Source organism: Serinus canaria, chromosome 2, assembly GCF_022539315.1.
Source record: "Serinus canaria isolate serCan28SL12 chromosome 2, serCan2020, whole genome shotgun sequence".
Classification (NCBI taxonomy): Eukaryota; Metazoa; Chordata; class Aves; order Passeriformes; family Fringillidae; genus Serinus; species Serinus canaria.
In genome coordinates this window covers 95,638,866-95,710,954 of record NC_066315.1, presented here as the reverse complement: position 1 = coordinate 95,710,954, position 72,089 = coordinate 95,638,866, and the positions used below count along the sequence as shown (strand labels likewise).

General features: G+C 37.7%; 1 protein-coding gene across 4 annotated transcripts; it reads left to right on the top strand.

The window, feature by feature from the left end:
* Positions 1-23,866: 23,866 nt before the first annotated feature.
* On the top strand, positions 23,867-50,344 carry SOCS6 (suppressor of cytokine signaling 6). 4 transcript variants are annotated; one of them, XM_030233298.2, is made up of 3 exons: positions 23,877-24,014; positions 44,907-45,023; positions 46,011-50,344. In XM_030233298.2, the coding sequence occupies exon 3, from the start codon at positions 46,136-46,138 to the stop codon at positions 47,738-47,740; it is 1,605 nt and encodes a 534-aa protein (XP_030089158.1). In that variant the 5' UTR covers positions 23,877-24,014; positions 44,907-45,023; positions 46,011-46,135; the 3' UTR covers positions 47,741-50,344. The 4 variants fall into 4 exon arrangements, with proteins under 4 accessions (XP_030089153.1, XP_030089158.1, XP_050826816.1 ...); XM_030233302.2 differs by lacking the exon at positions 23,877-24,014 and adding an exon at positions 24,045-24,144; XM_030233293.2 differs by lacking the exon at positions 44,907-45,023 and having other exon boundaries at positions 23,867-24,014.
* The last annotated feature ends 21,745 nt before the right edge of the window (positions 50,345-72,089 follow it).

Below are 72,089 nucleotides of genomic sequence, written 5' to 3'. Positions count from 1 at the left end.
TTCACTGACATTTTAATGAATAATATAATGGTGGCCGCTGGGAGAGCTGGCACTGTTTTTGTTAGACAGTGTTTCTCTTCTTCATTTTGTGGAACAGAAATCTGAATTTCATTATATTTTTATTATATTTTTGAAGGTTTTTTGTCTCATTGTTTTTTAGTTTTCATTTAGTTTATGATTTGTTTTTTTTCTTTTTCTTGGTTGCAGCTTTTTAGGGATTTAACTCCTGTATGTTGAATTTAGGATGTAGCAAAAGGGCCACCTAGCTATATGTATCTTCCTATTGCTAATGCCAGGAGCAGAGGAAAGAGTATCCCAGTATTGTTTTGTTCACTGCCTGTGATGCCTTGTGAAGGCTGGCCCAGAACAGAGACTAGACAGAGTTAAAGAATACAGTAGGTATTTATTGTATTTATTAAAAGGCCTCAATTAATACACCTTGGGCAGCACAGGAGCCCAGCCAGGGCTACACCCAGGATGAACCAAAATGGTCATAAAATGGACAGCCAGTCATGGAGTCTCAGACTTTTATAAGTTCTGGTCCATCAGCCTATTGGAGTGAATTGTCCAGTTATAGCTTTAGCTTATGAAGTCCCATCCTTCTTGTTTTTCTCCCTTCAGTCCACGTTATTTATGCTTTTGGGCCTGAAATTTGGGTTGGTTGTCCTTGGTCCCAAGCAAGAGAAGGAATTGTTTTATCTACCTACTCTGTGAAGAGAGCTTACCATCCCGTAATATGAAGCTCAGAAGCACACACTAAAGCAGTACAGAATCTAAAAAATAGAAAAGCTAAAACGTAAGGCATCACCAGAAGGAAGCAGATGTACACTTATCTCTGAGACATTTATCACAAAAATATGCCTTGAAATCTCGTTTCCGCTAGGCAAATATTCTCCACAGACGCTGGAAGACACCTGGATTAGGCTGGTGTAGAGAGGGTCAGCCAGCCTAAAGCAGTTCCACAGCTCTTTTAATAAGGCTGTATCTGATGAATGTGAATATTGCTTCCAGTGCCAACAGGTCTCTCTTTACAAATTAATTAGCTCTACACTTACAAAATGACTAATTTCACTAAGAATCCATTTGAGCTGTGTGACCCTTTGAGAAAGCAGAGTGTAGATTCTCTGGGACTAGATAATTGTTTGTCCAATATGAGCCACAAATCACTTTCTTAGATCTCAGTCTTGTAATTCTCACAAGTCAGGGGTTTATTACTGGCTCTCACTTTAGTAGAAGGAGGGCTGTGGGATCATATTACCTCGCTATTTACAGATAAAATAGCATTTAGGTAGTGATGCTTCAAAGAGAGAGGTTTGGTCTCAAATTGTTCTTCCCAGAATTCTCTTTTAGCTGCAAGCCACCCATTGAACCATCTGAAAGCTGTATCACTGCAGCTATGTCTCAGTGAAATGACAAGCTGTTGGCTAGCATTCCTACAAAAATGTGTGCAGAGGAATAAAGGATAGCATATTCTTCTGTTTCCTTATTTTGCTCTGTTCAGAACTTCATCTGTTTCATCAGGACCTGACAAAAGTGATGCCAGAAACTTGATTAATGGCAGGCAGCAGCCTTGACACGGCTCAAGCAATGATGCTGTTTGTACCCAGATGTCAGCAGAGATGGGCTGGTGTGGGAGAGGGTGTGCACAGCTCTGGTGAGGCCAGCAGCAGCTGCTGTGTGCGCACTCCCAGCACAACAGGGAGCACTGCTGGGAACTGCTATTAGCATACAGCTCATCTTCCTCACTGCTAGCATGAGGTCAAAACTGCAATCTAGCCCCAAATTACTGCCTGATAGGTTGTACACTCCAAAATGACATGATCCTGCTCTGCTTCAGCAGCAGCATATATCTGTCTGAAGACCAGCTGCAGCCTCAGTGCTGTGTTTATACATACCCACTAGTTGACACATGGTTTTCAGTGCATGCCAACCAATGAAAAGGAGGCTTTAATTAAAAATTTTTAATTTTTTGTTTTGTTTTGTCTTGTTGGGTATGTATTTAAAGGTAATGTTCCAAAAATTGAGGCACCCCTCTGGGCAACCAAGCCACTACACAAAGTGGCTTGGTTGCCCAGAGGACTTTCAATGCAGGACAAGACTGCTTTTCTTTGCCCTGAGGACTGAAGTACAGCAGAAGCACAGATTGGGAAAATGGGAGACTCAGATGTGTAAAAGATAGAAGTATGATTTAGCAGTCACATCAGAAGATACTCAGAAACAAGGGGATAGTTATCAACCTCAATTTGGTTACTAGCTGTGTTATCCCAACTGACTGTCTTCAGTGGAGAGGGAAAAAACGAAAACAACAAAGAAACCCCCAGAAGCTGTGAGAAAACATTTTTCTCATCTATTAAGCCAATAATTGTCTTTAGTTCATTCTGCAGTGTTTCAAAATAGTTTTTCAAAATACCTGATGCATACTCCAGACTCCTGCTTTTCCTTCTACACCTGACCATCACTGATGCAAGCAGCAAATCTGGGAGACCTGGTAAAGAGCAACATAAAATTTACTCTCAGTCCAAAGTAAGAAGAAAAATTTCCTGCATGTCCTCTTGAGGAATATTAAGAGGAAATTTAATGAAGTAAATTACTTCCCTGGTATAGTAACTGTCTTAATACAAAGTACTAAAGAAAGCAATGCATGACCTGTAACACTAACAAAAGAGATGACAGAAACATCCTTTAAATCCTCAAAACCTGTAGATTTTTTACAAAGCATCTTTTTAAACACAATATGATGGATTAGGGCTCAGAGTTTTCATAAGAAGCTAACAGAGCTAGATATTTCAATCCTGTTAACAATAAGGGACTGGACACTCAGTGTTGCTAGGCAGTTTTACAATATCCACATATAGAAATTACAAATGCATGAAAATCTAGAAAGTCTTCCAGCTCATTTTTGCATTAAATTAAAAAATATATTCTCTAGTATTTATGAAGGTTTTATTTAGCCTATTTCAACTGTTTGACTTCTGTAAATATTCTGAACTCTTTTTTTTTTTTTTTACTTTATGTATTTTTTCAAAGATAAATCTTTTTCTCTGCATTCCATTTTACATGCTTACATTTTCATTCCTGACAGACACCAGACTCTGATTCTAACACCCTCTATATATTTATCACTGGGAAGCATGTTGTTTGTCTCAAACCTTCTTCCCCTGTTCAAATTCTGTGTGTATTCCTTTTTATTCATTTTCTTAAAACATCAGTTTCTAAAAGCTTTTCTGTCTCTAAAGAAAATCAGGACTAATCAAGGTGCTTTTCAAGCTGTAGTACATAAAAATGCAAGCCCACTCACATAATTGCAAATTGCACACCGGCCTAAGGTGTACATTGTTTATTTTTCAAAAAGAACCTAGTTTTTTGTTCTTAGGATCTTAGTTTTACTCTTTAACATTTTGCTGGCCTTTCAGAAAAATAGAACTGTCAAATCTTCATATCAAAATGCCAGGACACAGAACAGAGGGAGAAAAATATCCCTCAATACAGCTCAGTCCCAAAATATTTTTGGTTTATATTTTATTCAGATCAAGTCAGAAATAATTTAAGAATATTTTACAACTACTTTTGAAAATGTTCTCCAGATCTGAGGCCTTATAAGATAAACATTCATGCTGAAATTGTTTGACAATTACCAGCTTCAAAAAGTAGAGCTAAACAGGGTGACACTGAGATAACCCCAGCTGTTCTGCTACTTCTAAGATAAAGTGATATATTACAATAAAATATACAGCTACATTTACAATTCTTTCTGAGAAAATGAGCAGTAATTCACTACTGAAGAAATTCCACTGACTTTTTAATCTGTGCAGTCTTGTGTGCTCTCTGGAAGAATGCCACTAGAAATCCAAAAAGAGCCTGTTACTTAAATATTTCATCACAAACTATTTGTTATGGATGTGACAGTTTTCATAGTTAGCACAGCAAGCTATTTCATCCAGCAGCACTAAATGTCCCTTTCTAGAAGAGACCCTGTCCTCAAGTGTGAAAGATATTTAAGTAAAACTTGCAGGAATGAGGGTGCAGTGACAGAGTCACAGGTGCTTTCTACTAGCAACACTCTGCTTATCCTCCAGCCTTAAGTCTGGCTTTTCATTAAAAGCCTCCTGTCTTTAGTTTTCACTTTTTTTAAGGAAATGTTTTAGTAGTTTCCTCTGCTTTAAATTGGTTGAGGAGAGTCAAATACAGGTGTTGGCCATGTATTTGACAGGAGGCAAGTACAGAGGGCCTGCCAGGAGCCACATCCTGGCCATGGTCTCAGGGAGAGTCCTGAGCTTTAAGGAAGCCTCAGGGCTCAGCTCAGTATTTGGTCAATTTAGGAAATACTTGCATCTCCTAAACCTTCAGCAGCATTACACCATTCGCTTGGAATTTGAGACTTCCTCTTTAGATGAAGCATCCCACACGGGGCAAAGCTTTAAATAGATTCAGGTTTAGATAGGGTGTTCACATGGATGTTGGTCAGGTATGATAAATCCTGGCTTTTTATCTTTCCATAACACAAATATGGCTAGTGGATTTTTCTCTCTGTGTTAGTCTTTGTATAATCTGAGATGTTAACATTGCAAATTTTTGACTTTGAAAGAGTCTAAACACTTTTGAAGTTTCAGGCTGCAGTTGTAAAATAGAGTTTTCTAAAGCTGACACTAATTCTTTTGATAACAGATGAGTCAGAGAAGAACATAGACATGGGCTTCTTGCCTGTAAACTTATATTAATAGAACTTCCTTGTTTAAGAAAATTATTTAAAACTTCAAAAAAAAAAAAATCATACTGGCCCAGATGAAGTAAACATTCTTAGGTGCCCAGATGTGACTAGTTTTGGAAATAAAAGACATTGATATTAGAGATCTTTTAGCTCAGCAGTGTATCAGAACAGCTACAATGAACAGTGCAGCATTTCAGGATGCGTTTTAGTGCTTGTTCCTGGCAAATGGCATGGAAAAAACTCTTGTAAAATGTGAAAATATACAACAAGGTACTTTGTGTTTTCAGATATACTATATTGTATAGTAATAAGTTACACAATTATAACTTGTAGTTTGGCTATAACGTTATGACAGTTAAAGAAAAAATAAAATATTCTCTTCGGAATTATGAGCTATCTAATTACAACTAAAACAGAAACTGTTTATGCCTAAATTGCTATTTTATTTGCATACAGATCAAATTTTTAAAAAAGGTAAAATTTTTAAAGAAAATCTGACCCTTGGCTGGGATAGAGACCCTCAATGAAGATATGAAATACAGTACATTAATAGATGTATATTTTGCCAAAACACTGAGGAATATTTGCAATTGTGTGGATGGGTTTATCCCCATGCATCACTGAAATTGCTGGGACTGTGACTTGAAACACTAGAAGCGTTGGCCATTAAACAGAGGAAAGAGGAAAAGGAGATTAATATATGATCAATCTTATTTATAATAATATCCTTCCTTATATTACTAATTGTTTATTATATATTTTAAAAATCAAATGTCCCATTATTTGTTCTTCCTTTTCCTATTTTTTACATAGAAATTAATACTCTAAAGTTCCTGCAATTTCATGATTTGTAAAATCTCCATTGGGAATCCTAAACACATGAGAAGGTCCTAAATAGTAAATCCCAAGGACTATACTGAACTACATTTATATAACTGAAACAGGAAAAAGTTTCCATTGATTTTCACCTTAAAATTTTCCAGCAAAAGAGAAGAAGACATAAAAACACTGGTAGTAAGGAAACTAGTTATAAGCTTTCCAATGGAGACTTATTACCTATACGCTACTACATATTACATGTAATAATTCCCAAACACATATAGAGAAAAACATCAAAACTTGGGGACAGGAAGAGCCAGGAAAACAGAAATGTGATTTTCTTCATTTGTTACCTTACAGATTATGTAACTCATTTCTTATGCAAAAGTGCTCCATTTCCCACACACACACCAATGTGCCATCGAATTTTGGAATTTTGTCCTTTAAGATTAACAACATAAAATAGATTAATTTTTCTTTTGCATGGAAATGTCCATAATTTAAAGTCAAACTTGAAGGGATAAATGCTACAAAGATGCTTGGCTCAGAGTCAATGAAGTTCTATGTAATAAAAGCTATTTGATAAACAACTGCTGAGTCACAGAAAATTATGTAAATTATATACAAAAGGAATTTACAAGATCAAACAGCCCATCTCTTGGCTGTTACATGACTATTTTTACACTCTCTAGTAAAGGCCACTTTTTTTATCATCAAAAAGAAGAGTTAATGTAGTCTGACTCCCCCTATTACAGATTTTCTATTTAAGTGGGTATAACAACCACACTTAAAATTTTGCTATTTGATGTTAACTCCAAAACAACTACTGTCCTCCTACCTGCTTACCCCAATTTAATACAGCTTAAATGGGCATCTTCATGGTATAGCACGTACCTTTTCTGAAGATCCTGGGATTTTACAGCATTTGAACCAAAAATACTCTAAATAAAATATTCTAAATAAAAAGCAATCAATGCTGTTACTTGAATCATATTTAATTGTCTTTAAGTATGCATTATGAAAAAATACAACATGAATAAGCATCTAAGAAGGATGAATTGAAATATACCTGCTTCTCAATGTTAACTTTCCTTTTTTTCTTTTCTCCATTCCCTCCCAACCCCCCTGCCCCGCACCTGGGGCTTTAACAGCTCTGAACCTCCTGATAAACTGAATTCACACCTTTTCCTCCTTTTTCTCTGCAGGCTTCTCTCTGTTGTTTCTTGGGGGCAAGACCCTCATTCCTCCACCAAGGACTGTCTCATTTATTTTTAGATACTTCTGCTGTTAATGCCAGCAGACTTGGACAGCTGGCAGAATCGATGCTAACTTCTTCCTTCTTTCTTTGCATCTCAGTCTATTGGCCATTGGCATAGATCGTGGTGTTGTTGGGCTAAAACAAGGACTGTCCTAAATGGCACATTGCAGCAGATTTGCATGAATAACAGTAGCAAGCACTGAAGGCTCACAAATGGCTTTGTTTGCTAATTTGTAATGTGGAGGTCAGATATAATGGAATCTGACCTCCGAGGGTAAGAGGAATTGCCCATATGCTGTTCCCAGATCCAGAAACAAAAGCTCTACACAGAAAGTGAAACTATTGTTAGACCACTGTTACATGGAGAACACTTGATTCTTTATGTCTTTGTTTGTTCTGTAAGCCATTTTCTCAAAACTTGGTTACATTGGTGCAAATTGCAACCAAGATCTGCTCTAACTTGGAACCTCTGTCTCGACTGAGATTTAAAAAAAAAGAAAACAACAACAACAGCAAAAAAAAAAAGGGACAAAATTGTTAGAGGAATTTCTACAGACCAGCTTTGGGAAAATACTTTTTAGTCTGAATTGATATTAACTGAAATCCTATTCCTCAAAGCATAGCCAGCTAGTTGCAGTTTATAGAATTGTTTCTAGAATTTGAACATCAGAGGACATGGTCAGTGACATAATTGTAATTATCAAAGTATATCATTTTCCACAGTCTTTGACTTAGCTTTTTCTATTATGTGTGTTTGGGTATGTGAACATTCCTTTTCTTTCCTGTTTTCTTACAGTGAATGTAGACTGGACAGAGAGAGAGAAAACTTGTCCAGTCTGTTCAGCATTTAGATCCCTCAATATGAAAGCTGCTTTTTCTGAGAAGCTTTTAAGTTTTACTTTGAATTTATGGATAAATCCTTTGGATTTAAGGATAACAACAGGTAAGCTTACCTCTGTTTAATATGTTAAATAAGACTGGGAAAATTTTGGCTATTAGGAGCCTATTTGTACTGACATTAAATAAATCAGTGTTTAATAATGGAAATGATACCTGAACCACAGCCACTGATTCCCTTGGCAAGGTTTTCCAGCATGTACTTGAGCACTTGCATTCACACAGGATGAATTTGCTGTCCTTTTTATGAAAGTTGCACCATGGTGCTGAGAGGCAGGTGAAGGACATGAGTTATTTCATACATACAGAATGAAAAACAAGCTGGTTAAAGGCAAAAGGCTGGCTCATGCTCTAGCTCAGACTGAATGGCCCTTTGGCTGCTTCTCTGCCACTCCAAACAGGCCTACAGGAACCATGGATGTGTTATGACTTGAGCCTTTTTCCTGTTGCTCTTATGCACCTCTTCCAAGGCAACATCCTTATAAGTACCTTCCAATGAGAGTGAGTCTGAGTGGTTATCCTGACTTTCCCTGTCTGAATTTCAGGTGTTGAATATCTGCATGTCCTTCCCCTTGTCTTTACCTGAGGATGGAGTTGCTCAGAGGTGCCTCCAAATCTGGTCACAAGTACTATCCAAATTCAAAGCTGGTCATGCCCAAACTGAGGAGTCCTTCATCAAGTACTGTGCCTTAATTACTCAAGTGAGACCTGCAGAGCTGACACCACCAGTGGCTGTGCTCATCAGTTTTCAGTCATATCACTGATCTGTTCGCTTGGGTGCCACTGACCTCTTGTGCATCAGGTCCCAGCTTGTGCTTGCTTTCAGCTGAGGGAGTACTGAGGCAGCGTGTTGGTGTAGGTGCCCATGTTTTGGCAGCTGGGGGGCTGCAGGGGTGGCCTCTGTGAGAACACAACATGAGCTGCCCCACACCACACACAGTTGCAGCTGGCTGCAGCCCACCCACTGCAGGGCACAGCTCAGCCCCACAGCCATGATAACTGGCTCCTCCAGGAAAGTGTATTTAAGGAGAGGTTAAAGATGCTATACAGGAGCTGTGAGAGAGAGAAGAGAAAATGTGAGAGAAACAGCCCTGCAGACACCAAGGCCAGAAAAGGAGGGGGAAGAGGTATCCCAGGTGCCAGGTCAGAGATTCCCTTCAGTCCAAGAAGACCATGATGATGCAGATTGTCCTCCTGCAGCCCATGGATAATGTCCCCCATCAGAAGACAGCCATACCCTGAAGGATGCTGAGAGAGCCCACACAGCAGCAGGCTCCTGGCTGGAGCTGCAGCCTGGTTTGGGGGACCCATGCTGGAGCAATATCTTCCTGAAGATTGCGGAGGACCCATAAAGGACTATGTCACATGGGAGGGACCCCATGCTGGAGCAGGAAAAGAGTGGGAGGAAGGAGGAGCAGCAGAGGAGCTGTCATGGACTGATCTCCCCTCTGGCAGCAGGGGAGGATTTAGAGGAATGAAGACTCAAGGAATTGAGCCTAGGAAGAAGGGGGAAGGGTTAGGGGTAGATGTTTTCATTTTGTCTTTGTTTCTCACAATTCTACTCTATTTTTATAAGGCAATAAAAGAAATTGATAATAACCAAGTTGTGTCTATTTTGCTCATAGCAGTAATTGGTGAGCGATCTCTCTGAGTTTTCCCAAGCCCATGAACTTTTCCATCTAATTTTCTTTTCCTGTCCTCTCCAGAAGAGGGAGTGAGAAAGGAACTGATGGGCGTGGAGCAGCTTTTTAAGGTCAAGCCACCACAGGCATTCAGATAAGTCTGTATCCACATAACTCATCTAATTAACTTTCATTTAAGAACTATTTCTTGCAGGAATGCTGGATATTGCTTTGCCATTGTAGTTTTCTTTTGGAGTGCCACAGTGCCAGCATTCTCTGTGTATCTTGTACAATCATCCCATAGATCAAGGAATGGCTTAGGATTCTAGATATAAGGTAACTTCTGTGCTAAGATACATGTCTTCTGAAGAAATATGCAGCTTCTGGGTACTCATATTTCTGATGTCTGCAGAACATATTTTCAAAATATGAACAATATTTCAGTAACTTGCATCTTTCATAATGTGTAGAGCTTCTTAACCCAGTCCTATGATTACAGCAAAAGTAGCGTGCAGAGCTTAAATGGGCTTTTAGCTATCAAAAAAATGCAGGAAGCTTTTTGGTAGCTTCTGAACATTAAAGTCATTTCCAAAAGGATGCTTGGATGAAACTGTGGGGTTTCTGAATAGGGAGAATTGCAAGCCATGAGAAGTTCTGTCAAAAAAACCCAAAACCAAACCTATGAAATGGCCATCTGATGAACAGAGAAAGCAAATGGCCTCTGGGTAGCTGGAGATTACCAGCTCAGTCAAGACTTCTTTCCTGTTCTGTGGTAGCATGGATTTCATACTAGTGTCTGATGCTAATGTTCCTCCTAACTCTCCTTTTTACACTGATGGGCTTTCTCCAGATGCCACTCCTCACAGTGCTTAATGCAATATGATGGTCTCTGAAAGGAAAAACTGCTCTGCAGTGATCATTGCCATGCAGTGAGGAAATACTGTGGCAAGTTCCCCGGGGACTGAACAAAGAAACTCACGCTGTAACAGCATCATCTAGCAGAAAGTAACCTCTGCCAGAAAGCAGACTGGGGATGTTGGTTTATATTCTTTTCATTGCTATCTTGACAGCAGGTGGAAAAGAAAATAGTTATGATTATAACTACAAATATATTTTTGTAAAAGGTCGGAAAACAATGCACTTAAATTCTTAACATTAACATTTTAGTAAAACAGCATCCTTTGTAAACAGATAGGAAAACTACTCAACTTTACAAAGCTTCCTGTCTACAAAATTTTGTGATACTATTTTACAATTTTGCAGAATCAGCTCTCTTTTGCTATATATTTCTTCAAGTTGGATTATACAAACTAATTTGGGATAAAGTGGACTTCCTGTAAAGATTTAAGGACTGCTTTGCAGCAAAAGCAGCCAGCCACTCACTTTCTTTGCCTATGAAAGATCTAACTGCGACTTCTGAAAGAATCTGGAAAGCAGGTATAGCTATTTAGAAAAGAAAGAGCTGAGTAGCTTGTATCTATATTTGATTCTGTACTTCTTGACAGTTGAAAAAAATCCAAACCTGATGCCTACACTGTGAAACTTTTCCCACAGTTTTGTAAGAACTGTCAAGGTCGCAGCCTGAGGTAATATGGTTGCCAGATGTCACACCATTAGTAACAGCTTTAGACAGAATAGGTATAATTAGGGAGAAGCAACACTTAACTTTCATGTAATGTTTTTTCTGCCAATGCTCTTCCAACAATGTAAGTGCTATTTCTTATTTCTTAGTGTTAGGTGTGTCTTAGTATTCTTATTTAACAGAAATTAAGTATTGAACTCAATTTATAGTTGAGAAAAACTGTAGGCTATTTATCCCATACAAACTGTGTTTTTAATTACCAGGCTTTTCACATGAAAAAAGCCTTTGACCACATCAGATCCTACCAGTGACCTATGATTTCTTTGAACTGAATATTTGTGCAATTACTTTCAGATATATTTGTTATCCATTTCACTTTAATATAATGGGTTCAATAAAAAGCTTCTTTTTTTTTTTTCCAAGCAGGGGCAATAATTTTTCCAGAATACCTCTCTTACCTTTGAAAGTCACTTTTGATACTGGGATGCACATAAATCATTGCCTCACTTTATTGGCTTTTGATGCATGTTTTCTACAGGTCATTCTTCACAGAATGAATGCTATATATCTTTAGCAGTGGTTAGTTGTTCTGAAACTTTCAGAGAAACTGGAAAATTGCAAGTCAATTTCTATACTTTTGCTTTTGTTCAGCATGTCTCTTCTGAACTGTGCATCCTTTTTTCTCAAGTAAGGTTTAATATAGGGAACTATTTTATCTGCTAAATGTTTTCTAAAAGTTGCTGTTCATTATAAAACACAGTTACACTTACTAAAATGAGTAGATCAGGCTTTCTTCTCTAAGAAAATTAATGATGCAGCAAGAAGAAAATAACTTGTACATAGAAATTAATATATGTGGGAAATATATGTCTGTACCTTTGTGTTTGCAAAGAAATGCTGTTCTTTAGAGTGCTGTATTCAACTCATTGTGTGTATCTGCATACACAGGGGAGGGGATAAAAACCCCATCTAACAGTATTGCAATGTACAGCTACTGTTTCCCTCTGTTTGGCAGCAGAACAGTGGAGACCAAGGTCCGACACATTTCACAACTTGGCCAGTGCTGTTATGTCAGCAGGCTCAGGAAAATACACAAACAGCTGGGTATGGAACTGATGCAGCAGAAAATGCTGGGCTGCAAATCAAATATGTAAATCATTATAGCCGATCACCAAAACCACATCCAGCCATCAATGTTTAATACAGGAAAGCCTATAAAAACATCAATTTCTCTTCCAACATGTCCTCCAAATCATCCTTAACCAGACAAATGAGAAACTTCTAGCAGCAGGAACAATAAAAGTTGTGGTGTTATTGAACAGTAAATCTGAACTTTGAAATAAGGAAATGAGCAAGACTGACTCCGTAACATTTAAAACTATTAAATACAATCGCTCTTTGATGTGTTCAAGTCTGGTAAACTATACATAAAAGTATCATTCACCCTTACATAGAGCAGCATCATTAAAAACTCAAAATAATAAACAAATTGCTGCATTGCAAAAAATAATAAGAAAAAGGAGACTAGCCTTGTAAATAGACTGACCAGTGTCATGATGGGGAAAGTCGACCATGTAAGAGATCCTAGCAGACCACTACATGTAAGTAAATAGTTATTCTATGCTTGTTTTCATATGGTATTCATTAGAAAAACAAAAGAACAGCCTCCAGCAGTTTTCCCTTAGAAACAGACAATACAGCTTTTGTCTTTTGAATCTGCGTAAGAGTTACAGAGTGGAGAAAACATCCAAGTTTCCCTTTTGAATAATGATATCTAAAAATAAGAAGAATGAAATATGTTTTGATTGTCAGATGAATGTTAAAGTCTAAGTAAAGCTCTATTAAATTTCTTTGAGAAAAATGACCCTTTTCAGATGCCTTGCCTATTTGCTTAAGGCAATCTTGCTAAGAGACCTAACAGTGAATTATCATATACAAATTAAACTTTGATATGAAGAGGGTCCTTAGAGAGCTGGTGAGAACTCTCTGCATATAAATAGTTACAATATGGTATGGAAGAATCTAGTTACTCACAGGGTAGTGATATGTAAAGCAGTATGAATTGCTACAGAGAAATAAAGTCACCATAGTGATTATCTTATGTGCCAGTAACCTGAAAGTTTCTATGGTAAGGCTTACTTTCACTTTCTGTTGCACCCGTGTGCAATTAGTAAATGATTGGCTAGAAACAGATTTTCTGGTAGTACCAATTACTATAATTTCAATGAAATTAATCAATTTTTTTAATCAAAGATCACCCACTTAGCATACCTCCTCAAGTAGACTGGAAAATCTGAAATCACTGAACATTCCCAGGAGAGTCTTCATCTGGCATAACGTGAGTCATCTAGAGTAATTATTTTGATATTTATGAATGACATTCCTTCTAGAATCTTTGTAGGATTTTTCTTGTAAATATTTTAGAGCTCTTAACTGAAGATAAGTTCAAGAACCAGAACAGTAAGCTGAAAAAATACTCTGAAAAGCTGTCTGCTGCTGCTTCTGTCCTACTGAATTTTGGTCAGAGCACAAAGCCTTCCACTCATCCTCTGGTTGTCTGACCTATTCACATTGTAGTATCAATAAATCAGTGGTTTCATGCACTAAAGGTGCAGTTTTAGCTCACACCCACCTGGTGTGACTGTGGACTTTTTGGTGCACAGTGGTCCTGCACTTGCCTTTTCCTTCTCAACCTTGTATTGGACCTAGCAAATACATAATTGTGATCTGGATCAGCTTGTTGAACTGTTGGAAAACTATCCCACCTTCTTCCCTGGCAGGCTCTGAGTATGAATAAAGAATGATTCTCCCCTGCAGCAGCATAATCTTATTATGTGCAAGGGAAGCAGGAGGGACACACTACCTGGAGTGGAGGATAAGGAGATGTTTGTGGATTTGACCAATTGAAATATATTTGACAAATCACACCCAGCATTCTAAATAGTTTCAAAATGACAGACCTGCTTATGGGTCTTATACACAAAGTATGGATTGGGCTGGAAGTTAAATTAACATCTTCTGAAGAGTGCCCTCCTCGCAGCCTGACAAGTGCAAGCTCAAGAAGGTGCTGCAGACTCCATACCACAGACACCATATAGGCACAATTATAGTAGTATTTCTGTAAAATATATTTAAAAAATACGTTTTATTTCACTTAAATAGATAATCCTAAAATTCTGTCTTCATCACTAACTGAAATCTGAAAAGTTTCCCCTCCCTAACTGGCCATACATGTTGCATATTATCAGACACAGATCTTCTCTCTGTATTCAGTAAGATGGAAAAAAATGTAGAAAATTACTAGCCTGGGTTTTGATAATGAAGACTAAAAAGAGAGAAATGTAGTCAATTGCCAAACATCTTAATGGCACATGGGTCTCATCAAACTAACTGAACTTTTTGCGTCTCAAGTTTGCCTGCTAAGTGAAAGAGTATTAATGTAATAGTACTGTTCTAAAAAAGTCCCTGATTAAGATTAAATACACTTAAAAGAAAATGTATAATGAGTGATAATGAGTACATTAAATCCCATTGAAATTATATATTTTAGGGCAGTTTTTCACTTACAGTGTTGAACCTGAATGCTGTGGACAAAAAAAGCAGAATTATACAATACATATTTATTGATACCAGTAAAACAAAGAATGAGAACCAGCCAGCAATAATTTGATGCAATGATCAATAGTATTAAAACAGTTCTCAAAAATTCAAAGTAATAAATAGAGCACTTTTACAAAAGCAATTTTGAGAGATTTCCTCTTCTAATACAACAAAAAATAGTCACTTCTGTTTACATTAATTTGCTTTTGATGTTTCATTTAGCTAATTTGGTTTTTAATTTTGTTTTTAACAATAGAAAAAAGAAGTAGTGTGACTTCTGAATCTGAAGCTTGAAAGTTTTAAAATTAAATCCCAATTATTTTGTCTTCACATTGCTACAGGAATGATTTAGCATTCAGTAGTATACATAAAATTGACATTCTAGTTAGTATTTAAACAAGGAGTGAGGAAGCCACAGTCATGCTGAAGTGAACGCCAAATTTGCTAAGGATTCACGTAGAACAAAGATTTGGTTTCAAATTTTCACCTATTAAAAATTAAATTCTGATTGATATGTAAGCATCTATCTTATCTACATATGAAAATTTCTCCCACTATGCATATACCTACATGTTACCAGCATTTAAGCATTTTCTTATTTTTATGAAAAATGGGTATCATTATGAAAAAGGTAGTATTCTGTATTTGCCAACATGTTCTGTAACTTCTTAATATTAGTGGTGAAATAATATGCTATTAAATATCTTTGTTTCACTGTCTTTTTCTTTTTTTTTCAGAAAAGAAAAATAGAAATTTTTAAATTTTTCCGGTATGGTAAAATGGCCTTTCTGGTGTGAAAATAGTGAGATTGCATAGAACTTTTTATAGCTATTGAATACAGTTTAAAACAATATTTCTCAATTCATGCACTTCGTTTTTGCTAAGTATCCTTCACCTTTACAATGATTAATTTTTTCCATGCTGCCTATCCACATATTTATAAAACCAAGACCATGTTTTATTTACAGCAAAGACATGATAGAGATGAGTCATAAAAGAAATTCTGCATTAAGAAAATCCTAACAGAGCAAGAGAGGATGTTTTTTTCAAAGGCATGAAGATCCATGAGGCACCTAACTGATGTATCTAAGTGCCCTTCACATCTTTGAGAATCTATCCTGAATACATGCTATTTAGTAAAATGCCATTTCTTCCATCAAAGCATTTTCTTTTCTGCAGCAAAATTTGATCACCAGATAAATCTGATTTTTACTCACAAAAGAGACCTATTTGTGTATTCACTATCGTGAGCACATTTAGCAAGAATATTAACCTTCTTTTTTTTTTTTCCCAAAAAGAATAGCCTTATTTGTCAGTTTCAGCTGAAATAATTAAATCCTGGAGTTTAGGATTCTATCATTCTTTGTGGTCAGTTTACTGACATTTATTTTAGTCGTGTAGTAAGGTGCACATTAAAGTATTTTACATATGCAGTGGAAAGAAGATGCTGCAGTGTTATTTACATCAGTAATAATTTCCAGGTTTGGCAGAGCACACTGCACATTCAGCACTGCGCTTTTCTTTTATAAAGTTCCTGCATGAAAGGAAGTTGTGATATGATCTTCAGCATGTCCAGGTCACTGAGTCTTTCTTTCAATTGTTTTCCAAAAGGTGTCTCCAGTTACATTAACCTAGAACAGAATAAGACAGCTAAAAAGAGTTTTGCTACACTATCATCAACAGTAACAAAATTTACTGCTTCATAAATAAAAAGCAGTGAAATCCTTAAGGGATCCAAAAAGCTTTTGTGGTAGAAGAAGATGATACACTTACCACTTCAACTCTGTCTTGGGTCACTAGGTAGCAGACAGATCAGCTGACAGAGTATTTCCTGACTGTTTTACATACTGAAAACAACGTAGACACCCAATCATCATATGAGGATTTTGCACCATTTCTGAATCTTGTTCTAGTGAATATTGTTCTATTGAATATTTTTCAAATGTTCAGTATGCTTTATGTAATGAATTTGACAAACTTCTGTAGAATAACCCAAATTTAATCAACTGATTCAGTGTGGTCTACACTTGAATAGACACCTTCATAAATGTTGGGATGTTTTTGAAAATGAGGCACGTAGGCTGTTTCCTAGTGCACACGGTGCCTTTCCAGGATTTCCCAGTGATATGACTGGTGACCGAGATCTATCAAAAATGCTTAGTGCAGGCAAGGGGCTTTTCCATCCTGCACTGCCAATCAGCCTCACCTCTACTGAGAGATCAGCACATACATAAAGAATTGTAATTAAAAACTCTGACTTCATTGAGAAAATAGGTTGCAGGTACAACAGAGCTCTTAACATCAGTATTTTACTTGTTGCAATTACAGAAGTAATGAAGGTGTTGTGCCAAATTGTAGAGGTTGGTACTGTTGACTTCTTCCTGAGAGATAAAATTACTCATTTTTGAGAACAAACATCTGTAAATGTGCGTGTTTAGAGTGCATTTAGAAACAAGTTGACCAACTATGTCTTTTGTGCTATCCACTTCAGAAAGCGACTCATTCCATATTGGCTATGTAACAGATGTCAGTTATTGATAGTTTTAATTTGCAGCTAATGAAGACCATGTTTGAACTTGTGACCTAAATGTGAGAAGTTCCATATGTACCTCTGTAAGTCATCTAGATTTAAACATTGTTTCTTCAACAATAGTAATTTTTTTCCAGAATGCTGTGAATTTTATTGCTTGACTGATACAGTCCAAAGCCTTCTTCTTTTAAAATTTATTTTACTTGTGCTTTATAAATATGAAAAATGGGGATTAAAATTATTTACAAACTATGTCAAATTAAAACCAGCAGCTGCAGGTGCACCCTCTAATGATAAGATTTTGAGAAACAAGAATATCATTCTAAGATATCTAACGAAGAGCACAAGGATAAAAATCTGAGAAATAAGAATACTGGAGGAGCCATGGATCTAGGTGAAGTCAGAGGGAGTTCAGAAATCAAGGGAAATTGCTCATGGCATCACAGGGAGAGCTTTACAGTGTTGGGAAAAATGTAGATCTCTTCTGTGAACTGGAAGTGAAAGACAATCAAGGCTCAACAAGAACTGCTCAGCCAGTATTGTGAAATGACTTCCTGCAACCCTACCTCCATTTTAGGGGCAGGCTTGTTTGTTTGTTGGTTTTTAATATGCTTCTGCCCATGAACTGAGTATTTATTGTGCTTTTATGCATGTTTTTAAAAGGATATTCTTAAGAGTAGGACGGAAAAGAACCCATTTGACCTTCTTTTTCATAACTAAGGAAATGGCTGCAACACTTAAAGCCAAAAGGAACAATTAGTAGTTACACAGCAAGTAGAACATCAATTTCAAGGCACACCTGCTACTACTGTTTTCAGACATTTTTAAATTTAATAAAATCTTTTGCAGGGAGCATTCTGAGCCAGCATCTACACTTTGCATCCTTTTATATGGTCTAATGAAGTAAGTATGATTCTTGATGTCAACAAACTTTTCTATTTAGGTTTTTCAATAAAATTCTAGCTACAGCTGTATGCTTAGTTCTCATAACTCTAACAGGAGTGGGCTGAAGAAAAAATGCAAAAAATAATATTACCTCATAAGTTTTAAAAAATATGCCTGTAAAAGGAAAGAGTAAGTAATCTTCTAAATCCTTTTCCCTTTTTTATTCCTTCCTCTATTCCCCCTTAAAGATGACAAAATAAACAACAGCTTGTTTTCCTTTTTATAATCCTGCTTAAGAATAAACTTCTGAAAAATAAAATTTTTTATTGTTTAAATTACCAGTTTTAGATTTGAAAATTTTGGGGGACATATTTGTCATGAACTCTACTCTGAAAAACCATTCAAGTACAACATTTTCTGGACTAGTTTCACTTCGTCAAAAAGAGAAACCAGAAAACTGAGCAACACACACCCTTGTCACAATCTCAGTCAAATCCCACAAATCTCATTTGATCCTCCAGACTTATGGCAAAACCATGACCTGAAGCTCAGAATGTTTAAGTATGGTAAAGTGACATTTGGATATGTTTTGATTTGTCTTTGGCACTTGATTTCCAAAACGATTGTCTTTAGGTGAACTCCTTGGACCAGTTGTGAATACTGAAGTAAAGCCTAAAAAGTCAAGCTCATGAGCTGCATTGTAAAGAACAAGTAAGATATTGAATATAATAAATCTGGCTACAGGGAAGAATATAATATTCCAAACGTAATTCTTTTGTCTTAAAATAAAAAACAAAGGTGTGACACCAGTAGCCATAAAAATGGATACATGCATTCTTACTGGATACATACTTTACATTTTAACAGAAGAAACACTGCAAGTTGAAGAAGTAAGTCTCTGTGAATTTTCTGCTTGACTGTTTTAAGAAAAATACATTACTGTAGCTTTTGATATGCATTATTGTGATGAAGTAGTATGGGCAAACAGATGAAACAATGCATATGTACTCCAATGCATTGGCTTTGAGAGTATTGGCTTCATATATATTGTCTTTGTTAGCCATGTCCTGCTCCAGGGCAAAGTCCTCTGGGCTGAGAGGCTCAGACTGCTTGTGTCAACAGTGATTACACAGATGAGGTCTGAGCTGGGACAAGCTCTTCACCTTGCCTTTTTTTTTCTGAATCTCCACATCTACATGACTCAATGCAGATTACAAGTGACTGTACAGGCAATATGGCAATCATGAATAAGATACATAGGCTAACCTCACTGTATAGAGCTAGGTGCAGCCAGCTAGAGTCATGATTTGCTATGCATCTTTGTCAACAAGAAAAGTGGCATTTTATTTCTCTGACATTAACAAACAGGAATCAGTTTGTGAGGCTCAATTTACTCAACCATTCTGGTTTTGGTACATAAAAATTTAAAATGTCTCCTCTCTTTCCCCATTACTCAACAAATTAGAAATTAGACCCCTTGTGCTGATATTAGAGATGTCATTTTGCTTTACTTTGTTTTCTACTGCAATGTAATTGTTAGAAAACTTTGAAAGTAAAAATTGAGATGCACTCTTGCTAAAAAAATTAACAATCAGGAGAAAGCTTCAAAATGAATGTAAAAATCTTAATTTCAGAAGTGCTCATCAATAATTTTGAAGTATATTTCCTCATAAAATGACATTAAAGAGTGGCACTCAAAATTGGTGTATTTCAAAAACACCCGAGTAAGTAAGGACTCGGTTTTTATCCATAATCGTAATAGATAGAGCATATCACAACATAACCACAGCATGAAGCAGAAGCAATAGCAGTACTCTGTTTAAAATGCAGCACATCATTTTTATGTATGGTAGTTCTTTAGTAGCTGTAAGAGGTCTCAATGCCATCTATACCTTTAATTTCAGCAGTGTCAGTAAATAATGCTAACTTAACTCCAGTCTGAGACCAAAGGTTTGTCTGTGTGAAAGAACTTCCTATATACTTCACCTCATTTTGGTGGGAGTTTTTTCATAATAATAGTATTAAACTGGGTGGAGGGGGAAGTCCCTCCAAAAAATAGGAAAAAATCCCCCCTTTGAAAATATTTACATAAATTAACTTTTATAATAGAAATAGAATTTATCAAAAGAAATGTGAAAGAACCTAAGAGAAAATGAAGTAGGACAAACAACCTACAATGTCTGAAAACCATGTGATGATGTGATATATAAGGACTTTAATACATATGACAACAAAGGAATATAAATATACAATATTATCTAAAAATACAAATAAAGGAATACATAAATTCACATAATAAAAAGGAATACAGGAATTAAAAAACCAGAAAATTAGGCCACAGTTACAAAAATGAGAACAATTTAGGGATTTTGGATATATGGCTTTCCTTAAAAGCACATGTTTTTTCAAGGCAATCTTAACACTTACGATCAAAAAGATCAGATTCCTGTAAAGCATTACAATAATTTAAACATTTTAGTAAAATGACAACAAATTCCCCTTCTGAAATATATTGAACAGAATAGGAAAGGAAGGCATTTGGGTCCTTAAAACAAAATCACAGTTATATGCCTGCAAGAGCAATAAGACAAAGGCACTAACCTCCCACCACAATTCAGGCCAAAGAGACAGGGCCAGGGAAGTTGTTACAAGTGATGATAATCTATGCCAGGCAGGTAAGTAGCAACAAGAAAGAAATAGATATAAAGGACATAACCATTGGCTTTGTTGTCAATGAACATTCATAATTTAGGTTTCTGTCCCTCTAAACTACAGATTTGTATATACTCAGTTTGATCTCAAAAATAATGAAATAATTTGTAATCACTCTTTTAAGTATAATGAGAAAAAAGTCATAAGTATATCAAAATAGAGAACACATCAACATGCAACTCCCAATTAATTAAAGCTGGGTGTAGAGTTCCTGGCTTTAGAAGCTCCCAAATATAAGGAAATCAGATAGGAAAAATTTGGATTTTCTGTTACTAGGACCAAATTTCTAGTTCTTGTCATTTAAAAAAAGTTAGCAACTGTGAGGCAAGTCTGATAGGTCATACATACAGAGAACAATGAAACAAGATGCCTGGATGGATGAACAGCCCATTTTAGTTCAATACATGCTTTTAAGCCAAGAAAAACTTATCTGAGTGATCCCACTTGCATTCTCCTTGTCTGCTATCCAAGATGCAACATCAGTAGCACACTTACGTGAATTCAGACTTGGTGATAAACTGTTGCTTTCACTGGGATACAGTTGCCTGTTGCCACATTTCGATGGGGAAAAAAATCTATACTAAATCTGAAGCTATATGTTAAGGCTGAGACAAGCTGAGAGCACACTGGTAACCTATGGAAAAGAATGAGATGTGAGAAATAAGGCATCAGTTCTTCTTTTTATCACAATTTATTGTTTGGAAAATGAACCTCACGAGATTTTGCCACCTGAGCTGGCTTAGAGAGGACCAATGAGACCTGGAGCCACAATGAAAAAAGTGAAGGGCATGTACGGGCAGGAGGAGGGAAGGAGATGGAGAGAAAATGAGAAAGATGAGTGCTTGGAGTAGTAATTTAAGCCATATTTAACATCATCCCTACTGAGAAGAATGTTAAGGTATGGAAGACACAGGGGAAAAAGCTACCAAATGTTTTGCATTACTTTTCTTCAAACTTCCTATTTTCTAGCAGTCCCATTTCTGCAGAAATCTAAGTCCTTTGATTCATAAGACTGACAAGGGGGCAGTTTCAGACACATAGAAACCTTTGGTCAACACATGGGCTGGAAAATCTCATCATCCACACTCAACAGTTTTTTAATAGTTTGGGAGACTGTGGAATAAGATTTTTAGGTGATTTTAAAAATTCATCTCGCATGCAATGTAGACAACTGAAAAAGTTGCCTATGGTAAAAGTTCCCTGAAAGCAAAATGAAGGACAAACATTTTAATCCCAGTTGGCTTCTTCACATACTGCTGCCATTGTCCCACAGCTGCTGCTGAAAAGTTAATACTAAACCAGCTTAAATTAATACTACATATATGTGTCAAGCATGAATGCCAGCAGGATCCTGAAAATAATTACTTGCTCAAATGCTTGTATCCCAAGGGAAAGGAGGCCTGAGAAAAAGGTAAGAACATACACGCACTTACATGAAGAAGTTACTTTCTCCATCCGCGCCTTTCTTGTACTCTCTTATTCCCTTTTTTAACTAGGTTGCTAAACTTAGGACAGTTCATCTAGGAGAAGAAGGAACCCTCTACATTGCAAAAAAAAAAAAAAAAGTTAGTATTTTATTACTTAATTTTCTTTCTTTCTTTGAACACCACTGCCAATCCAGAAAGTCATTTGTATTTTTCATATCAACAATATTGGTTTTACAAACAAAAGTTAAAACCCATAAGGTTTCATGTGATCCACTTGAAGCGATTCTTAGCTTTGTTATACCACTGATAACATGTAATCATAATCTTAAAACAAACAGTTCTAATCTAAAACACTTAATAAAAATATAAATCATTCTATTTATAAATGAAAAAGCCAAACTTTATATTTGAAAAAAAAAAAATTCTTTCTGCAACTCTGATTAGAGTTATCATCTCCTGAAATGGTCCTGGCCTGCCAGAAACTGAGGTTGATCAGACACATGAGGAAGCATACAACCCTTGGATGGGACTCAAGGAAAGTATCTAACTCCCTAAAAACACCTGGGATAAAAAATGTGAATGCAATCAGGGCACACTCTGACCTCAAATAACCTAAGCAATTAAACAAGTCACAGACCTGAACTCACAAGCACCTCAGATCTCATAGAATTCAAGAAGAATGTGCATGAATAGTCTCACAATCTTGAGTTTCAATGGATACTTTTTAACCTTGAAGTCAGTTGTTTCATAATAAGTCATACAAATACTCTTACTGACTGTCATGCAACTACATAGGTAAGCAAATAATGCTTATCTGTGCAAATCTGGTTGTTGATTTGCATCAGTTTTATGCACCACAAGCAGGAAATCAACTAGTATTTTACTAGCTCCACATCAGACAGCAAACAAGACTTGCGACAACTTTTAAGAGACGTATCGTCCATAGATTTTAATCCTTCGCACCCTGCTAGTCACTTCCATCAGTCTCACACATCCTAAATTAAGAATTGTTTTCGTGCTCTCGAGCAAGCATTTTATTTTTAAAAAGAGACCGGAGAACAAGCAATCAAAGCAGTCTGCTTCCCTGAACTTGCTTCAGCACAGCTGATATGCCTGAAGTTTAGTGTCACTTTTCTCCAGGAGATCTGTGAAACAGAATTGAATACAAAAGCAATGCCTGTTCTGGCGCGTCGCTTTCACGCCAAGAGAGGTGTGAGGGAAGGTGAAGCGGAGGAGAAATCACCTCCCTCCTTCTCCCGCTCCCTCTCCACTGCAAGCGGGCTTCGGGGGGGAGCGCCCGTGGCCGGCGGGGCAGCGGGGGCGGCTGAGGGACCCCTCTGGCCGGGCGCTACCAGCGAGGGCTGCCCCCGCCAGAAGGAACAGGGGAGGCAGCTCCCTGTGGACTTGGTTGATGAGCTCCTGTAGCCCAGCAGAGCGGTCACACACCGGAGCGTGTCGGGGAGAGAGGAAAGGGCCGGGGCTAACAAAGCCAGACCGCCTCCCCGCCTCCATTCCAGCGCGGCTCCCGGCCGCCCCCCGCGGGTTTCCCGCGGTCGCCAAGCGGGAACGAGCCCGGGGCGAGGCGCCCAGACCCGAGTAAGGGAAGGGGCCCTGTTTCTGCGGGGCAGACGGGCCGTAGAGGGCTGGTGGAGTCCGCCGGGCGGCGGGGGCGGCCGGGCGGGCGGAGGACGGAGCGGGGATGCCCGCGGCCCTCCTGCCGCCGCCGGGCTGTGCGCGGGCGCCGCAGCCGCAGCCGTAGCCGTGCCTGCGGCAGGCGGCGGCCATCGCGGGCTCGCCACCCCCGTGCGCCCCTCCGAGGACGGAGGGGTGGGGGCAGAGGAGGCGGAGGAAGCGGCGGCGGCGGCGCCAGGAACAGGGAGGCGGCGGCACGGCGAGGGAGGGAGCCAGAGCCGAAGCCGGGCCGGGCCCCGCGAAAGCAACAGCAGAGCCAGCTCCTCCTTCTCCTCCTCCTCGGTGAGTGCCGCTCCGCCACCCCCGGAGGTTGCTCCCCACCGAGCCCGGGAGCCGGCGGAGGCCGGGCCGCGCCGCTGAGGTGCCCGGGAAGAGGCCCGCGCCGGGAGCGGGACACCGCGGCCTCCGCTGGGTGAGCGTCCCCGGGGCAACGGGCGCACCGCGGCCCGGCTCCCCCCTCCCCTCACCGCTGAGCGCGGAGGGCTGGAGCGGTGGTGGAGGAGCCAGTGGACTGGGCCGGTGCAGTTCGCCACTTGCCCGCCGCCCTCTTCCCGGGCCGCGGCCCCGGCCTCCGCTCCCTTTGTTTGCTGGGCTCCCCGAGCCCGCGGCGGTGCCAGGCCCTGCGGAGGCACCGGGGCCGCGGCGCGGCCTGCGAGGCGGCCAGGCGGGCGGGAGGGAAGCAGTGCCGGGCCCGGGCCGGCGAGGCGCTGCCCAGCCCCCGCCGTGACAGGAGGGGGTCCAGGCCAGCCTCTCGTCCCTGCCAGTCGCGGCAGCGGGGCCCGCCGGGCTCCCGTGCTCCTACCCTGGGCGGCTGCCCGAATGTACCCCGCGCCTACTGGTGCCATTGTGGGGGGCGGCGGAATTGCGCTGATTTCCCTTTACCCCGCCGTGAAACCCGCCTTCCCTTGAGGCTTGTATGTCCCCGTCTCCAGCGGGGCGGGTGTCCGGAGGTGATTTGGGCAGCCGGTGTCGGGGTTCGTGCGGTGGAGGAGCCCCGGGTTGTTGTGAGGTGAGGGTGCGCCAAGGGCTCCCGGAGGGGCGAGAGAGAGAGGCTCCTTTCTGTGACGGGCAGCACTTAAGAACTTGACTTTAACAAAAGCATTACCAGATCCGCAAACTTTACTCGCTTTCATTGTTCTTCGAGCTGCCTTTTACACTCTCTTTCCGTAATGATGCCACTTAGAAAACAACTAGCCCATGCCAACACGTTTGCTTATGAAAAAAGCCTTTGCAAACCAACGGGTTTTTGAGAGATGCAGAGGATGATGTGGGGGTACTTTGGCTATGTCTTTCTGGCCTCTATATTTTTGTCTTCCTATGTGTTCAAAATCATCTTAGTTTGGAACACAGTGGGGTTTTTTCGTGTGGAGTAGGTTACTGCATTAAAGAAGTTGGTCTTGGAATATGCTTTAGTCAGGAAAACTGACTTCCCCTTAAAAAATTATTGTGCCCTTTCACTGTGAGGGCCCAACCACTCTTTCCGACAGGCCAAGACTGTTTCTGCCGTGTCTATCCTCTTAATACACCTGTAGTTTAAAAATGCCTGCTGCAGGCCTACTGTCTTGGAGAGTCTGCACAAGTACTCAATCTGCATTTCTGCTCTGGGTGGAAAGAGCCAGAACTGGTTCTGTTTCTAGTTTTTGTTTGTGCTAATAGATACATATGGGAAATATGGAAGCTTTGGTGCGATTATAAAATAAATTACTTAACTTGGCTGGAAGACTCTAAACAACTAGAGAATGTGTAGGTATTTTTTGAGTCTTCTACATTAAGATAGTAGTCATAACTCACAGTTTTATGTGTAACTTAAAAAAGACAATTTCAGCCTTTTTAAAATGCTTACTTTTTTGACGTGTTAAACAGTACTTGAAGGGAGTTTTCACTTCCTATTAGATATTTCTTGGGTTTTTGGCATTGCACTGTGCTTGGAACTGAGCTTTTACTTGAAACAGGTTCACCTCTTGTATGCTTAGTCAGGGATGCATCCCAAGTTTTGAGATTTAAGTATTAAGGCTTAATTTCATTAAATTTTAACTTTAAAAAAATCTACTTAAAAGTTTAAGTGATAACAGTATATTGTTAAGCAGACATACCCCCATTAGCTAACTCCCTGGATAGCTGCAAGGGTATGGAATAGTTAGGGAGAAGCTCTGTGTTGTTTGCAGGGGTTTCATGAGCATCACTTTAATGTACTGCATTTACTGCAGCATCATCAAAGTGTTTGCATGGATTCAGGAGACATGATGGATAATTCTAAGTTTCATAAAAACTTGATGTACTAAAATCTAAAAACCAGTGTATTAATTTACACTGTGCTGTTAACTTCTTTGGTCCTAGATTGTGAAGTTGGTCAGTAACCTTGGCTTACTCTTGGAGAGGGATGGTTTGAAGAAATGGTAACTGGTTCTAATTGTTCTGTGAGTAGATTACAACTTCTGACTCTCCTTAACATAATGAATGAGGGAGTGTGAACTCTTTAACAAAAAGTTGTTCATACAAAGCAATTTAATTATTTCTACTTTTTCTTATGAATTTTTTTATAGTCTTACAGTAATTCGAACAAGAGCGGTTGCAGGACTTCATTTGGTAGGGCTGCTCTGAGTTCACTACATATTTGCTATACTATTGTTGGCAAAACTGGGGCCATAGTCCAGGGTAATCCCTAACTCCAGTGCCTTTTTTTCTCTGTTTTTACAGACCTCTTGGGCCTACACAGCACTAGTTTAGTAGTGTTTGGGTAGTACAATGCAGTAACATAAAATAGATAGGAAGGAGACTGTTCTCAGCTGGTATGTGCTTCAGTGTTTTGTTGATAGGGCTTTAATGTGTGTTAGCAACAAATTAGAGAGGGTAGCTCAAGCAGTTCTGATGCTCCAAGGAAGAAATAAGGTACAAAAAAATGTCTTTAATATAAATTGGGTAGGATGAAAAACAGAGTAGACATATGCCATGTAACTGTATATTTTGTACTGTAAAGTAGTAAACTGAGAGCAAATACAGAACTTTGAGTTTACTCTTTTATATGTTTTTTTATTTTTCAGGATAGAAATAATTATATCCATAATGTTCCTTGTCCATATGTTTATTCGAACATTTATTTGCACACTTAATCTTCTGGAAATAAAGATCAATCTTCAGCAGGCAAAGGTCCCAAGTTCTTACAACCTTTGTCATGGTCCCTCCCAATAAATTTGTAGTAGTAGAGAAGGAAGTATCCTTTAAGAAAAATGTTTTTAAAAATCATTCTTGAAACTTTGAGATGTCAAGTTTCGTATAACAGTATGTTTTTTTAGAAATGAAGATGATTGTGCTTGGAATGGGATATTTATTGTCCAGGATTAAAAAGCAGCTTCATACCACCCAAATATATTTTTGATACAGCAGAATATAAAGATTCATGGTACACGGTACATTCCTTCTTTTATTACTATTTTACTTTTTCCTCTTGAAATAATTGATTTCTGAATTAAAACACTGTACTATGCAAGTTGAATAAATTTCTGTGTTAAAAATAGTCACACAACTTTTGAAAGAAACGTTTAGAAACTCATGGCTTTGGGATTTTTTGTTGCAGAAGGTTTTTCCCCCGTAGCTGAAATGAAAAAGCTATTGAAACAAAAACCTGTCGCCTACTTCAGCCTCTCCTGGTGAATAAAACCAAACTGAAAGCAAACTGGCCTATAATTATTGCTCTGGATGAAAATGGAAAGCTGACTGTATGTAAAGTGTTGACTGATACATCAAGGTTATGAAAAAGAGTACACAAACTTTGCTGGAGTCCACACAGACTGAATTTGAATAGGCAACATGAAGCAAAATCTGGCTTAGTCTACTTATTGTGAGAATTAAAATTTTCAGATCAAAGCATTAGAAATTTAGCTCTTCAAGTCCATAAGCTCACTTAAATAAAAGTTGCTCTGGATATTTTGTTTTGGTAGTTTTTGTGGTCTTCTTTTGTCATGTACAGGCATGCAAACAATAAGTATTTGGAACTCCAGTCAATTTCAGAAGGCTTTGACGTGTTTGGCTTTGCAAATCTAACTGCTCTCCATTAGTCTGTAATGTGGATTTAAGAACCTATCTTTGCATTTTTTAATTTTTAAAAGATTAATTAAACTGTTACCTCTCATGAATTTTTTTCCTGGAAAATATTAAGATAAAGTACTTTGGAAACTATTGGTCCTTTTCTGTCTCCTTCACCATTCACATAGCACTTTGGACTCTGAGGAACTCAGTTGGCCTCATTTATGAGGCCACATGTTGGTTGCTGCATCACCAAGAAAACTATGCAAGTTAAATGCTGGTGTTTGTTTAGCACAGATGTCAGTAGAGTGGCTGACTTGTTCTGCCTCTGACTTTAAACTCCACTGAAGCAATATGAAAAAAATCTTTCTTGCAGGTAAAGCCAAGCACAGAATGCTGTATATAGACATCTCTGTCTAGGTGCTGCTGCCCTAACATTGCTTCCTTTTTTGTATGTTTTATGCACAGAGCCTCTCATGCTCTGTCTTCTGGGAAACAGTCTTTTTGTAATCTGCCAAGTGCAATAGGTTGGCAATTAAAAAAAAATCTTAGATTTGTGAAGTGTGAGGTTTTTTGTTGTAAACATCAATTAATCTTGCTATAAACTGCTGTAAAATCATTTTGGATGAGAGCCATTTTCTCTGGAAGTGAAGGTATAGATAGTAGATATTAGCAATTTTTTCTGAGACTTTAGGTCGTCTGAAGTTAAAAATTTAAACGATGAAAATGAACCTGTGTGTATTGTTAAGTAAATCACACAGATATATGGTATTGTTCTTTGCTTCCTAGTGAACTGCATAATCAGCAGCTGTACTTGTGTCATTTGACTTGGATGTATATGATACTGACCTGTAAGAGCAGTTGTGTTAGGTTTTGGTGGTCTTAAGTTCATGTGGTGAATGCAGCTAGGAGATAGAGTGATTAATTTTAGCATTTGAGATTATCAAAGTTATTAAATTTACATTTTTCCTCAAGAATATTCTGTATTGCTGAAAACAGTACATAGAGTGCTACTTTTTAAAACATTGTTGGAAATGAGATTCCAGTCAGACTTGGTTATACAGTGTGTGATCTCTTGTTTTTTCTTGAGTAGTTTTATTCTTAATTAATCTTGTCGTTTTCTGGTAAATGTGCTAAAACAGTAGCTTGTAGGAGTCTTGAGTAGGTGATTGTTTTTCCTTCTCCAAAGCAGTCTGCATTCCTCAAATAGGTTGAGAACATAGTAGGCTACTCCAAATGTTTCTTTTTGGTCCCATGAAGTCTCCAATACAGTGGTCGAGCTTGCCGTCTTTTTTTGTTCCTTCTGATTTAGAGTATTCTGTCTCTCCTGGCTTTCCCTCAGTAAGTGCTGCATGACTGGGCAGTTACAAGCTGTAATTTTGACTGGTTTTGACATCAGTAATGGGTTTTAATACCCTTGAAATCCCTTTGGGTTAGTAATCAGGTATCAGATTCGGAGTTTTAATAAAATAGACAAACAGAGACGAGTGTCAGCAGGGCAAAGTCTTTTGATTACAGAAGGTGTGCCTTCTAGGATGAGCTATGTGGAAGCTGTACTCCAAAAACAGGGTAGGCAGCTTTTCAGATGGATGTTCTTTCAGGATCTGGTGGGAACTGGGCAAGTAAGGGATTCTCGCCGGATTCACTAACAGAAGCTGTTTGTGCAGGGATACTGGTTTGGGTGAAACATGTGCTGGGGAGTTTTCCAAGGTGGAATTTTGGTCAGCCCAAGGAGACTGGCTTTAGAATAGTTGGTTTGTACATTCAGATGTACCAGTCACTAAGTTGTGTGTAAGAGCTTAAGTCTCAGTCTGTGTAAGGTAGGTGCCTAGTGGCTTTTTTATTCCTTCCCCTCCCTGTTCTCTCTTCAGCAAAAAAGAGGCAAAACCAGTGCTCATCAATGCATGCTGAAACATTTACTTTCTTCCTCTTTTTGGCTTTTGAAAGGAAAAGAGCTGCTGGTTGGTAGTAGTAAGTAATGCTGAGAGGTAATAAAATACTAGCCATTAGCCTTTGGCATTATTTTGTGCAAAAAATCCAGTTACTTGGGAAAATACTTGCTGTGAATGTAAATATTCTGTGGTCCCTTACTGCAGGGATAAATGTCTCTATTCACCAATAGCACTTATCTGAGCTGTTGTCTAGTCCAGTCATGATCAGAAGAAGACAGTGAATTGAAGTTGTTATATCAGTACTGACTCGTATGTTCTGTGTATTACAAAATAAGTGCTTTTGGAATCTGCAGTGTTTTAAATGTTGTTTGACAGGGGAGAAAAAAAAGAACTTAAGTTCTATGTATCAGCATTGAAAAGTATGTATCCCCTTGATTGTCTTTTTTTTTTTTTAACTGGGCTAATACTTTTTTTCCCTTCATTTTATTTATAGTGTGTCTTCAAATATAATGTCAGAACCAGAGAAAAGAAGGTCAGTGTGCATGTACACGACTCTTTTATTCGTGGTTGAACTTTGAAGCTTAGCTAGCTTTTGCAGCCAGGCTTCGATACTCCTGGCTCTGCAGAAATTTGACCTTGCTCTGGAGATAGCTATCTTAAGGGCTTTGAGTTTGTGTAAATCTGATAGAGCACATTACTTCATACAGACAGTGAAAATTTTATCTTTGATCCTGTCTGTGAATAACGATTTATACACTGATGTGAAGTTGCTCATTGTAAGGCCCAATTTTTTCATGTGCAAGCTGAATACAATATATAGTGAGGAGTCCCATTGAGTTAAATGGCTGCTCACAGTTAACTAATCTTTGTTGGGTTAGGACAGAATATTAGCATAATCAAATAGTTTAGGGCTAAGTGTAAAATGATTTTCTGCTACTGGCAACATTATTTAAAAACAACCCATGACAGCCCCGGACCAACCATCTTCCAGTGTGCATCAGGACAAAACAGTGTCTGTTTAAAAACTACCTTAATATATTCGCCATTAGATTCATTGGTTGGGGTAGTGAGCTGCTTCTGTCTGCAGGTGATGAGAGTGTAGGTGTAGGAGAAGAAAAGAATTTCCTGGTCTTAATCATGAATAAGTAAGAGTCTCTCTCATTTTGACCCAAAATGAGAAAATTTGCATGTAGAATAAGTTTTGTCAGAACTGGTCTAGTCCTGTAAAAAGGTTTTACTCTGACAAGTCAGGACTTTATGAAAAAGATGGCAAAACAGCTTTGTCTATGCAGTCAAAATTCTGTTCCTATTCTGGTGAGTGTGCACATTGTGCAGTGTTAGAGTATGTGCCTTCTTAAGAGCACCCTTGGACTTAAAAGGGTGAAATTAGAAATTTATGTAATGTTTTGCTTTCTTTTTTTAGGGGAAACAAAGTGTTAAAGTAATTTTGTGAGATTAGCTGGAGATAATACTCTCTTTACAGGTGTGTTTACCTGGTGTGTTTGACAGTACTTTAAGCACAGCCATGTCTCTTGTTTCCCATGTGTGGATAGACTCTAAACCATAAAGAGGATAATTCATTTACTCTGTTATTATTGGGCCTCCTGCCAGGGAAATTGGGAAGGGAAATATTTTAAATAAGCTGTGTTTTGCATTCTCATTTTCTGAAATGCAGAGCTTGTATTACTCTCTGCAGTGGGTCCTAAGACCTTGGAGGGGCAATCAGGCCAAACACATGGGGGGATCTGTGGGCACATAGTGCTTGGTGCTTGACTGATACAGATTCTGTTATGGAGCATATTCCAGGAGAGACTGCTTCATTAGATGTGCTCAGGATGATTGCCCCTTGGGCACCACCTGACTCAAGATCCCCCCAGTCTTTAAACACGGAGAAGGAAGTTCTGTTCTTGCTCCTTCAACAAACCCTGCCTTCTGGTTTGTTGTGCTGTGCTGGCTTGTCTGTAAAATAAACCTTACTTTCTGTTTCGCTGATTGGATCTCTTTTTCTGGCCATGAAAGACCGATCGTTCTGTAGCTGATGCTGTTTGACAATCTCAGTTGAATTGTATCTCATGAAATAGTATGTGTGTTCCAAAATAGAATTGAGGCACAACTATGTAAGAGTGGGTTCCTTATGCTTGATTTACTAAATGCTCCTTTGCCTTTAAAATGGATTCCCAAGTGTATGTGAGTGGATTGTTGTCACTGTTATTTATTTAGGACCATAGATAATAGGTGGATATTGGGGCTGTCATCTATGTGAAGGACAAAATGTATCTGCGGTGAAATGTTAAATTAAATGCAGAAGTATGTAGCTAAAAATTTCCTTGTCATTTGCATGTATAGGTTTCACAGACTGCAAGCAGTACAGGCTGAATTTCCCAGTGATTTAAAAATATAGGATATAACAGCTTGGTAGGTAGAGCCCTCATTCAGAATGTAAGATAGCCATGGTAATTTTCCACTTCTGTCCCTTCTGTATGAGGACTACTCTGAACACCAGCCTTTCAGCTCCTCTGTAGTGTGAAAAGATTTCTATTCCTTCTTCTAAAGCCATTCTGAAGAAGATTAACAGAGCTGAAAATTATTTAGATAGTGTGCCTTTTCTCATCCTGGTGGAGTAAGCAACCGATCCAGAGAGGGAAAACCTGCATCTGACTTTCTCTCCCAATTCATCCTGCATCTGAAACTGTTGCTGCACAGTAGGATACATTAAGCGAGACTTTCCTTTTGTAGTGTCTAGAACCACTGCCCAAGTAATTAGACTTTGTAGTTTGATTTCCATTTGTGCAAGCTCCTTATGCGATCAAAAGGGATTCTATGATCATGCTTCCACTTCTCATGATGTCCATAAAAAGAAGTGGTTGCCACTGAATTTGATGTGGCATGATTCTGGGTGATGATAGACAGTATTAAACATGTAGATAAAAATTGTTAACCACAGGGCAGCCACTGATGCTGTTCTTTTAACACTAAGTACAAAAAAACTTTTATATACAAAAAATAAGACTAAAGGCTACTGAGGAGTTTTTAGTTAAAAAAAAAAACACTCTGAAATTCTGATACTTCCTTTATTAAGCTGCTCCCTGTACGAGAAGGATTTTTCAAGAACAGCAAATGTCTGCATGTCTGTGAAAGTTTTAAGGAACTTGATTGTTATAGTATGCCCGAAGTACTTTCAGCTCCTGTAGATTTTCAGAGGGACTGCTTATGCTTAGATACTAAAAAAAAAAAAATAATCCAAACTTGGACAAAAGCCAGATTATTTTAGGTAAGAGTAGTTGCAGTTCTGACCTTTGCAGTTTGTCATAATGTACTTTGCTTTCAATTGTATTTTTGGAAAGCAGGCCATCAGCCTCAGTCAGGTCTGTTGTTACAAGCAGAATGGGGTGGGGGTTGTGAGAATCCTTTGTGCCATGCTAGTCACACCAGTTTAGCCAACTCAGAGCTTGTATCATGCCAAACTTAACTCTGGGCCTTGGCCTATTTGTTAGTCTGAATTTGCTTTCTTTGCGGGTTGTACTTCAATCACTTTAATCAATTGTTTAGGACTCACCTTGAAAGATGTTTGAGGTTTTTTTTTTTCTGCATCTTTTTAACATCTTTAGCTACGTACTGCTGATGGATTCTCTGCTCCTCATCCTGCTACCTGATACATCTTGGTACTGTAACATGGGCTATTTATTTGCTTACTGCTTTGATAAATAAAACAACTGTGCTGAAAGAACTTTGTAAAATATCTGCTGAATTGTGAAGTTTTAAAGGAAATCAGGAAGGTGAATTGTGACTAGAGGACAGTGATAGAAAATTTACTGAAAGGTTTGGTGTATCTCAAAAGGTAATGAAACCCAGGCTCTTGTGTTTGACTTACTCCTCCATTGTCAGCAAACCTCTGAAAGGGACCAGAAGAAGTTTAAGTGATCTCTTGTAGCACAAGGTAATTTGCTGTTGCAGTCAACTCCTGGAGCTGCTGTTGTTTGGTTCTGCTGCCATCTTAGAGAAGTGTGGGAGTTTTCAGATTTCGGTAGGATAGGTGTTTTCTCAAAACCCCAGCAGGTCTCACCCCTTTCCCCCATAACTCCACATTATGCGAATTCAAAGTTTAGGTTTTAGAATTAAACTCCCTTAGTTTTGCCTGAGGGTGCATGTTATTCAGCTTATGAATCCATCTAAAAAAAGTGGAAATTAATCTCTCTGTGTTCTGACTCATGAAGTGTTGAATAGAGCATTAAGTGTCTGTGCACTAACATTTAAATGTTGGACATAGAGACAGCAAAAATGTCCTTAATGAAGTCAATAATTCTGTCTGGAATTCTGAGTTTAATTGGTGTCCTGTAAATAAATGGTAGGACTATACATTTTAAAGGATGTTGGAGAACAGCATTAATGTAAACAGTTTTGTCCCACATGTGAAAGAAGAAAGAGAATTGGTTAGGAAACTCTTCTGGCTTTTCTCAACTTCTGAGTTCTTGGACTTAAAACCTTAATGAAATTGTTTACTATGTTTCCTATATAAATGGTTCAGATAAAGGATATAAAATTACTTTTCTCACTATGCTGTTCAAGATGGAAAGCACAAAGGATTTTACTTGCTGAGAGAAGTTGATTGTGATTACTTTAGTGATAACGTTTTAAATTTTCAAGAAAGTAAAATTGTCAGTGGAACTTAGAGATCATTTTTAAAGGTTTAATGTTTTGTGCTGCTATTTTCTTAATGCAGTGATATAAAAAGTATCTCTTAAGCCTTTCACTTTTTAACAGTTGATCAGAATTGAAAAACAGGTCACAGTAACAAATACTTTTACTACTAGTGAACGTGGGTGGTATCTTTAAGGTCAGAGGTAAACATTTTTATATTACAATGAAACAGTTTTTGTGAACATCATCTCTCTGAGAAATGGAGATGTTTCATGTCACTTTTCTCATTGGTTTTCAAAATACTTTTGAGTTCCAGAGAAAGCTTTTCCTGTGTTTAGAAATGCCCTTGGATTTTTGTATATGTAAGAATATATGAAATTTTGCCATGGCTGCTCTCTTAGTTGGGACACTTCCTTTCTGCTTATTTGATAAAACTTGGTTGGGCAGCCCTCGAGGGACTTCAGGCCATATACAGAAACCTTGCATGGCTGAGTTTTCTTTCTATGGGAAGTAATGCTAAAACAAACAATAGTCTCTGAATGTGAGTTTAACTCTTGAGCTTTTTTTTTTTTTTTCTTAAACTTTTGAGAAGTGACTAGGGAACTTGGCTTCTTGAATAGAGGCCTCTTACTTTATGTGCGACACCCTATTGCACTATTTTATGTATTTGTTGTTATTGCAGGGATTAGAATAACCTCGGTTGACTAAATATATTTATTATTTAAATGTAGGCAATGCCTTTTCATCCCAGGTCTTTCATAGTTCACTGAATATCTATTTCTCTTTTCAATGAGTTTTACTGAAAGGATGCATACACTTTCAAGTTATGTGTATGTTATGTATGTATTGTAGTAACACAATTGGTTATTGCTTTGGAAAAATGTTGCTGTCTTTACTTAAAAAAAATTGAATTAAATCTATGATAATTTCACAAAATTACTTTTCTTTCACAATGCACACATGAATGATATCAGTTGTTGGTGTTTTTATTCTGTTAGAATTTTCCACTGTTAGAGCTTAAAGATGTGAACTGATTTAATGTGCATAAAAAAGGAAAGTCATAGAGGCAGGTTTCTGCAGGTTGAACACTTATCAAATCTGAGTTGTATGGCAACTAAATGCCTTGATGCAAGGCAAGGAGTATCTAGTATTGACAGTAAACATTTTTATATGGTATGGTGGGGAATGGTAGGACCTTTGTGACATGTGCATAGCAAATACATTGTGTTTCTCTGATAATTTAGTGGAGGAAGTCCCAAAGCAGAGATCAGTCCTTTTTTCTCTGTGATCCTGGCGATTGTGCTTATTAGCTGCTTCCTCCTCAGCATGCTTGGAGATTTCTCTGCATGTGTGAACTCTGTACAGATGTTGTGGAAGATCTTTCCACTTTTATTTCTCTTTAATCAAGGCACTGTGTTCTTTCCCCTCAGACCATAAATGAGTTCATTTAATCCTTCCATTTATGTCGAGGGTTAACTGTTTCATAAAGAATTGCTGCATCTTAGCTTGAGTTGAGAGGATAGTGTTATCATCTATGGAAAGAAGGCTTTTATTCTTATTGAAAATGGCCTGATGGAGGCAGGTGGGGGTGATAGCAGTAAAAACATTGGAGATTCTACCTGGTCATACAAGTTCAAAGGGTCATTCAGTCTCAATGAAAAACTGTATTGGAGAGGTTAATTTGGAGTCAGCCTCAGTCATGAGATCCAAGGCAGAATGGTACAAGACAGTGTAAGGCTGCGGTGTATTGTTGTTTGTTTGGGCCTCCTAGAAGAGCTGAAAAATCAGAAAATGAGTCTTCCTGCAATTACACGTTCTCCAATTGCAGAACATGACTGTGCTTCATATAGCAGAAAAGCAGAATCCTCTTTTTTTGTGTAGTGAATTATAAAGCCAGTCTCTATCTTGAAAGCTTGTTTCAGGTGCCTTTGTTTCAGCTCATGTATTTGGTAGACAGATCGCTATAAAACATATTTATCTTTCAGAGTTTAACAACATTTCTTTTGTTCCTGCTGAAATACATTAGATAACTAAATTTGAATTATTGCTTGAAGAATTTAATTACTATGTTTTTGGCATACTTTTTAAAAGGCTGGGGGTTTTTTCCATCTGGATATTTTGAAAGGAATCGTATTACCTGGAGCTAATTTGTGCTGATCTTTTTTTTCTTACGTATTTTTTTTATATCTTTGAAGCCAGGATGTTATTTGTAGGAATAAGGGCCAATTACATATGGTCCTGGTTGTCTGTCAGATAAGCATAAATGACAAATGTAAGTGGAAAACTGAGCAATTTACCACTTACTGGTGAAGATACTTGTTTTAAAAAGATGGGTTATGAAGCTACCTGTTGGCTAGATAGTGTGGCAAGTGAGGTGCTTAAAAGTTAGGTTCAACTTTGTTTTGGGATTTTTTTGTTTTGGGTTTGTTTTTTCCCTTGTGAATGTAACTTTATAACTTTCCTGATATGTTGTTTTGTCATTTTTGCTCCTGAGGAAGAGAGTATCCCATATTGCACCTTAAAGAAACCAAAATCATCAATTATGCTTGCTTGGTGCTATAGTAATTTAAAATCACTTCCTCTTTCTTTATTTTCATGTCAGGTGACTGGCACAGGCAGAAGCAAAAAAAAGATGACTACAATGAATTAACAACTCGTAATTTAGGGAGAATGGCAATATTTAAAAAATTGTAGTATAGTGACATATGTAGTGATGCTGTACAAACCTTTATAATTTTCAATAGAAATCATGGAATATTTTGAGTTGGAAGGGACTCGAGGTGGGGTGAGGCTTCCCCCAGTGCAGAGCAGAGTGGGACAATCCCTTCCCTTGCCCAGCTGGTGATGCTGTGCCTGATGCCCCCCAGGACACGCTTGGCCCTCCCGGCTGCCAGGGCACTGCTGGCTCAGGTTCAACTTGCCATTGACCAGGACCCCAGGTCCCTTTCTGTGGCACTGCTCTCCAGCATCTCATTCCCCAGTCTGTACATATGGGATTGCCCCATCCTAGGTGCAGAATCAGGCACTTGCCCTTGTTAAACTTGTGTGGTTGGTGATTGCCCAGCCCTCTAACTTGTCAAGGTCTTTCTGCAGGACCTCTCTGCTTCTCCCAATTTTGTGTCATCTGCAAACTTGCTCAGTATCTCTTCCAGTTCTGTGCCCTTTATAAAGTCATTTAAAAAGATGTTGAAAGAAGCACAGGGCTGAGGATGGAGCCCTGCAGAGCCCCACTAGTGAGAGGTCTCCAGTCTGATGTCATCCTATTCACTATAACACTTTGTGTCCGACCTGTGAGCCAGTTGCTCACCAATCCCATGCTGTGTTTATCCAGCTGTGTGCTGGATGTTTTGTCCAGAAGGATCCTGTGACAGTACCAAAAAGTACTGAAATCAAAAAAGATAACATCAGTTTGCTTCCTTTGATCACCTAGGTGGGTTACCTTGTCATAAAGGGAAATCAGGTTTGACAAGCAGGACTTTCCTCTCATGACACAGTGTTCTGGCTGCGACCAATGACTGAGTTGTCCTCCAGATGTTTTTCAGTACCTCCTAGAATTATCATCTCTGTAATGGTACCATATGGTATGAGGTTTCTCTTTCTATTCCTTTTCCTGTATTTTCCTCTTTCTCCTTACAATATCTTCCCTTTTTTTTTTCTAGTGATTTTTTCCCCCTGGAGGCAGAAACAAACGCTTAATGTAGCATTAGGTGTTAACTGAGTAGTGTATTTCTGTATTGCCTATTAGATACGTGCCCCTGGTACTGTGCAGTTCTTTGGTGACAGATGTTTGTCCTGAGAAGTTGAATGTGTGTTCTGATAGCACAATAGGAAAAGATCATTCATGCTACCTGTTTAATGTCTCCTCGTCAAAATATATTTTTTGCAGCCGGCCCTTTTCAGCTGTCTTGGTTCGTGTTTTGGAAGCTGTACACAGTAACAGTGTTGCTGTGCTTGCGGTGGAAATATCAGCCTGAACTTTGAAAGTGAAACCAAAATCAATATAAGTCAACATGAAGTGGTCCTATTTAGCTGTTGCATGTCTGCTGAGTGTTTTCTTTTCTTTTTTTGGGAAGGGCTGGGAAAGTGTTTCTCACAATTATATTATTTTGTCACTAACATGAGGACTGGTCAGATTATTGCTGACCACAAAAAAATCACTTTGAGAATGGTCTGCTCTATTATTTCTGTCTTTCTGGCATATGCTTTGAATGGATGGATAGCATTTCTAAAATTATGTTTGGAAATGCATAATTGAGGCTTCAGAAACCAAACTGCATTGGGTTTTAGTACCTGTACCCATACAATTACATATATTATGTTATTTTCAACATACATTCCAGCATTTAGACATTTATGCACTCTTCTCAATGAATGTAAATGCAGAAATGCAATTTTATTTTGCTTTTGCTGTGTTTTTCCTGTTCTTCTTTTCATTTTCATATTAATTTCAAACATTTATGTTGTTCTCAAATACGTAGGCACAGAATGTGTTCCTTGCCATCTTAGAGCAAAAATGTTTCAAAATTGATTCCTTTTACAGAATGTGATGTTGGTCTATATTGTAAAATGAAATGCTGGTTTGTAGAGCATTATAGTTTTACAGCTTTTCAGACTTCTAACATAACTGCGTTATGGTTTAAGAGGATTGCATAAATATCTTGGATAACCATAAATCCTCATTATCAAGCTGAGGCTACCCCACCTTACAACGGAGGGGAAACATTTTGGTATAATCTTCTGTCAGGATGGAGTGGGGATGGACCCTTAGTTGGAAAGGAATTCTCATGCATTATCTCCCAGGAAGTCTAACCTTTGCTTATGAAATGACTTAATTTTTGCTGACAGTCTGCTGCAAGGCTGGCTGCTACATTCTTGTAAAATAGTAAGAAATGAAAACAGAGCCTGAGTGAGCATTTATTCTCACTCTTCATCTGCTTCTGCACAGCTATGTGAAAACTAAAAGCAAAAGTTTATTTGCAGTCAGTGGATGGGATTTCCTGCAGTGAAACATGTGAACGCATCAGGTTTCTTTAGTGACTTCTCCCATTTGATTAATCAAAAGTGGTTTTTTCTCTTTTTCAGTGCCTTGGCATACATAGAACTGCTGGATGGTTTTTTGGATTTTTTTTGTTTTTTTTTTTTTTTTTTTGCTCCTTTTTCCCTTGCAATTAATCAGGGTCTTAGAGCCAGATATTGGTTTCATTTTCTTGGTAATTTTTCCATATGCTTGAAACAATTTGTTAGTACTATGCTTTATTATCATATGTTTGCTTTAAAGAAAGTGATGAAAGGTGGTGCTTGTGTCTGTCTTTTAGTAAATGTATGCAAAGTACAGTCTGCTTATTTCCCTATTTGGGTGTTGATTCTCAGTTTGTGAGAGATCTAGCAGGAATGGCTCAAGTGGTTACTGGCTGTCATCCACCCAGCTTCCCTGGAGTTTCCTCGTCCAGCAGCAGCTCTGGTATCATGATGTTGTGTGTGTTCTTGAGCCCATACCAACCGGTGCCAACTTCAGTTTAACACCCCGATTAGTGTGCCCATGGTAGCTCAGGAGCAGATACAGATCCCAGCCAGCCATCCTTGGGTAACAAAGATGTAACCTTGGCTGAGGTCTGTTAATATTAGTAACTGGGTTTGGCTGTTGTAATGATGAAATTATTATAGTTACAAGTTTGTATATACACATACAAACCATAATAGAGATGCCATTTAACACCCTTAAGTTACTCCCCAGAGGAAAGCCACCAATCAGATAGAAATATTCCATTCTGCAACCAAATATGGGAAAGAACAGGACCTACTGCAAGCACATAGATTAAGTAGTGTTCAAAGAAAGAAAATGAAAAAAAAAAATCAAGGAAATCTAAATGTTAAAGGGCATCCTTTTTCAACAGCAGGCCAGGGAAAAGAAGTCAAGGCATTTGGACTTTTCCAGTGGCTTTGTTCCTGTTTTTACATACTTTGAATTCCCATAATCAGAAGTGACAAAAATTTGATTGTGTCAAGTTTTCATTATTAATTTTCCCCACTTTTCTACATATTACCAAAGGTGTACCTTGGTTATTCTCTGCTGAATGTTGGTAGTGATTAGGGTTACCCTGTCCTGTGTTGGAACAGTAGTGCCCATGGACTGTTTTATGTTTAAGTTCTGTAAAAGGAGGGAAAAAAAATAGGAGAGATGATATGACTAAGTGATGTGACTTACTGTTAGTTTTAAATTGTAATCTGTATAAAACCTGTTCAATTATATTGCCCTGTAGAGAGGTTGACCATACTTTCCTCAGCTGCTCCAGTCACAGAGGGTAGAAAATTAAATTTGTAGTGAGTAGCTCATGGTTCAGGTGTTTGTTTAGTTAGCTTAAAAATAGGAGGATTTAAGTACTCTTGAATTGTTATAAGTGTAATGTACTGTCAGATGAGCTTCTCATCTGTTTTTGTCTTGTTCCAATTTTATGTGAAGTTGTACATCTGAGCCTTGAGCTCACTAGAAAAGCAGGTAAGCAAGTGAGAAGGGCTTTTATAAAATTTGTGATCATATTAGGGCAGTGTTCATCCCTTAGTGAGGAAGCCACTACTAAAACCATTTACCTTTTTTTGTTGTTTTCAAGGTATAAGAGTATGCAATGATCATTTAAAGATTCTTCTTACTGAAAAGAAGTATAATGTAGGAATTGACTTGAAGATCAGTGAAGAGAAAAACCTCACCATCTTCAGTGTGCTTATGGCATGTATAGAGAAAAAGCCAAAAGTTGCCTTGTAGTGTGTATGTTCTTTTAGAAACTGGAAGTGTTTGAAGTAGATACTGAATCTCTCTTTACTTAATGATTATTTTGTGTGTAGTTTTTGTACTCAAATAGCCTGAAACTCAAAGTACATAACAGAAAATACCTCGAGTCAGTATTTTGTATACTGGTTTGAAGAAAAGCTTCCAGTGATACAGACTTCAGTATTGAAGTAAAGTTGATGGGAATGGGTATGGAGACCAGCTTCTTAATAATTCATATTAATAAATTTAGTAACTTTGGAGAAAATGTAGACACTTAGGAATTTCCAAAATGCAACACTTGAAATCTGCATTACCCTAAGATGCAGTTTTTGACATGCTCTTCCAAAGAATGCATGAACATATTTCAGTGACAATTTGGGGAAAGCAGGGGAATGACAACTTATACTTCTGCAGATTAGAATAAGCTTCATTATCTGACAGTAATGAGAACTTAGTGGTTGTCATGCCCAGGAATGCAGAAACTTTTCGCTTTTGTGGTATTTTTAGTTATTTTCCTAATATAAATAATTGTGTTAAAATATGATAAATTGAAATTGTAAACGATGTAAGTCTTATGATGATCCAGTATAAGAATAAAGATTATATATTTCTAAGTGAAAGACAGACTTTTCAGAAATGATGTAGGATGATGTGGGCTAAAAAAAAAAATCAAGTTTGATGCTCAAATGTTTCACTTTATGGAAATAAATAAGCAGATTAACATTTATTTTGAAAAAGTTTTCTGAAGTAGCATTGACTAATAATTTGAAGTAATTTTTTGTTATTTTTTTAATTATTTTTTTAAGGACAATTCTTTGTTCAAACATGAGTTGTATTTTGCTGTATGTTTCCAGTATGATGTTTTCTGTTCTAACTCCCTAAAGTTATTCCTGGTTTATTTCTATTGTAGTGCATTTTGGCAGCATTGTTTATAGTATTTGTCTTGGGAAATGAGTATGCCTAATATAAAAGTGTGAAAAAGATCAGAAATTAATAAAGACAGTATAATCAATCTTCTTTGTTGGTGTACTTTTGCAAACACTGCTTAGAGTTAGCTATGGGATTCCAATCTACTGAAACCATTTTGTACCATCAAACTGAAATTACTCTGAAATGTTGGAATATTCAAACCAGATTTGCAGAAATTTATATATATTTAAAACTTCCATAATTTTTCATACATCAGTGTTTGCCACCATAATAATTAATGTACCATTGCATGGCCTGCTTTTCAGGTTTCCAAGAAGTAGCCTGTAAAGTAAACTTTTAGCCCTAATTATCTTCACTAGTAATTTCACATTTGTATGTGATAAATTTCACATTTGTTTGATAAATGTTGCTCTTCCTCCAAGTGAGGTGTGCAAATTTAGTTTTCATTACACATATTTTTTGCATTTCATTGCACACATTTTTATGTGCAAAAGGGGACGTAGTGTTTACTGGGTAGTAATTTGGTAGTTTTCATCCAGAGACCTGGCTTGTATTTTGTTAACCTGCATAATATTAAAAATTCTGAGATGCAGAATTTGTGAGGAAAGTTTGTAAGTTTGAATTTCATTAATCCACATTATTCTGTGCATTAACATCTCATTTCTTTCTGGATTTGATTATCTCTCATTTTCAGTCTGTGTGTTCCAGGTGTTTCTGCACGTTGCCACCAGGCTTTTGGAATACATTGGTGGAGTTCAAGTCTGATTATAGTTCTAAATGTCTGCCAGAAGAATTTCTAGCGTTATCTCTTGTTAGGCTGTCTAATTCACTGTACAGCAGATGGCACTGGAAGAGCACATCGGTGGGAAGCTTCTAGTGAAGCTGTTGCTGTTGCTGTGCTGAGGGTTGTGAAGTTGCATAATTCATTTTAATGTATTCCAGGAATGGGTGTATGCCTGGCCTCTTCTGCTCCAGCTATATGGGAGGAAGACTGTAATGAATTCTATACTTACAAACATATGAGTGTATCATCTATTGAGGGCTGTTTATATAGTGTTTTTAAACACATTGATATGCAATGCAGAATTATCTGGTGCTCTTTAAGTACGTGCAAAGAAAGAGATGTATCGGGATCAATTCAGGTATTTGACTTCAGGGTGTATTTGTTTTCTCCCACCTTGGATAAAATATGTGTAGGAGGTATCATAGGGTGGGTCTCATATGGATGACTTGTTTAGAGACTTGCTCTCATGATGTGAGTGTGTTCGGTTTACTTTGAAGAGCTTCTACCTGGACTGTCCCTAGATTTTTATCATCTTCTCATGTGTGAGTGAACTGGGCTTCTGGATATATGCATGTTGTTTATGTGCTTTACAGCTGATTATCAAACCTTTCTTATATCTCGACACGAGTTTTTACAAGAATACAACTAATAAACCAACCATTTTATAGAGTCCAGAATATACTGAGTTGGAAGGGACCCATCAGGGTTATTGAGTCCAGCTCCTGGCTCTGTGCAGGACAGACACTTCTTGAACTCTGTCACGCTTTGTCCTCTGACCACTTCCCTGGAGACCTTGTTCCAGTACCCAGCCACCCTCAGTGTGAAAAACTTTTTCCTGGTATCCAACCTAACTATCCCCTGATTCACCTTCCTGCTGTTTCCTTGAGTCCTGGTACTGGTCATAAGCGTGATGAGATTGGTATCTGCAGACAGTACTTTCCACAAGGAGGGGGGAACATTTCTGGAGAAGTGGAAATAATATTAGCTTGTAGATGTCAGAGTAGTTGGAGAACACTGTGGGTTCACAGGTGGAGTTAATGTGACAGCTCCCAGGCTTCTGGTACTATGTACACAAAAGCAGAGGTAATTTTATCCAATGAATCAATGCTCTGACTTTGTTAGTTTAGGAGAAGCAATGGAATCCTGAAGTTGTAATTTTCACTCATTTTGTAGGTTAATTTGGTTACAAATGACAAAAAGAGTTCTGCAGATTGGAAAGATAACAACATCCAAATGGTTTAGGATTAGAAATTCAATGATATTTTGAGTCTCCTTTTAATTGACATGTAAGTCTCCCTTTATCTGCACTTTTAGGAAAGTAAACATAGTGTTTTAACCTTTGAAAATTCATACCCATAACTTAGGATTGTGTTCACATTGTGTAACTGGAGGATGGTGTTTTAGGATTTCACTTGATACAACAGGTAACATGTTAAAAGTGGAAAATAACTAGTGAACATATAAAATGCTGGTTCTGGGGTTTTACACTCATTTATGGCACGTAATTGATTCTTAGGCTTTTGTCTAGGAAGTGTTTTGGTCAAATTTGTTCTTTGCTGTTAGAAAGTAAATCAGTTTAGAGACTGGAGAAACCTTTTAGTTTCTTCCCATTGAAAGAAAGTGTTATTTAGTTTGGTAATTAGGAAAATGAAATGGAAATATTTGAATGCACTCTAAAGATGGACTTGGGAGATATCAGAGGTTATGACAAGGAGACAGAACCAGTCTGTGAAATAGGTTGATACAGGTAGGACTAGGGTACAATCCTAGTAAATCAGTCTTTACTATTTCTGCTTTTTATGGAGCAGTGTCCACACCTCCAGCAGCAGGGTCTTACTTAAAATTTTTCAAGGTGTTTTGAAGTTCAGAATCTGTAGATGCTTCACATTGCCTTCTAGTTTGATTTGGATATGCTGGGCTGGGCAACAGCAATAGGCAGTGGACTGATTTTTGGTTATAGTAATCATTGTCCTTCCATGCTTTTATGCAGTTTTTGAATGCTTATTTAAGAAAACGCTATTGTTTAGTTGGTAAAACTTATTTCAGTCAGTTGCACTGTTTTTCTTGGTTTGCTTATATTGTGATACTCTGGGAGAAAAGTGGGAAGTGCGTATATAAGGACTGTTTTACTTTCCCCTCAGTCCACCAAGGTTGGAAGATTTCTTGAAAGATTCTTAGACTCCTTCAGCTTGCCATGGTTAGCCTGGAGCCAGGCTTGCTGCTGCAGGTTGTGCTGCTAACATCGCACGTGTTTGGAGGTACGTGGAATAACAATTACTACTAATTGTAGTACCTACTTCTGTGCGAGTAGCAACTTCCCTGTCTTCTCTCTCCCATGCGTTGTCCTACTCTTTGCAGAGGTCTTTACTTTGGAAGATCTAGCTAAAATTAAAATGAAACAAACCATGCCCCTTCAAAGCCCCCCCAAAACACAGTCAAACCTCAATCGAGAAAAAAAAAGAATCAGAAAGATCAAATTTATGTATATCTGATTCTGCAAGATGCCAGGCAGGAGCAGTTGTCTGGAACTTGAGCAGCTGTGTCCACTAGGTCTTGGCAGAAATACTGGAGGAAGAAAAGTTCCAATAACTTTAGGCAATAAGAGCCCGTGACTTGGTTTTCTGTGGCTAAAACAGATTGGAAATCCTTTCTTTCACAGAAGTTCAGGAGGCGACTTGCTGTAAATGTATGTTAATTTGCTCTTAAGGAAAATCTGTATTTTCACTACAGTTAGTTTTTCTATAAGTATGCAACCTTCTAAATATTACTCAACTTTCTTGTGCAGAGAAAGATAAACCTTATAAGACCATGTTTTTAGGACCAGTCACAGTTTAACCTGCATGTAGGAATTCTGTTGATTAGAATGTTTTCTGTAGTTTTATTTTCTGTAGTTACTTGTGTGGGGATTTTTAGGAGCCTTTGGAAAGAGAGGAGTGTTTATGTGTTTGAAAATTATATATAAATGCATTAAATATATGTGCCTGTGAGTGTAATATAAGGTGTGTGGATGTTTCAAAAATTACTGTGCTGAAAGCAGAAAGAAGTTGTGGAAATCTCCAAGGCTCATGTAGGAGTTTCATTTACTGAACCTGATTGTTTCGAAGTCATCTCCCTATTTTTGCTTTTATGTGATGCCCATTGTTAAAATATTGCAATTTCTGTTCTGCTTGGAGAAGGGAAAACCCTTCTAGATAATTTTTGAAATATTTCTTTTGTGAATGTAATTGTTTTTTATTTCTTTCCAGGAAATGGCTCTTGGAGTTAAATGAGGCTGGATAAAACACATAAATGAAGCAGAAGCTGCTCTTCGTGTGTTAGGGCTATATCACTGCAAGCACTGCTGATCAGCCAGATTTGGTAACTTGTCATAATGAAGAAAATTAGTCTCAAAACAATTCGCAAGTCCTTTAACTTAAATAAAAGTAAAGATGAAAGTGACTTTGTAGTGGTTCAGCAGCCATCATTAAGTGAATTTGGAAAAGATGACTCCTTGTTTGGCAGCTGCTATGGTAAAGATTTGGCTAGCTGTGAAGTCAATAGTGAAGATGAAAAAGGAGGCAAAAATAGATCAAAAAGTGAAAGTTTAATGGGTACGTTAAAAAGGAGGCTTTCAGCAAAACAAAAACAGAAAGGCAAAGGCAGCACACCATCTGTAAGCTCTGCAGATGATGACACATTTTCTTCCTCATCTGCTCCAATAACCTTCAAAGATGTGCGAGCTCAAAGACCTCTGAGATCCACTTCCCTCCGTAATCACCATTACAGCCCAACTCCATGGCCACTTCGACCTACAAATTCAGAAGAGACTTGCATCAAAATGGAAGTGAAAGTCAAGGCCTTGGTCCATTCCTCTAATCCAAGCCCAGCACTGAATGGTGTTCGAAAGGACTTCCATGACTTGCAGTCAGAAAATGTGTTCCAGGAACAAACCAATGCATTAAAAAATACGGAATCTCAGAACGGGGACTTGCATCTTCATATTGATGAACATGTGCCTGTAGTTATTGGATTAATGCCTCAGGACTACATTCAGTATACTGTGCCTTTAGATGAGGGAATGTATCCTTTGGAAGGATCACGTAGTTACTGTCTGGATAGTTCCTCACCCATGGAAGTTTCGACTGTTTCTTCTCAAGTGGGGGGAAATGCTTTCCATGAAGATGAGAGCCAAGTGGATCAGGACGTAGTCGTTGCACCGGATATCTTTGTGGACCAGACGGTGAATGGTTTGTTGATTGGTACCACAGGAGTCATGTTGCAAAGCCCAAGAGTTAATCATAGCGATGTCCCTCCACTCTCGCCTTTGCTACCTCCAATGCAGAATAATCAAATCCAAAGGAACTTCAATGGATTAAATGGCACAGATGCCCATGTGGCTGAAAGTATGCGCTGCCATTTGAATTTTGATCCTAACACTGCCCCAGGAGTTGGAAGAGTTTATGACTCTGTACAGAACAGCGGTCCTATGGTTGTGACAAGCCTCACAGAAGAACTGAAAAAACTTGCAAAACAAGGATGGTACTGGGGCCCCATTACACGCTGGGAGGCAGAGGGAAAATTAGCTAATGTGCCTGATGGCTCATTTCTCGTTCGAGATAGTTCTGATGATCGTTATCTTTTAAGTTTGAGTTTTCGTTCCCATGGAAAAACTCTTCACACTAGAATTGAACACTCAAATGGTAGGTTTAGTTTTTATGAACAGCCAGATGTGGAGGGACATACGTCTATAGTTGACTTAATTGAACATTCAATCAGGGACTCTGAAAATGGAGCTTTCTGCTACTCGAGATCCCGGCTGCCGGGATCTGCAACTTACCCAGTGAGACTGACAAATCCAGTGTCCCGGTTTATGCAGGTGCGCTCTTTACAGTACCTGTGTCGTTTTGTAATACGTCAGTACACCAGAATAGACCTGATTCAAAAACTGCCTTTGCCAAACAAAATGAAGGATTATTTACAGGAAAAGCACTACTGAAAGCTTACGGGAATCTTGCATCTTGCACTTTGGGAACAACAACAACAAAAAGAGATTGAATTACAGTTTACAGACTTTCATTATTATCAAAATCTTTTGCTGCCATAAAAATATTTCATTTTTGTCTGTAAAAGAAAAGTAATCCATTTGGATTTATGTTTGTTTTGGGGGGTTTTGTGTATTTTGGGAGGCTTTTTTTTCTTGTTTTGTTTTGTTGAAAGAATGATCTCAAGTTTATTTTTAGAAGTGTGAAATAGCTATCTTTCATCAATGTGCAGATTAATCACAATGTGAATGATCAAATTCTCCTTAATTTCCCCCAAGTCCTTTGCTGCTATCCACTGTGATTTTTATGCATTGAAAGCACATTTCATGTGTATTCAACGATCAGTAAAAGTCAAATGAAACTTGTTGAATGGAATTTTTTTTTCCTTTAAAACAACCTCTGGAAAAAAATTATCATGGATAAATAACATATTGGTATTCTAAATTACTGATTTCACATCTAAGTTAAAAACTGTTTCCTAGTGTCGTAATTAGACATTTCTGTAGAGATATGCCCTGATGTATAGACAGAGCTGTGTGATAAGAAAATGGTTATGTGGCATATCTTTGGGAAAAAAAAAGCCTTCCTCCTAAGCCTTGTACTGTCTGTACACTCTTGTGTTTGAGAAGGTTGGTTCAGCCTTCTTCTCGTCTCAGTGTTTTGTCCTCTAAAAATGGCCTTTAAAAAACAGTCTATGAAAGTCAATGTATAGTACCTAGAAGAAAATTGTGGTATTGGGGTCTTGTAAAATATTACCCTTTATAATCATGCCATCAGTTAATAAATGATCACCTACCAGGTCCCCTCTTTCTTTCCTTTTCCCTCCTGCCTACTCTTGCAGAGAAAGGGAAGGAAGTTTCCTGGATTTGTGGGAAGACTCTAGGAATTGTTATCATGGGAACGTAAATTTATAAGCCATTTTGGGGATGGGGTAAAACTTCTAATAGGATGATTTCTACCATATTTATGTTCAAGCTACTTGAAATTTTATCATTTCCATTTTTCCACATTTTTCTTTCACTTCAGAAAGTACAGTAATACACTAATGTCCTTTGGATCATTTTCCCCTTTTTTCTGTATCCTTTGAGGAGGAAGGAAAAGGACTGATAACATTTTATATGGAAGATGTTTAAATGCATCTCTAAAGTGCTATTCTCCTAGCCTTTAAAATTATTGGGAAGAGATGTTTGGATATACAGTGACCGCAGAATATGTTTCAGTTTGCTGTCATGAAATACGTTTTGACATATGAAATATTGAATCAATTAAATAAGTGTTTATGATATCTGTCAAAGATTCTGGCATTTGGAAAGCTTACAGTTATTCCAACCTTCTGTAGGGAAAAAAAGACTTTCAGTGGGGAGTACAGGTTCTACACTGTAATATTTTCATCATGCAAGGTTAATCCATGGCATTTTCCTGTTTTATTTTAGTTTGGTTTTATTTTCTCCCATGTTTTTATCATTTTTATGAGTTACTTGCTACAGGGGTCATAGCTGGCTTGGGAAGGAGGCCTGCCTCTGCCTTGCTGAGAGGCCTTGCTTTGCATGCCTCTGCCCCCCTGTTTTGTGTTTTAAAATGTCATGTTCCCCATCTCTGGTAGAAGTGGCTAATGAGTAAAGATCACCTTAGAAAAAAAGTCCATCTTTTTGATACATCCTTCTTGTTTGGGTCATTTTCTTCTCCTTCTTTAATCTAGCATTTCTGTCCCCTAAAATGAGTCTTTAGAAGTGAATACAGTATTGCTGCAAGGTGGTGCAGTAGCACTACATCTTGGGTTGCCTGAATTGATAGACAAAATTTATATTTTTTTAATTTATTTTTTGACCATAATGTTTAACTAAAAAATAAAAAAATAAAATCAAAGGTAGATAAAGACTGCCTTTGCTTTTAAGGGAGGGAGAATAAGGATTTCCTCTTTAGTCTGATAAAGTTTTAAACTTAAAAAAGAAAATAATCTAGAGCAGTCTATACATGTGATTTGTTGGCTCTGCCATGGAGATATATGTATGAAAGGGAGGATTCTCTTTACTTTTTTTCCCTCTACTGACTTCTCCCCCTACCCAGTCATGTCCCATTCCCCCTCCCCTGAATCAGGATCACTAACTTTATTCAAAAAGGCACAATAACCTATTGTATGGTACAGTGTTCTGATTCTGTCTGTGGAGAGGAAAAAAAAAATCATTTTTATGGATTTCAGATGCATACTTTTGGAAAAAACCTCTGGCATTTTCTTCACTTTAAAAATTCTTTCCCCATACTAAGAGGGCCTATGCATTCTACAGAATCTTTGAAAGATTATAGTATATAAAATATTTTCGTTGCCATTTAATACCACTATTGAATACATTAAACATATGTTTATACTATGCCACATGCATTAATTTAGCAGTCATTGCGTTGAAACCTAAGTATTTGAAGCTATAATATCCCGGTCTTATTGTGGAATTGAAAAACGTGCAAGAGCACACATGCTGAAATTCTTGCCCATGCCTTTATAAATTTCAGTTGTTCACTCATAAATGATGCTTTTTAAAATAAAAAACTGTTTTAAAACAGCTCTCCAGTTTTGAATTGCCTTCCTTGCTGTGTTGTTCATCTGTGAACTTAATCAGGTCAAGTTAACTTTGTCATTTCCCCGAAAGCTACCACAAAAGGAACACTTAAAAGTGGTTGAGGTCTAGGACGTAAGAACCATAGAGCAGTTTGCTTCCAAATAAAAAATGGTGGTGGTGATATTTCTACTAAGCTCCAAATACTTTAAGTCAGTAGTAAGTAGACACAGATACTTATTTTTACAGGTTTTTTTAATCAGAACCTCACAGTACTTTACATATTGAGGTGTCTGGCCAGCCAGGAGAATGAACTTAGTAAAAATACTTTGAAAATATTAAAGATACTTACAGTTTCTTATTATAAAAATTAATATAAAAGAAACACAGTAGCATTTAGTTATGAGTCAATTTAGAAGCACTCAGAATAACCACAAAATTTTTGTTGACTTCTGCTTAGTGAAAATTAGAGGAACAAAGTGTCCTTGAGAAATAAAAGAAAGATGAGGGAGGATATTTTGGGGACCTTTGGAAGTAAATACACTAGGAACAAAACCTAACAGACTATGGTCCTTATAGAGTAGAAATATGGCTATTTATTCAGCACAGCTGTTTAAGGGTTCAAAAGGTATGCTTTTTATGCAATTGAATTGAGGAAAAATGGTTTTAAAAATGAAACTTTAAAATAAAATTCCTTTCAGTGTCTGAAATGATTGACATTACTGATAACTTTGCTTTACCAATTAGAAAAGCAAAATGATCTCTTGTATTTGGAAATAATAAATTTGCACAATTTCCTCTTTTTTTTAAAGTGTTTTGTAAGCCAGTGTTATAAACAACTGAAAGTGATATAAACAACTGAAAGTATATATATCTATTTGAACGATATAGCACTTATCCTGCTGTTGACATAGTGAATGCCATCTTTTTATAAAAATGAAATTCTGTCAGAAGGATCAGAAATGCAATTATTAATTAAACTTTTTGTTCCCAGATGAGCTAACTTTACATTTTGTTAAAGCCAATTTTCTTTCTGTGAATATTGACTGCTGGGCTAAGTAAATTCTGTGCAGTTTTTGTTTTGATGCATTTCATCTGTGTGAATACTGGAATTATAAATTTAAAACAGCATACCAGCAATATATGGGCTATGACGAGAAGTATTTCTCTGTTACTGAACTTTCAAATTCTGAGCTAAGCTATAGATGAATTAATGATTGCCAATCTAATTTCTTTAAATCTTTCTATGACTGCAAGGAATAAAAGTTACAGGCTTTATGAATAAAAAATGGCCTAGATGGTAGTTCATAATGTGAAAAATATGGCATTGTTGTATCTGGAAAGTGGTCTAAATTCTACACAGATAATGAAAAATTCTAACCGAATTTTTTATGAATACCTGTTGGATTAAAGAATTTTTATAGTGATGATGGAGTGCCATGAAGTTAATACTTGCAATCCAGATTGCTGTAGTTTACACTTTTCTCTGTTTCAAACCTGGTGTGCACTATTTGTACTAAGCACACCACAGAGTGAATTATCCAAAGTCCATTGATTTTAATGTGTTTTGGTTTGTAAACAAAATTATAGTAATTTCTTGCACATTTTTGAAATATAATTGTATAAGGAATTATGTATCTGCTTCTGGATACAGTGTGTAAATAAAAATTTCATTCACAAAAAGGTTTGTGGAGTCTTCTATACATTAATGACTTTCTAAAACAAAAGAAGATCCTGAGAGACACTGTAAAATTTGGGTATCTGACTTAAACATTTAAATTTTAATGGTTACTATTTTAACTATTCTGTATTTTTTAACCCTTGCTAGTTGACTTTGAAAGTATTTCCGTATACCAATTGTTTTAATTTCTAGTTTACAATATGAAAAAAACCAAAAGCCAGGCTATAATTAGAATATTAGTTTTGAAAGGTATGCATAAATACTATATTAAGTTAACCTTTTGATCATTTTAGTTGGGTTTTTTCCATTAAAAATTTACAGAATTCATAACCAAAGTCTCCTTTTCATCCAGATGTACCTCAAAGGTAATATATTGCCTCTTGCCTTTCAAGCATCCATACATTTCTTATGTAGCACCAAAATAAAAATTTAGGTATTGTTCATCATATATTCACTTGATGCTGGGAAGTCACACAAATAAAGCAGAAGATCAAAGATAAACAGTGTGTTACAGAAGATATGCACAATTGTTCACATGTTTTCATGGTGTTCAGACTTGGATTCACTACTCGAATTCAAGTGAGTGCCAGCAGCTCCTTAGGTCTTGGTTTATAACCAGGTGTGATGGTGATGGTGTTTGTTTGGTTTGAGGGGTTTTTTTAAAGCAAACAAACTAAAAGTCCAGCCTTGGTAGCAAGTAATTAGTGCTCATGTTGTCCACAGTGATAGGTACTTTTCTGTTTATTCTGTAACATACTCAAACAGTAACCAGGAAGGATTCATAGCTTTTGCTGTTTAAGAGAAAAACACCTTCTCCTATTTCCTGCTGCTGGGGCTGTATTGCTTTACGCTCAGTGCATTGAGTGGTTGTTCCCCTGGGGGTTGTTCTCCTAGGCAATCTTGCAGGGCTTTTCTTACTAGGTCTGCATGATGTTCTTCTTTACGTTTGTTCCATTCACTCCAGAAATTCGGTGAAAAATAAACTTACCCTCACATATTTCCATGGTAAGTAATGAAAGGTGAGTAAGAAGTTAATTTTCAGCCACCTGTAAAATTGGCATGATCCAGACAGAGCTGGATATTTTATACCTACAGTACTATTTCTACCCCACATTTAATCTTCATAGTTGTGGTAGAAGAGAAGGAATGAGACACTGCCTGATGCTGAAATCTTGCTGCATGTCTAATAATGCAACCCTGGGACAAAGCAGGGCTAGGCAGCCTGGGCCTGAAATACATCACCTTCTGCAATTAAGACCTCAATACTCACAAAGCTGCAAGATCTAGTGGAAGTCCTTGATACTTAGGAAACTATTCTAATATTCTGTTGTTTTTCCCTAGCACATGCAATTTGCTTGCAATCCATCTTTTTGTTTTGGTTTGGTTTTGGTTTTTTGTTTTTCCTTTTCAAAGGCTAAAGTTCAGCCAGTTTTGGCATTTTTGCCACCCTTAGTATGCCCTTTGATCTTTTTTTTTCTGATAAGGTAATAACTATTGGTTCCTCTCAATGCCATGTGAAGTAGGAATAGGATATTGTAGGGAGTGGAGACCAATGGCTATTTTTTAGGCTTTGAGGAATGACTTGGAAATAGGAGTTGTTCTGCCTTAGGGCAGCTTAGTTCAGCTTCATAGAATTCACGTGGCATTTCAGTTATACACCTTTCTACTAAGGAAGAAAGGAAAACAGCTTGAATTTCTTAAACTGCTACTGGGTACTTCTGTGTTTGACCACACCACAGGAACCAAGGGGCTATCTGGGCTGAAGAGATTTTTGGCAGTGCTGCTTCCCAATAAAATACCTCCCTTCTTCTTCTGTCCCAGCTCTCTGCTTCCATCAGGAGACAGCAGCTGTCTTGTTCAGTTTCTGTTTGGAATTTTTGTTTGTCAAAAGGTTTTCTGTGCTCACTAATACAAGCGCCTGTTTCCCCTGAAAAGCATACTTTACTTTTTTCCAGAGTGCCTTTCTTCCCTGGCTGTCTGCCCTGTATCACTCCAAGTAGAAAATAACTCTGTGAGCGTTCTAGCCTTCCTCAAAGCTGATCTTTCTGAAGCAAAGCTCTTTCACAAGTCCTGTTTTGAGCTAGTGGATAAATTACCTGAACCGTTTTTGTCAAGCAGAGTTTTCTGCCAGTCTGATGATGCTGAAATCTCTAAAAGTCTCAGTTTCAAGACTCCATTGTGCAACAAATTCAAAGATACTCTGTAGCTCTTATGAGCATGAAGTTTGGAAATGCAATGTTCTGAGAAACTCCTGTCTTTCTGGGCTGTGGTGAAGGTAGGAAATAACAAAGTGCAGGTCCATGACAGACTTGTTCCTTTGTATTAATTTAAACCTTTCTAACTTCCCCTTATGTATTCTTTCTCTTCACATGTCTTTTAAGTTTCAGTGGATAAAAAAAATCCAAATTAAAAAATTATAGAATGATGGAAATTTTTACTATTGCTGTATTTTCAGGGAGAATTTTTTCTCTGATTACAGGCTGTTACATAAACTTCAATACTGACGTCGCTAGCATCTTCATACCAGTTAACTCTTAGGATGTGTTCATCAAAGAATTGTGCACTCATGATGGTTAATATAATACTGAAAGTGAAGATAACCTCACTGCATCTTTTGGTACTTAATTTACTGCATATCCAGATTTCTTTTGAAGATAATTTATTGCTTAGAATGAAAGCCATAGCCTCTCATAATTAGATAATTACCTTTTTTCCAACAGTGGTGTTTGGGAAAAAAAATTCTCTACATGTAAAAAAAAAAAAAATTGGCACTGTCAAATCTTCAAATTAACATTGACCTCAAATTTTCAGTTTTAATTAATTTTAAATTGAATCCTTGAACAGTTTTCTGTGGATAGCCAAGAAGCAGAATGTTAACCTGAAAGTTGTTTCAGAAACAGCAATTGCTACTGTAATGATTAAAGACTAATTGTCTCAACATCTGGTAATGTATGAATTTAATGTATTATTCTAATATAATAAAAGGGCTTCCAACTGTAAAACATACAAGAAAGAACTAAATATTACTTTTACTGATGTTACCCTACTGTACTGCTGAGAAGATCTGTTAACTTCCTCAGATCAGTTAACTGCATTTATTCAATGGCAAAACCACGTCTGTCTCAAGAGAATGAAGCAATCCCTGCCTCAAGCCACCCCAAAATCCCAACTTATTTTATACATTACTGCTGTGCACAGCTGTGAAAGCAAAATGATTGTGAAGGAACAACAAAATAATAAACCCTTGAGATTTGTTCATATATAGGTAAACTGGTTCAGTGGCATGTATCACATACAAATAGATCAGTGCCCCAGAGAAGCCTTAGGGAGTCATCATTAAATATACAAATGATGGTGTCACTTAAGAAAGAGATATCTTGAAAATAGAATCAGTTTTAAAAATCCTGAGAAAAGCCTACAACACACATAAATTTTTTTTCAATAACTTTAGTGAATTAGTTGTTCCAAGTATCAGTTTCAATTTTATTCAACAGAGACTGACTTTTAGATGTCATGCCTCCTAGGTAATACCCAAATTACTTGGTTAGTTTATATAAATTTACTTATATCAGAATTTAACTTGTGATGGTACCTAAGAGGGTTTTTTGTGGAGTTAGAGGTAGACTTTTTTCCAGTGTTGTCAGCTCTGCAGTTTCAGGAAGGTTAATGATATATTTAGCACAAGCTGAGATAGGGAACTGCTAATTTCATAGAGATCAGCTTTTCTTGAAGTTTAGGTAATGTGTTCAGTCATTAGAAAGTTATTGTTCTTGTAAAATTGTCAATATTTTATAGTTTAGAATATGTGATGTACAGTGAAATGCAAGGGAACAAAACAGTTATAAAATTAATAGTTTTTGAGCTCCTAGAATAAAAATTTGAAGAAAAGTTTTTATAGTTATTTTTAAAACAGAGATTGTATGGTTATGTATTTTTGTTTTCTGTCATAAAAATACAGGGTTTAAGGAAATCTGCTTTAAGATTAACAATGTTTTAAAAATTATGATTTTTTTTTTTAATGGAAGAATTATGCCTTACAATGCTGACACTTCTTCTCATTCATAGGGTGTACCAGTGTGCAGAGGCAGCAGTTCTCTTTAGTGCTGTGGCTCAGTTCTCCTCCCCACAATTTACCCAGCCTGATCACTTACAGCTCCATCTCTCCTGTAGCTTCTCTCTCTTGTTTTGGTGCCATTTCCCCCTTGCAGGGTCTCTGCCATGCTCACTGTGTAGGATATTCCTATTAGAACTTGCAGTGTCACTTAAAGATCACCTCTATCCCCTCATATGGCAGAGAGGAGGAAGCACCACACAAACATCTGTCCTGTGCCTGGTGCTGTCTGTGCTGTCAGCTGCTCCAGAGGCTGTGCAGCCCTGGGAAGGGGCTCCAGGCAAGGCTGTTGGCTTAAATCCTGGCCTGGTTCCAGCAGAGTGGTAATGGCTGCTGCTTGACAACCTGAAGGAAATTATCCTAAGGTTAGAACACATAAACTATTAGCTTCTAGAATTCTCTGTAGAAAACTTTCACAATTAATAGTTAAGGCTTTTAGCAGTCTAAGACAAGCATTTTCAAGAGTCGTCATAACAAGAATAAGAATAAGATTAATATGTAAGAGACTTGAACTTCCATTTAGCACCAGTGCTGCCAATCACAATTTACCTGCCCTGAGTTATGACCTGCAGCTACTCAGGGTCACCACAACCAGCCCACTGTAATGTAATGTGTAAGGGCCAAGGACAAAGGAATTATTTCAGGTGGCTGATGAACTGTGTGTGAACTGGGATCAATGACTCATTGCCTTTCCCAAAACAAGATCTAAGGGGGAAAAAGGGAAAATAGGAGGAAGAGGTTCAAAAGAAAGGAGTATGTGCTTCATACTGAAGGGCTTGAGGTGTGAAGCTCCTTTTCATGGGCCTTTTTACATGCTAAGAATGTGTGTGGGCAAGATCATGGTAAGTTCATCTGTTAGAAATACTTGTTAGAAATGCTGTGATGGCACAGGATGGATTGGAGGGCATCTGAAGGGCAGATTGTTTATGCAAGGCAAGACTAAATCCCTGTAATTTAGTGTTCATCTTTGCCCAAGATGTCTCCTACCCCTCTAATAGTATTTCTTCTCTTTTTTACTTGCTTTTATTTACTCTTACTTCCTGTGCTGGTCATCTTTTCCAGAATTGGCTTCTAACTGGACAAACATAATGCTGAGCTGTCAGTGTTTGTAGTCTGACTATGCACCTGTGCTTATGTTTTTGCACTGGATAAGAAATTGTAAATCGTGAAATATTGTCTAAGAATTCTTGTTCCTATGTTTTGGGGTTAGAGGGAATTTTAAGGATGAGTACCTTCTTGATCATTGTGGAAAGTGTTACCTTTTTTAAAAAGTTTTATTTTAAGGAAACATTAAACAGAACAGTGAATAATTTGGCCTTTGCAAGGTAAAGGATTGTCCCCAACTGGAGCATCTAACAGATTTTTCATGAAGCTCTTCTGTACTGTTTTTAGTGCAAAACCAGTCTTAAAATTAATTCAAGATCTGCTTCAGATTCATTCTAGCACTGAAAGCTTTGAAAAATATCATATCTGAGAGAGGCATTTTTTTTTTAACCAACACAGAATCTGTGTAGTATAAATATTTCAGCAAACAAGAGGAGCGAGAGCAAATCTGAAATTACATTCTTCCTCCTGTGTTTGCCAGAGTGTACGCATATTTAACTGCACAGAAAATGGTAGAGATCTTTATCTATCAGTTAGTATCAGAAGAAAATCTGACCTGCTTGTTCTTAAAATTGATTTGAAACATAATGACATATTTATTTATTGTTGTATTTTAATTCTTACATTGAAGGTTGGTTTGTTTTAATTGGCTGAGGTGATGAAATACATAAGGGGAAATGAAAAAAACAGGGAGGAGGGGAATGAGGAAAATATCTTTCATCCTTCTATTTTTACATGCAAGTAAAAAAGAAAAGAAATACTACTAGAGGGGTTGGGGACACCTTCAGTAAAGATTAACACTACTTTACAAGGATTTAGTATTTATTTTTTGTTCAGTCTGTGTGTGGCAGAGTTTGGTCATGCTACCCCTGTACAGTGTCTGAGCTTCATAAGGGGAGCTGTATATATTTATTCTCAAAGGCATTTTGCAGCTTGGTTTCAGAGAGTTGCAGAGATTATGTTTTCAAAAACCTATCAGAAAACAGCTTTGTGGTTTTGATTATTTTCATTAAAGATTATAGTGCTGTAGAAGAAAAATAGTGAAGCCTAATTTTTTTGTCCTGAATAGTCTTGGAAAAGATCAAATGCACAGCTAATGAATGGATTAGTGCTTTTTCTCATTGCTTTATAAGTCTCAGATATTTCCCAATGGAAATACATAAATAGATTTTGATAACGAACAAAGGGAAGACATATTTTATTCCAAAAGTACTAATGCTGAAGGGCATATCAAATACTGCAGGGGTTTTTTTGGTTTTTGGTTTTTTTTTTCCTAGAGGAGAGAACTGAAAATCACCAAGGATTTTGACCCAAGATTTTTTTTTTAAGTGGTGTGAAGTAATTAAAAGTAGTAAGCCCATAATGAGTGATTTCCAAACTCTAAAAGGGTATTAGAAAAATCTGGAGTGCTGGGATGTATAAGAAAATCTGGAGCCTCATGCACATAAAACCATAAATGCCTATGTATCACCTGTTCCATTTCAAGGTCAAGGAAAATGAAAATGTTCTATATTAGGAACTGGGCTAGTCAATAGAACTGCAAGAAGAAAAATCATGTATCTTTCATATAGTAAAAGAAGTAATTTTTATTACCTTTTTTTTTTTTTCTAATTTCAAGTTCTAATTTGAGAGGGTGGATACTGTGAAAATCTGGCAATAAACTGAAATTCTTGCCTTTCTCTAGGAATCTGCTGGGACCAGAAAATCTTATGGTTTTGCTAGAAGATGATAGTCAGTGTTTGATTCTAAACACAAATAATTTTGCAGAGCTGTGGAATTTCAAAAGAAGTTATGGATGATCACAAATTTTTTCTCCTCAGGAGACCTTTTACAAGTGTCAGATCTTAGACTTATAAACATGCATTAAATAATAATGAAGCAGTTGGCATGCATCTTGGGAAGACGTCAGGAAGTAAAACATAGAATATAGAGAGGTGATACATTATTAAAATCTCATCTGTGCTTAGTAGTAAGATAGTACACTACTATATCCTCATATATTCTTAATAGTAATGCATGCTTTATTGTGGAACTATATCTGAACAGCTTTTGAGCCAAACTGAAGCTTGTCCATGCCTCACACAGATCCCACTTGAATTTCTTTTTCAATTCTACTACTTCTTTTCTTAGGCACACAGTAATATTAATACAGAAAATATTTTATTAGCTCATAAAATCCTTTGTTTTATCATACATCTCACAATTAGCTTAAATGCAGTTATTTACAGGCCTAAAGCAAGAAAGTTTAGAAATCAGGATGGGAAAAGAGGCTAATTTTCTTCAGGTTAGTGAACCACTGTACTGTTTTTCTCTCAGCTCCCAAGAAAGGTTACAACAAATAGTGGGTCTCTGATGTCTAGCAGAGAGGTTAATATAGGTACCAACAGCCACAAATGTCTTTCATTTTTAAAAAATTGGATACAGCACTGTTCATTTCTACAACTTGTCCTTCTGAGGGGGTACAAGAAGAAGAAAACTGTTCTGAACTTTACTGCTTCTGAGCAAGAAAATGGTTCCATGGCGCAATCCAAGGATCTACCAGGAGAAAGGGGAGAAGAGAACCTCTTCTTGGTAGGTTCATAATTTGCCTAAGTTTATCTGTAGAAAAAAAACCAAACCAAACTCAACAGCCCTCAAAGTGACAAGATTTCACATTTTTCTTCCTATTTTGTATGCAGTTATATGTCTGTTTTTAAAACCTGATGCTAATTTTGGCTGAGCTGACACATATGTGACCCTGCACCAGCTGTTTAATTTCCCTGAGCCTCAGTAAGCTTGGCAGAACAGCCAGACAAGAGCACAAAACCACTGGATAACACAGATGGAAAAGGAAAATAAATTTTACACAAAGCAGTATGGTTTGAGATCAGTAATTTGAGGGGAGGATATGAAGCAAGAAATGGGCTGGATGAGACTCCAAAGAGATCACCTAAATTATCCAGGTAAATCAATCTACTCAAAGCAATAATCCCACCGAGTTTTTGATCTGAAGTGCAATCTGTCCACCCATTTTTGTGCATGTGTGGCTGTGCACATTCGTGTCTGTGTGGGAGAGGAGGCTGGAGAAGTTCAGACAGGTCAAAGGAGCATTTCTGACCTTGTGATTACAGTTGTGCATTACTCTCATGCCGTCATAAGCAGCATGATAACATGCAGACAAATGTTGACATTGCATGGAAATTTCTGTTATCACCTACGTGCACAAATAGCTTGAAATTCATACAATATTCATGCACATATTAAAAAAACAGCTTAAAAGTAAAATAAAGTACATTTCTGCATTGTGTGTACCTTGTGGGGGTTTCTTTGGGTTTTTTTTTTGGGTGTGGTTTTGGTTTTTCTATGGGTTTGTTTGGTTTTGATTTTAGATTTTTGGGGGGTGATTGTTTTTTGTTTTGGTTTGTTTTTTTGGTTGGTTTTGGGGGGTTTTGTTTGTTTGTTTTGGGATTTTTAATTTGGTTTGGTTTTTTTTCTAAGCTGCAAAGGATTTCTCTTGTGTGAAGTAGACTCAGGGCAAGAAACTGCATATGGAGAGGAAAGCAGGATAGCTTACTACTAACGCTGAAGTTTTGGCTAAAAGGTATGAAATGCATATTGCTTAAAAATGACTCCTAGAACTCTGGAAACTAGTAAACTTCTTTGGTTTTCCTTGTAAACTAAATTACTGAATAAGTATCTTCTCAGCCTTTTCTAATTATGACTTAAGAAAAAAAGTATTAATGACTGGTGACTGAGGCCTACTCTCATTTCTTTTTGCGTTCTACAAACACAAGTTTAAAAAATTTGAACCAAAAATGTAGACCAGTATTTCCATTTGATGTTTCTGGCTAGAAAATGAGGAACATTCATATAATGACAAATGATGATATGACAAACTACAAATTGCTTTAAAGTCAGAGTAAGAAGACAAACATTGATTTGTTCAGAGTTCAGAGGCTGTTGTTAGTCAGGATTTTGGGGGCAATTACATCCTTGTGGGTGTCAATAGTAACTCATCTCTGTTCTATTCAATGGAGAAATTTGTTCAGCCACAGGCATCAAACTGTAATGGATATAATTCCAGGAAATTATTCAAGCCAAATGTTTGTGCCAAATTAACAGAAGTGCTAATTTGTCAGACAGTATGAGAAACTACTTCTGTCAGTGTAGTGAGGGTTTTTATTTAAATAATATTTCAATGCAAATAGATATTGACTTATTCTAGGCGACCTGAATTTGCTAAGAACTTCAAATATTAAATTAACCTTTTCTTTATATTGCTAGACTAATTTAGTGTCTCTTAGATTCTGTCAAGTGTGATTTCTCTAAGTACATTGATAATTATTTTAGTGATGTTGTGGAGGTGAGAAGAAAAGCAATAAACAATGTGCTCACTTGTATATTTTAAAGTATGAAATTTATGCCTATCATTTTAGTATTTCCAGATTGCTGAACAGAAGAATTTAAAAGTGGTCAAACCCCATTAAAGTATGAGACAGCCTTGTCCCTAATTAGAGCTTTCAAAGTTTCTGGTGGTACAGTCAGTAAAAGAGAAATAGTTTAGAAATTTGTGGCTGAATTCATTACTTCATCAAGTCATAACTTTTTTATGTTCTTGGAAAGCAATATAGAGAAAATTCATGTTCTGTTCACATTGAAATCAAAAGCATGTTGCCTTCAGAGGTGTTAGAATAACACTGAGAATTTTTTCAAATTTCACAGTACAGTCTATTTTAATTTTTATGTAATTTAGCAGCTGGAATATGTCTGCAAAGAGGCAGTATCTATTGGCAGGTGCTTGGAATGATTGTCAGATATCCCTGTTGATCAGTAGATTCATGGAATCACTCTTCGAATTTGAAACTAAACTATTCATTCATAACATCCTCCAATGGATGTCAGTAATTTACATGTCTGTGGAGTGCTCCATACAGCCTTTGTAGTGTACCAAGAGAAATCTCTGTTCAACAGCATGTCATTGCTTTATTTATAGATATATGGATGTTTATTTTATTAAAGAAACACAATTAAAAAATACAGCTCTGGCTTCTGGTTCTTTGATGAAAGTGATACAAGGATTCTTTCAATCTTAGGAGAAGTTACACAGCAGTGGTCCTGCTTTGTGAAGACATCCAACAGTTGGCCAAGAACTGATTCCACAGGTTAGGACATTAAAAAGAATACATTTTAAAAGCAAAACCTTTCCCTCAACCTTGGCTGCTCTTTGGGGGACGTTAGGGACATAAATTTTAAAAGTATGCTAACCATGAACAGCTGCTGGCTGAGGAGTCTGGGTTTTGCTACTGACACTTGGATTTGGTGTAGCTAATATCCAAGGGCTATCTCTGAATTCCCAAGATGAAGGTTGAGCAGGTTTCTCCAGCAAGGCAAAGGTGCTGTGGGGTGTGCATCTCCTTCATTCACCTCTGGACGAAAGAGGTGACCTAAAGCCTTGAGGCCAGTCCATTCCCAGTCAGGGGATGGAATATTTGTATAACCATAATTTCACTGTAATAAGGAATTTATCACATAACCACTTCACTTTTAGCAATATTCTTAACATGTTAGCAATTTTAAAATCTTGATATAATAAGCTTTTTCAGATATTGTAGAGCCTGACTGCAGTGTACAATTACCAATTAGTAGAAAGGGCAAAACAAGAGTATCCAGTTAAATATACTAAGGAAGATCACAGGATCATAGAATAGTTTGGGTTGGAAGACACCTTTAAAGACCATCTAGTCCAACTCCCCTGCAACGACCAGGAACATCTTTAACTAGATTAGGTTTCTCAGAGCCTTATGCACCCTGACCTTGACTGTTTTCAAGGATGAGGAATTCTCTCCTGGAAACCTGCTCCAGTGTCACCACCCTCAGTGTAAAAAAAATCTTCATTGTATCTAATCTAAACTGACATTCCTTCCATTTAAAACCATTACCCCATGTGCCATCACAAGGTTTGTCTTTCTAATACTCCCCCTTAAGGAATTGGAAGGTGCTGTAAGGTCTTTTTAAAGCCTTCTCTTCTCTGGGCTGAGCAACCCCAGCTCTCTAAGCCTGCCTTCACAGGAGAGGTGTTGCAGCCCTCTGATGAATTTTGTGGACTCCTCTGAGCCCACTGTCTTTGTCATGCTCACAGCTCCAAGACAGATGTTTCTACTAGCGTGATCAGATTTTGTTGATATATGCTCAGTAGATTGCCATTTGTTATGTCTCCTTGTGAGAGTGTGATAGCACTACCTTCCCCATTTGAGTTACTCATTTTGTAGCTTTCAAATGAGCAGTGTCAGGCATGCTCACTCCTTTACATTAGCTGAATAGTGAGTTTTCAGGAGGATTAATATATACGCCTCCAGCTTTCACGCCTTTGTGCTGTCCCGAGACTCATAAAGCAAGAGGGATTGATAGGTTCAGCATTTTACTCATGTAACATGGAGAAATCATTTAGAAAAGTGATTTATGGTGTTGCAGTGATATGGTTCATAAAGGATAATGCCTTTCTACTTTAAATTCACATTCTATTACATAGGAAAGGCTTTGGCATTTGAAAGAAAAGTCAGCTGTGGTATCATCAATTTATAACAGACACTTTGAATGTGAAATAGAGGGAAACACCCCATCAAACACTTTATTCCTGGTAATGTTAGCTTCCCTGATAGTTAATTAGTCATGGAGGGTGCCATTTGACAATTAGCTGTAGATTTCTGATTGTGATGAAGAATGGTTGGAAGGAAAATGAGAGAGACAGTAACCTATACAGCATTTCTGTATGTGTAGAAGAGGTAATTTATTCAAGGACAAGCCTTTAATTCTTCTGTCTTTGACATGTTAAGATGACACAAAATGGGAAGATTGAGACAGGCTTACCTAGCTTATTGCCACTTCAATATTCAGCAGCAATAATGAGATTAGAATATATTTTCTTGTTATCAGCTGACCTGGTACTTTTCAATACACAGTGGGATGAGAGCTGTTATAGCAGTCCCCAGATATTTGAGTCTATTCCCATTCCCCTTTTATCTTCCTCATTTTTTTATTACTAGTTCTGATTTAAATCACAGTTCAGTTCTTTGCTCTCAGTTTAAAACCAGATCTTACCCATCAGCTTGGCTGTTTGTTGATTTTGGGAGCCACTCTGCCTGTGGCCACTGCTCCTTGCCTAGTGATCACAGGAAGCGAGCAAGAACCTGCTGATGCAGCAATAACACAAGTAGTGTTCTCTAGGGATTTTTTTTTTTTCCTTTTGAAAGTACAGAAGCATGACTGAAAAAGCATAGTTTTGGTGCTGCACTGGCATGGGCTGTGGAAGGAAGAGAAGTATCATCAGGCAGGAAGTTGGGATTTGTTGAATTTTTAATGACATATGTCAGTTCTTCATTCCCTGTGCACAGAAGCAGAGTAACAGGCTTAGGGGACACACCTAAATCATTGTAGAGGGTAACTGGGACCAGTTCCTACTTAAAGTGGCTGAACAAGACAACACCTTTCTTTCTATGTACAAGGAAAAATCAGAATACAACCTCCTTTATACCAAAGGGAACATTTACCCTGCCTTCTTTATCATTCTTCCCTTAATAATCAACTTCTCTGAATGGTACAGGGTGAAGTATGGCATTATTCTATTTATTGGCATCATATAGAAAGGGTTTGTTAAAGACACAGCATAAGCTTCTGTGTATTCTTAAATTTTCCCCATAAATTTTAGTGAAAATGTGACTAATATGCAAATATCAAAATCTAGGAGAAACAAACAGAAAGAAAGTAGGAGCTTTGGTACAGTCTTTTAAGGAATAGTATGAAGTTAGGACAGTAGCTGTTGGACTTGATGAGGTTCAGATGAGGAAAGGGGCATAGAAGGTTTTGGTAACTCTTACATTTGCTCAGAATTGATTCTCACTTAAGAAGTGTAATTTTTACTGTTTGGATCACTTTTTCCAGATGTTTTCACAAGTGGCCCTTTAGGTAACCCTGAATTTAAGTGATTGGCTCTCTTCCTCTCAAATCCTTAATAAAAGCATCAAGTTACACAGGATTTTAGTAATGACCTTGTTGGTAGCCTGCAGTGATTGTGCACATAAAATCTTCAAATCTAGACTGCTTCATAATTATTCTTTATAATTCATAACTGCTCTCATTAGAGACTGTGGTTAGTGTTTCTCAGGGGCCTTATATAGGCTTTATTCACAGAGAGTATGGAAAGGTAAGAGAACTGCAAAACTAGAAGAAAAGCAGTTACTATGAATTACCTTGGCTTTGTTTGCTCCTGCTACATTTTTTTTAAGCAAAGAAGATAAATTCCAAGAAAGAAGAGTGTTTTATTTCCATCTCATTTGAATATTGCTTCCATAACTACATATTTTTCCCTTTCTTCCCTTTACCTCTTCTTACCTGTCCCTTCAACCAGTGGCAAGTCCTGTCACAAACCTGTCTCCTGTTATTAGTGACATGAGAACAGAGAATGTCTTTATGTGGCAGGAGTCTTGGTAGTTATAGCAAACCACTTTATCTTTTTTATAAAAAACAGAACTTTTTATGCTTTATATTTCTATTAGTAACTGTGGTGATATTGAGTACTCCGTAAAATTACCTATTTCTTCTAGTTACTTTAAGAGTTGCCTCAAACCTGTGGTATCCAGATTTTGGGATGTCCCAGGCCTTGTCTGTGCTTCTAGGGGCATCAAGGACCACAGCTATGAGTTTCTTCAAAAACAATCAGAGCTATGAAATTATCTAAGTGGGTAAGAATTTGCAGCACTGAGATCAAATTTATAATTTGCTTTTGGATGAAAATGTTGTTGCTCAGTTTGGGTCCCTGGGATGCAAAGGTCAGAGGAGATGAAGGCTCAGGGAGATGAAGGCAGTGCTCTGCCACTCTTGTGCCTGTGAGCTTGAAAACCAAATCTCCTTTGAGAACCAACTGTAATTAAAACTCAGTTTTCTGGGTAATGGAGGATTTTGATGCCCAAGAGAAAAGCACAGATAATACAAACCTATGTAAATGAAGTCTAGAAAGACAGGATCTGTGCAAAGCCCAGGCATCCCACTGCCATGTACATAAAATGTTACTGCTTTCAGTCCTGAGATGATTTGTGTTAAATTTAACCTTCCAGAATTTCTACTACCAGAGATATAAACAAGGGCAGGATTCCACTGCAGCAAGGTGGATCTGAGAGGTATTCTAAGATTTTTCAAACAATTTATATGATGGCATTACTGGATGCTAGTAAAAAACCTGTAAGTGTCCAGAGTCCTCAAATCTCATATGGAAGAAGAGGACACATCCAAGGGAACCAAATAGGTAGAAGTAGCCTTGTATCTTCTGAATTAAAGAGAAAATAATGAAATTTCATGGTAAGCATGGCCTCATAATTGAAAGGAGCACCTTGTCCAGAGGGTTTAAGGAAGTTAAACCACATGAAAGCTCCAGTCCCATGCTTTAGGACACTTTTTGAGTCTTAAACTTATGAGCAAAATGTCCATGTGTGAAAATTAACAACTAAGTGTTCAGCAAATTCAAATGAAACCTCATAATCTTTCATTCAAAAATGGTGCTGAACAGGGCAATACTTTCAGGTGTCCTCCAAGCAGAAATTCAATTTCAAGAGCCTTCTTTTTGATCCCATTGTGTTATGGATTACTGAGCCTAAATCTTGAATTACAAAATAAATCACCTATTAATTATCTCTGCTAAGGATGTTACACACAGTTCACATTAAATCATGGAGCCTTAAGACAAGAAATGCTTATGCATCTGGTGAGAAGGCCTAGAGAGAATAGTTTTCAGTAACAGCCATTTTTCTGAATTCTAATAACAATTGATAGAAAAAGCTGGAGTTTATTTTTTTAATTTAAAATACATCTAAGGCAAAAACAAGGCCAACTTTTTTTATGTGTACTTAGCTAAAGGTTATTTTACAAAAAAAATATTTTAATCTGCTTTTTTATCCCTCCTGCAGTTATTATTTGGAAACCTTATTTATAGAAGGAAATATACAGTTCAGAAAATGATATGCCTAACACCCAGTCAGTGGAATTTCATAATGGTGCCCCACATGGATATTGCCATACTAGTCCTTTAATATTTGTATGGAGACTTCAAATCCGACTCAAATTCAACCTACCCCTCTTCACTTACATTTTCCTCTTATAAATAAGTCATTTAAAGATTAGCCTCTCTGAAAAATTAGCTGTTATATTTTTCAGCATATGTCTTAATATAATCTTTGCTGACATAAATTTGCAGAAAGGATGTTACCTCAGCAGAGGGGCAGAAAACAGATGGTACAAGAGTTCTTGCTATATTTTCAGGAATTTTGAATCTGGCATGTAGTTCTATCTGAAAAAACAGCGTGGCAGAGGGAAAGAAATTCAGAACATAAAAATATTTTATGTCATCTATTTCCAAATGAAATTTTTCACTGTCTTACTTTGAAACTTAGCTTGGTACTATTTTGAAAATAGGGTGAATGGCACATTCGATGAAATGTTTAGGGAAGTGTTATTTTTTTCCATCATGCTGAAGTAATAAGGATGAACAGGTGCTTTGAACTGATGTGAAATGAAATGGAGTCATCAATAGTATTCATTATTGATGAATAATTATTACTCTCACTGTACAAGTAATTGGTATTTTCAGAAAACTTCTGGATAAGTTGTTTGGTAATAGAGGGCAGAATCTGGAGACAGAGGTAACTTCCTTTGCTACCTCTTCTTCTAATTTCTTTGGATAACCCCTCCAGAATTACAGAGTTTTGTTTTGAAGATTACTATCACAGAAGAACTGTAACTGATGTAGCTATGTCTCATATTTACTGCTTTTTTCATGGATCCTTGTAAATACTTCATTGCTCTATGCCTTAACAGGGTCTACCTTGGATATAATGGTTTTCATATTAATTGGTGTATCTAGTAATTAAGTGCTGTACAGCTTACAAAACTGTTATCATAGATAACCTCTCTCTCTTTTAATATTCATATATACAGAACATGTTTTCTGTGGTTCTTCACACATTATTTTGAATACCTGATATTTAGAACACATCCTATCTCATTTCAACAATTGGTTCTCTGTTTTTCTGGTTCAAAATTAAATTTCAGAATCTTCTAGCATTCAGGGGCTCATTTATATACACGGTTCACTGCTACACCTATTCTAATACTTCTATTTATAATGCAATAAAGTCAGTCATTGTCACTGAAAATGCAGTGATAGAGTAGAAATGGATCACTAATTCTGCAGCAGCTTTCATGCCATTACACTGTGTGTAACTGAGCAGTGCAGAGAGTTAGGGGTGGAGTAGAACCTGGCACATATTCAGGAAAATGCATTTCCTTTTTCAAAGTGAAATGCTGGATGGCTTCACTCATATTATTGCTGAGGGGACCCGCCTAGCTGATGGGAGCACTGCAAGCCCTGCACCATCAGGGGAAGAGCTGGGGTGTGGAGGAAGTTGGTCTGGAGATCTGTCAATGCCTTGATCTAAATACCCTATGAAATAATTGTCACAGTACTTGATTAAGAAACAATGGTACCACTTTACATTTTCCACCAAATATCTCAAACCTTTTGCAAATAACATTAGACTCAAATGTTCACTTATAAGAATAAATAGCATTTAATAAAAGTGGAACATGCATTGAAAAAAAGTATTCCTATTTTCTATTATTAAGTCACTTTCTGGATTTCTCACTAATGTTGTGATAGCAATTTTGCATAGATTTTAACCAAGTAAATGGCTCAAGAGAACCCTGGCTAATATGATATAGAAAATCCACTGCAAAACTGGGAACCGAACCCAGATCAGAAGTGACCACACTTTTGACTGCCAGGGAGATGATAAGAGCTTGCAGAAAGCTTCACTGCTTCAGCTGTGTGTAGTTTTGCAGAATGAATAGTCTGGCATCATATGAATGATTAGCATGGGTCTCATCATTCTCAGATGATTCATTCCCTCACACAGCTGGGGAATTGGGCAGTCCAGCAGCTCCTGCCCTGGGACAGCCTGAGCCAATGCAATCATATGCTCTCACCAGTCACAGGCAGAGGAAAAGCCATAATTGCCCCTTTTTTTCATTTGGGCATGTCATTCTGGTCTCAGAGGGATTGACGGGACAAAGTCCATCTGACAGCTGCTTACTGGTCATGTCCTTTGGGGGTCAGTTCTGAGGCTGCTTCTGTGTAATCTGGTCTTAATGAACTGAATGATGAGGCAGAGAAGATATTTGCTGTGCTCTCAGCAGATGATAGTGGGCAGGGCGGCTCTTCAGAAGGATCTTTGTGGCCTGGAAAAATGCAGGTACCGCGAGAAGTCAAACATGGCCAGGTACAGTCCTGCCTGTGAGATGGAATAATCCCATGCACAGACACAGTTTGCAGGTGATTAGCTGGAATGCAGCTCAGAGCAAAGGCCCAGGGAATCTTGGAGAACAACAAACTGACCATCAGCCAGCAGTGTTTCTTTATACTGAAGAAGGCCAGTTGCACCCTGGGCTGTGTTAGCATGACTGTAGCCAGCAAACAAAGGGAGGCGTCTTCCCCTCTGTAGAGTGATCAATTCTCCATCCCATTTTGGATTCAGCAGTGAGATGCTCAGGGGTCTGGAGCACGAGGTGTATGAGGAAAACTTGAGAGGATTTGGCTTGAACAAATCCCGCTTTTAGCTGAAAGCTCTGAGGAGAAAACACTGAGACACAATACTGTTATAGCTGTCCAGAGCTGCCTAGTGGGAGACTGTGTAGAAGATGGAGTCAGACTCCTCTTGGAGACACAGTTTTGAGAGGAGAGACATGAGTTGGTAGGTGAGAATTTTCTTCTAAAGGTGATGATTGTCAGACATAATTCTATGTAAGAAATAGATATTTATTTTTAGTCTTGAGGATGGTCAGACACTGGAACAAGTTACTCAAAGCATCTTTTGGAGTTCCATTATTTCAGAGATTGATTCAGCTAGACAAGAACATGAGCAACCTACTCGAAGCAGTCCTTTTTAGAGCAAGAAGCTGTACTGGATGACTTTGAGATGTTCCTTCCAGACTGAATGATTCTGTGAATCTTTCTAGGTTTGTGTAGTCTGATGTCTGATGAACACCACTGTGCCATTACAAGGTTTGCCACAGTGTGTAGGAAGCCGCTTATCCCATAAGTTATTGGTTTGAACTTAAAACTGAGAGTTATATGGTAACTGAGCAATTCTGACCACAGAGTACAGCTCTATTTTCTGTGAGGCTGTCAGACCTTCTGTGGTTATTTTAAAATTGCAGCCCATTGAAAAAAAATTGAAAAAACAAATTATTGATTGTACTGTAGAGCTGACTGATGGCAGATGACACAAATCCCATTTACTTTCCTCCCTCCCTGATGTCATTTGGACTATATCAGTTTTCATTACAGGAGCTCCTATTTTTACAGCTATGACGACTTTCCTGCAAGGTTTCTCATGCTTGTTTGATTCTCTCCTCTTGAACTGATGAAATGACCTCAGTGCCCCAAAGCACATCATTCTTCTGTTCACATCAGTGTTTTTTCTTCCTGTCTCCACCCATTCATGGTTTTGTGGCTGTCTTCTATAAATGACTGGCTTTGTGGTACTCACTCCAGGATGCTGCAGCTTCCCAGCTTCATTTGTCATTTACGTTCAAGATATATAAAGCAGGCTACACTTCAAATCTTACAGTTTAACACTTGTACCTGCCACTTCCTAGTTGCCTGATTGTGAATCACATATATTGAAAATAAATCCTTGCACATTTGGGTTCCTTCATTGTTTCAAAAATGTTTGATCTGTGTTATCACAGCAGACACAGCTCTGCCTTTATGAGACAGGAAGCAAGAAATATTAAACAAATGAGAGAGACAAAAGTAGCAGCTCCACTGAGGCAGCAGGGCACTTTGCAGCAGAAATGACAAGATGGACTAACAGGCTCAGTATATTCATCAAATAGCTGATAGGTTTATGCCCTGAGTGCATGAGGGATATGCTTGTAAGAACTGGTGCAATACATTCACGTGTATCCAAGTCCAAACAGAACACTCCTCTGTGAAAACATGCTCAAACTCTTCTCATGCCACAGAGAATGAGAGGCTGAGAGCAACCAGTGGGAAAGTTAAGTCTTTTGAATGTTTCGCAGTTTATTTTTGACTTCCATGTAGCTGGCAAAAATAAAATTTCTTTTTGAGCTACATTTAATATTGTCACAGTAAAATAAAGCCAGGCTCAGGTCTAGTTAGGTGTTCTTGGACTACTGCAGTGGGTTGGCCTAGAGAGGGAGAACAATGTTTTACACTGTGGTTGGTAAATGGTGCATTGATGTGTAACAACATGATAGCTTGGGGGTAGATAACCTTAGGACTGGCTAGAAGAAAATAGCTCTAAAGCTAGAGTCATATTTAGTGTGGTGACACACTTTTGAAGTAAAACTTACATTTTCACCCTATAAGGGCAGTAAATGAAGGTAGAAAACCTGCAAATCTGTTCAGTGTGGAAATACAGCACCAGGACTGTGTATAGGATTAGGAGAAGGGTGTGTCCTTTCTTTGTTCTATTATGCAAACCAGACAATACATTCAGTAATTCAATCTAATCAGACTTTCACAATCAGGTGCTGGCATAGAACTATAGCAAATATTTCCTGAATCCTTAGCCAGCCACATTTACAGCAATTGGGAAAAAATATGACATGGTAACCCCTTCATTGCCTGTGTCCATCCCAGAAGAAGCAGCAGTCCTATGGACTCACTTTGATCTGATAGCTACTTACCATGGCAGAAGAGAAATTGCTGCTTATATTTTCCCTTCTGTCAAGGTTTTCTCCACAGCTTTCCAGGAGCAGGTCTGTTCTCACACTGCAGCCGGTGAGATGCACCCTATGTCACCATC

Bases quoted from the DNA above. Each gene is read 5' to 3' on its own strand.
- SOCS6 (XM_030233293.2), top strand. From the start codon at position 46,136: ATGAAGAAAATTAGTCTCAAAACAATTCGCAAGTCCTTTAACTTAAAT.